This window comes from Mchenga conophoros, linkage group LG13, assembly GCF_057382185.1.
Source record: "Mchenga conophoros isolate Kocher_MC1m ecotype Shallow Benthic linkage group LG13, M_conophoros_male_GT1.1, whole genome shotgun sequence".
Classification (NCBI taxonomy): domain Eukaryota; kingdom Metazoa; phylum Chordata; class Actinopteri; order Cichliformes; family Cichlidae; genus Mchenga; species Mchenga conophoros.
In genome coordinates, this window is record NC_140538.1 from 994,706 (window position 1) to 1,066,794 (window position 72,089).

The window sequence follows — 72,089 nt, forward strand, 5'->3', positions numbered from 1 at the left end:
TTTGAATGTCTCGGACTCCCGGACCATCAGCACCGGCTCCCCTCAGGGCTGTGTTCTTTCTCCTCTGCTCTTCTCCCTGTACACCAACTGCTGCACCTCCACCCACCAGTCTGTCAAGCTAATCAAGTTTGCAGATGACACCACCGTTATTGGGCTCATCTCGGACGGGGACGAGTCTGCCTACAGGAGGGAGGTTGAACGTCTGGTGTCCTGGTGCAGCCACAACAACCTGGTGCTGAATGCCCAGAAGACAGTGGAGATTATTGTGGAATTCAGGAAGCACACAGCCCCACTCCCCCCCATCATCCTGACTGACACCCCCATCACCTCTGTGGACTCATTCCGCTTCCTGGGTACCACCATCACCCAGGACCTGAAGTGGGAGCCCACCATCACCTCCGTCATCAAGAAAGCCCAGCAGAGGATGTACTTCCTGAGGCAGCTGAAGAAATTCAACCTGCCAACACGGACGATGATGCAGTTCTACACTGCAATCATCGAGTCCATCCTCACCTCCTCCATCACCGTGTGGTACGCTGGAGCCACTATCAGGGACAAACAGAGACTGCAGCGTGTTGTGCGCTCTGCTGAGAAGGTGATTGGCTGCAGACTCCCATCTCTGCAGGACCTGTACACCTCCAGGACATTGCGGCGTGCAGCTCGGATCTCAGCTGACCCTTCTCACCCTGGACACAGTCTGTTTGACCTGCTCCCCTCAGGCAGGAGGCTCCGGTCCATTCGCACCAGAACCTCTCGCCATAAGAACAGTTTCTTCCCCTCTGCTGTTGGACACATGAACAATAACCATATGACTGTTCCCACCACTAACACATGACCCTACGCTGTGTCACTGCATCATTCTATGTTTGGCACTGATCACCACCTGCACTCATGTATATATCTTTCAACGTAGCACTCTTAATTCTTATTCTCATGTATATATCTCATGTATATCTCATGCACATATCTTCCCATGTAGCACTTTTAATTCTTATCCCTACTTTTATTTTTTTTCATGTCTATTTAAGTGCTATTTATGACACCATGTTTGCACTGAAGCACCGCAGCAATTTCCTAATGTTGTAAACCTGCTCAACATTTGGCAATAAACCCCTTTCTGATTCTGATTCTCATTTGAGGATTTTCACGTGTCCCAGCGGTTGCCGGTCCCCTCCAGTCCTCTGTCCCACCCTCACTCCCTGCTTCCAGCTGCCTGGAGTTTTTCTGTCAATAAATCCTGTGTAACTTCCTCCCTGTGTCCTGCATTTGAGTCCAGATAATGTGAAATAACTTACTGCAGACTTGCATGTCTGGCAACTGGCAAATCCAGGAACAGTATTTGAGTTCCTATGGACCAGTGTCAGTGTTGAAATGGCTGATGCCAGCATAGCAGGCTTTTTAAAATCTTTTTTTAAATCTTTTTATTTTTTGATGAACGACTGGCTTCTCTCCTTCTCCTTATTTGGCAGGTGAGAGAATGAAATCATCATGTTGTTTGCCAGAAGGATGACTTGGAAACTCTGTATTAACCATGAAGATATGGTGCCGGTGATCTTCAGTGACCCTCTGCACTCATAATGTGCCGTGAACTCTTAGATCAGTACATGGCTCATGCTGAGACACAGAGCACGCTCTCTTAAGATTAGCCTCACTATAAACATACTCACCAGTGATTTAGGATTGCTGAGGATGTCTCCAAGTTTACCTCGAAATAAGTCACATTAACACAAACACAGCTGACTTCGCTTGCCTTTAAAAGCTTCGTGTACGATGTGGAGTCTGACGCCCGACAGTGCGCTTCTGCTTCAGTGTTTGCATACTTCGGTATGTTGTGACTATTCAGTGTTGTAATGAGCAGAAGCCATGGCATTCTGACTGGTGTTTTTTTAACCTGTCAGATCCCAGTCAAATGTTTATTACACTGATCCTAAGCAGATAGTAGGGCTGTCTGAGCACATATAGAGAGGAGCCAACACTCCTGGGACGTCCCCGGTGCTGCAGCTTGCCAGTCGCACACCAATTATGGTAATTATTGCATTAACTAAAACTGTCCAGCCAAGATAAACTACGGATATCATCATCCTCTTCCAAGATCAAAGCTACCTTTGGGGATCATTACAAATAATAATCACAAGAGATACAAGATGATAATAAAGACATGGGAGTTTAACATTCCCCTTTAACAAACACCTTTCAGTCATTTATATATAAACGAGCAGTTTTTGAACATTTGTTGACATGAAAAGTGAACATATACATGTAATGTTACTTTATTGTCAAATGGGCCTAAGTCACCTCGGTGTTAGAACCCTGAGTCATTTCCATCTACAGCGAAGGCGACTCACTGACAGAGACTCTCGATGGCAGCACATGTGCAAAAGTCTGGTATCATTATGTCTACCAAGGGTTTATTATTATTGTAATGTCTCTCTGTCTCTCTCTCACTCACTCACACACACACACACACACACACACACACACACACACACACACACACACACCGTTCTGTCAGATTGGTCAGATACATAGTTGAGCATGCTGAAACATGAAAACTGAAAATAAATGAGTAATAAATGAATTATGTAGCAGCCCTAATGCTCTCTGAGCCCAGCAGCAGTCAACACAGAGCCCTCATCATGATCACTTATCCTTTAGTGTTTCCCTGGAAATGACGCACATTCCTGGTTAAAGTTCATAAATGTTTTTTAATGAATTGAATATTGTCTTTGTGTTACCGTACACCACTAGCATTCTGTAGCCAGTCATTGTGACCAAGTTTTCACATGGCTTACTAGCACATGATACCTTTTTCTTAGTTACAATCTCTCCAACTGTACTTAAACAACTCGAATCTAAAGATGTTTAAAATCAAGATTCAATAGATCCTCTTGGCTAAAATAGATCCTAGCTATAGTTAGCATTTGGTTTCTCCGTGGACCTGCCATGGCTATCATGTAATCATTTTACACTTTTACAATGTTACTGTGATTGATGTTCAGTGTAACAACAACATAAGACCACCAACTGTGTTCCCAAACATTACATCTGGAGCATAACCCCTAAATCCTCACCTTCACTGAATCATTTGCATTCCCTAAACCACAGATGTGTTTGACCCCTGCATGAAGGTCAGGTGCTTTGTGCAACCACCATCCGCTCCAACTAGTTCTTAACAAATGTATCTGACCACCTCCCAATATAATAATTGTGTATGAAATAAATCCTGAGCTGTGGCTCAGAAGTGTGATTTTTCTTTTTAAATATAATGAATGTAAAGTACTGATGAACCGAGGCAGTGGTGTGGCTGAAGCTGTGAGGGTTTGCATAAAGTAGCTTTGACCCAACTCCCATGTAGTGTTAAAGCAAACAAAGAAAGAAATGAAGCCTAAATTACAAATGACCTTTATTCATATATTGTGTCATTATTATAGCTCATGCTGGCTACTCCCAGCACGTTCAGTGAGAGGCTGAGATGACCAAAAAGCACCACTGACCGACACAGGAAGTCATTCCTGCCTGTGGCCATCTCCCTGTACATCTAACACACTGTAAACACTGCAACAGTTACAGCCTTTGACACGCGCTCTTTTCTACTCTGTAATGTTGCTGTCAATTTCTTGATATGTTTTTATAATCGCATCTGTCAACCCTGAATATTTATGACACGGTGACTTGTATATATTGCATGTATTGTGCTATTCCTCATTTCTTAACATATTGTATTGATAAATAGTCCAGTTTGTATGTATTACTGTTTATTAACGGCAGCCCACACAATTTCCTTAGGGAATAATAAAGTATTCTGATTTTGATTACTTATAGGAATGAATATCTGATACCTGATTGTGATTCGCTCAAATTAAGTCAAAGTAGTGTTTACTGTGTTTGACAGACTATCACAGAAAGAGGCCACAGCTGGTGTCTGATTGTGACACAGTTGGTTCTCACATGGGTCACTAAATATAGAAATCCCACAGCATCTGTTGTCTGTAGAGCTGAGGGCTGGATCATTCGGTTGAAGAGATTAAAGGGGCACAACTGCTTTAGTGGCAGCTCATACTTCCCGAAAAACGTTGCCTAAAATGCTGAACTTTGGATTCTTTATCCATTAAATTAATGTTTCTGATTTATTGTACTTTTTAATTAATATAGCAGGTTGGACTCTGATTCAGATCTTGGAACGTCAAAGTAGAATCTGTTTACTTACAGTGATGTTAATGATGCAACAAGACAAGTGCAAAGGGGGGTCCAGGGGTCCAGGGAGGAAGGGAATCCAAATATCAGATAATCCACAAACTGTCATGAATCGCTGTGTGGCAGGCAGGAGTGGTGGACCCAAAATGCAGAACTCAGACACGGAAGTGAAACTTAAAGCGCAGCTTTATTGCTGGGAAAACCTCGTACAAACTAAACTCACCAAAAGACAAACAAAAGTCTGAACAGAGGAACCAAGGACTGAGACACTGGAAAAGAAATACAAAACTGGAGCAGGAGACTAAACACTAGGAACATAGACACAGAACACACAGCTAGTTGAAGGTACGACACGACACTGAGCACAGGAAAACACAGGGCTAATATACACAGGGAGGTAATCAGGGAATGGGCAACAGGAGGGAGACACAGCTGGGAGAGATCAGGGTTAACGAGACAGGGGGAGCAAAGCGGCACACACTAACATAAGACATAGACTTTCACAATAAAACAGGAAATAAGACACAAGGATGCAGACTAAGAAACACAGACTTAACACGGGCAGAACTAAGAATAAACCAGAATAAGCTGGAACATAGAACATCATCATCATCATCATCACAAGCACTAAGAGAATAAGGAAACAAACACACCAAAGTAACTTGAAAGGCAGATTCATCATAAAACCCAACAAAGCACCAGAGAAACATAAAGAACAATCATTCAAAAATAAACCAAAACATTACTCAAAATACTGGGTCAAACTGACCCAGAACCGTGACACAAACACACGCCCTCTCAGCTCTGGGTGGGATCTCCACACACTGAGGAAGGGAAACCAGGAATCTGTGGCTTTTTCTCAACGATCCAGCAAAGAGTGACTAGCCAGTGGTCCTTAATGAGATCATCAGCCAAAGGTGGGTGACTATTCCAGGTGTGAAGCCAGATACGGGAACCCAGGATGAGTTCTGCCCACTAGAGCAGGCAACAACAACGAAGACAGACAGAGGAGAGCGAGAGCACCCGCCTGCTGTTCGGTTCTTGTCGTCTGTGATGTATTTTTCCAGGGTATCCGGTTCTGATTTTAGCAAACTGTTCAACTGGTGGGTGGTGGTGTACTGGGAAGGAGGTCAACGGTACAGACGCAGGGTCTACGAGGCAGGAGAGACATTGCTGAGTCTTTTCGAATAACTTCAGGCAGATAAACATGTCATATAGAAGAGAGGTCAGGCGAAACTGGAAATTGTGACGGACAATCAGAGGAAAGAGACGTGAGACAGGCAATGCTGGTAACAGCATGTGATCCAAAATGTCAGCACTGGCTAGATGGCGTCTTAACCAGGGGTGGCCAAGGAAGAAAAGAGTGATCAGCACTTCAAACAGATGCAAACTGATTTCTTCAGGGTGGTTGTCAGAGAGAGAGAGAGGTTTGGATCTGTGAGCTGTGAGTCTTTTCTGGAGGTCTTACTTGTAAGGACTTGGAGAGACGAATTAAAGGGCTTTCTAACTACTGTAACGCACATGTGAATGAGACAATCCCGTGATGTGTGCCACGCTTATGCAGCTAATCTATTCTTTAATCAATCGAGTTATAGAAAACTCTTTGGAGTGCCTTTTCCTGCCACCATCAGCTGCAACCCAACAATAAAGAGAGACGTCAGCCACACTCTGTTTACCTTGTTTTGTGGTGAAAATGTGATGAGTAGCTGCATCAGGATTTAAGCTTTCATCTAAAACACTGCTGAGTTTGGAGATTAACCCCGGCTGGGCTCATTTCAGTGCTCTGTCCTGAAACAGTCACCAGTCTGATTCAGATGTTCTCTTTTGGTTTGAGAACCGGGGAACACTGGGTGAGGAATCCAGCACATTCATCCAACTCACCTGTGAGGACCTCAGGGGAGGCGAGGTCGTTCCACGCTGAAAAGTGTCAGGAGGAGGTGGCTGTGTGACCTGAGCAGAAGGAATCGCAGCAGAAGCAGGAGGCTAATCATACCTTTGACTTCTGCGATCTACTGAGCGATTGCGCCGAGTTCTCCGGTGTTGTAGCGAAGCATCGGCACGTCCAGCAGCGTTTCTTATGAGCCAAGGCCACACCTAACCACTGAGAGCTGGTGAGTCCATTATGTTGTTAGATGATCCTGTCACAGCCAGCGAGGCAGGTTGGACTCAAAGTTCAGTGTGGTTATTTACAGTGACGTTAATAATACAACAATGCAGTACAAAGGGGGAGCTGAGCTCCACGGAGGAAGGAGACCAAACATCCAAACCTCACATCTGATGTTTGTGCTTCGAACCTTTAACATGAGTTTATATTCATCCTCATACATATCAAGGCCCTTCACCTTAAAAATGTGTTATTTCTTAATTATCTCAGACACATTCTTGTATTTTACATTTTATCACTGTTTCAGTTGCTACTTCTTCAGCTTGTTATAATACTGCCTCACAGGGACCCCCACTACGTTATATTGTTCCTTCTCACACTACTTCAACACTTGGAAACACAATAAATGTCTTGATTCCTGAAATGGGAACATGAATAGTGTCAACATCAACATAGGTGCAGTCGCTCTAATCAGTGATCACCTGCAAAGGACAGTGCTTTTACTTAACATCCACCAAAGACCCTCACAGGGCAAGATGTTCAGGGTAATACGTTCATTTTCACTTTTTATCACATTTTCTCCGGTCTGGGACACTCGGGGGTGGATACGCTCAAAACAGGAAACAGAACCGCCAAAATGAAGGACAGACAACATAGTACAGTTTCTGAAAATGTGCCCATTGAGTTTGTTGCTAAAACAAAATCCCACTCCACCATAGCTGCTCAATTACATTTTATTTTTATAGCATCAAATCATAACAAAGAGTGATATATTGTAGGGTAAAGATCCTCCAAGAACTCAAAGAAAACCTCAGCAATCAGTGAACAACCAGGGACAACAAGTAGGAACAGCACACCACAAGAACCCAGCAGCAGAACCCAGCAGCAGAACCCAGCAGCAGAACCTGGCTCAGGGCGGAGCAGCCGAGGGAGGAGACGGGACAAAGACGGCGCTCTGCTGTGGTACAGATTAATAGTAACTAAATGAAAAGCTGTGTATAAATACACGGAGAGTGAAAAGAGAGGAATGTATTAAAAACACAAAGTGCATCATGGGAAGCCGTCAGCAGCATTGGCCTATTTCAGCATAAGTAAGGGTGAGTGTTGCATGTATGAAACGCACACTGTTTCATTCAAACAGTGGTGGGTACGTAACCTGACGCAACTTAACTTACGCAGTAAATTTTAGAGCTTTTACCTGAGGAGACGTTTGTGTTCACCTTCACCCACCGTCTGTGCCAGCGCTGCTTTCTATCCTCAAGTGTTCGGTTGCTGTAAGTGCTTTCTACCAAGCATTCACACTCATGGACGGGTGCCATTATCTTTCCCAAGGATATTTGGACTAGAGCAGCCAGGGATCGAACCATCAACCATCAGTAGATGACCTGCTCTGCCTCCCAAGCTACAGATACCCCCGAACGGCTAAGTTTAAAAAAGAGATCTGTCACAATAACTTACAGTGCAGAATATAATTATTTGATTCCTTGACAAATTTGTAAGTTTTCTGTAAGTATCTAATTTTTAAGGATACTTTCACAAATATACTTAAGCTGCAAACTGTAATTTAAAATGCACTCATTGATTTATTTACAGCTCACAACCACAGGTGTGATTAGACCATCTGTGCCTTCTCAAGTCATAAACTCAGGAATATGTGCGCTTTGACGTTGTTGTGTGGTGAATGTGTTGCAGAACTCACACTTGTAGGTGAAGCGGGTGGAGGGAACAGGAGTGGAGGACAGCCACTCAGAAAGCAGAAGACCAAGAGGTTTTGTCCACTATGCTGGATGCACCGCCGGTGAGAGCACAGGCAGCCGCAGAGTCAGATTCTCAGAAGAGCGTCACGTGGCAGCTCTCTGCTCCCCGCTCACCTGCTCTCCACAGTCATCTCACATTCCAGTTTGCCCCCCACCCCACCTCGCGCCCCATGTTTGCACATTTGGTTTTTTAGTTGGTTTCAATTTCAGCTACTTTGTGTAGTCAAATCTGATGTCCTTCCTCTTTCAGACATGTCATGTAAATCCACACCCATCGAGTCTCATCATTTTGTTACAGTTTGCCCAGTAAATCTAATAGTTTTTGTTTGAACCTCAGTGTTATGACTCTGCTCCTGGGAGCCACCTCTTGCCTTTCTGATGCCCTTCTCCCACAGGCCAAAGATATGCAGTAATTTGTGATTGTACAGGTATGAATATGAGAGGATGGTTGTCTGTCTCTCTGTGTCCTGTGACAGGTGATCTGTCTAGATTGTACCCACCGGGATAGGGTCCTGAAGAAAGTGGAAGAATGGCTCTTGTAAAGGTTTATTTGTAAAGATATTCAAAATAAAATACAAGTTAAAGTTGAAAGAACTGTGTAAATGTGATTTTATGTAGAGATGCGGGTTAATATGTGGGCCACCCTGTCTGGGCTGCTGGGTGTGTTTTTGGGAGTGAATTTGATCTCTGATCAGGAACAGAAACTTGTTCGGAAAAGTTCAACTGAAGATCATCAAGGGCGTAACTTTTTATTTATTTATTTTTAACCACGTGCACTAATTAAAGTCAAATCATTTCCGCTTTGGCTGTGCGCGGCCCCGCGACGGACTCGCGGTTCTCTGCACTTGGCAGAAGAGAGACAGACCGACGCAGTCAGCAGTTAACGGAACTACAGGCGCTCTCCTCACGGACTGCAGGCGCTGCGGGGACGAAGATGTCAGTGAAAGCGAAGAGAACAATAAGTGTAAAGAATGAGTCCAAGAAGTGCGCGGCGCGTTTTTGGAGGTTCGTTCCGCACCTTTTGCTGTGCTCCTCTTTGGTGGCATACGCAGCGCTGGGTGCGCTTATTTTCCAACACATCGAGGGAAACACACCGTCCGCTGTCCGGGAGGAGTACCACAAGTTTCTGTGCCGAATGGTAGAGACCGTACAAAGCCTCACCGGTGAGCGCTCACAAAACTCTGTTTGTAGCAGATCAAACGTGTCTTTGATGAACTTAATTATGGGTTTGGTAATTAAACAGACTTTATATTATCATTGTATCAGTAGCATCACTGATTTGCTCTGCACTGGGATTTTCTCGTCTCTCTTTCTCAGCTAATAGCACCGCCACTGAACAAATAGTGGAGGGAGTGACGGAGAAAATGCAGAACGAGTTCCAGCCCATATGGTTCCAGAGACCTGATAGATGGGATTTTTTCGGCTCTATGTTCTTCTGTTGCACTGTTTTCACAACTGTTGGTAAGTCCGTTATGATGCCGTACTAATCACTAAACGATTATGTGCTTTTTTATTTAAGTTTTATGCAAATCCGAAGAAGAGAGTGGGTCAAAGATATAAAGTATTCCGTCTTCTTGTCAAAGAGTAAAACTCTAACATATGTCAGTCTTGCTACTACCAGAAGAATAATCAGCTAAAACTCAACTGAAGTGGCACAAAACCAACAAAAATATCTGAGGCTACACCCAATATTTTCATATTGGGTGTAGCCTTCAATATGAAACCGTTCAAATGTATGTAAGTTTTTCAAATATGAGGTTTCATAAGACAGAGCCGTCAAGATATACAGTAAACCACAGCAACATATATAACTGTGGATTATTTAGCTGGGCAAAAAGTCATATTTACACAGACAATCAAGTGTCCTGTTGTATCAAAGGCAGGACTGTGAAATTATTGCCTGACTGTGAGGGCGCAGGTTGTAATACTCCAAATGTGGCTTTGCATTCAGACATTTAGGTGATGCGTCTCCTAAAAAGGGGACTGACTGACTGTTTAAAGTGTCTGTGAGGAAGTTTAGCTTGTGCTATGTACTGGGTGATAGCTTATTTTGAAAAAAGCACCACTTCACATCTAGTTGTGTGGATGCCTCACAGGCATCCACACTATTGAGTTCCTGTTTCTCTTTATTCTTTATTCCACTATAATCTAGTTGCTTCCGTACGTTTTTTGGCACTTAGCTACTTCCTCAGTTTTCAGCCGATTTTCACCGTTCAAACTCTAAACTGTTCTGGTTTTTCTGGAGATGGGTGCTATGACTTTTGGTGTTTATTACTATTATACTTTTTAAAATATTACACTTTTTTCCTTTTTTTGTCCCATTGAAATGAATGGAAAACTTCCACAATTCTGCTAAAACTTGCTTGTCTTTGAAACTTAACGACCTCCTCATACTTTCATAGTATACAAATACATAGTATTTGTACCCAATCATAGTATTTCTGTCATATCATTGTATTTGTGCCAAATCATGGTATTTTTGCCAAATGATAGTATTTGTGCCCACTTAATATTTCTGTTATGTTATGTTATAGTATTACTACTAAGTCGTAGAATTTCTGTTATGTCATAGTGTATCTGCTGAATATAGTATATGTGCCAAATCATAGTATTTTTACCAAATCATAGCCATGTTTTGGCACTGATCACCACCTGCACTCATGTATATATCTTTCTACGTAGCACTTTTAATTCTTATTCTTATTTTTATTTTCATGTCTATTTAAGCGCAATTTATGACATTATGTTTGCACTGAAGCACCGCAGCAATTTCCTAATGTTGTAAACCTGCTCAACATTTGGCAATAAAACCCTTTCTGATTCTGATTCTGATTCTGCCAATTCGTAGTATTTGTACTAAATCACAGTACTTGTGGCAAATAATATTTTTCTGTTATGTTATAGTATTAGTACTAAGTCGTAAAATTTCTGTTATGTTGTAGTATATGTGCTGAATATAGTATATTTGTCAAATCATAGTATTTATACCAAATCATGGTATTTGTGCTAAAACATAGTATTTCTGCCATATTATAGTATTTGTGTAAAAACATAGAATGTCTGCACAACCAATATCTGTTATGTTATAGTATTACTACTAAGGCATAGTATTTCTGCCAAATCATAGTATTTGTTTCAAATCATAGTATTCGAACCAAATCATGGTATTTGTGCCAAAGCATCGTATTTGTACAAAGTCATAGTATTTCTCTAAATCATAGTATTTCAATCAAATCTCAGTAGTTATGCTAAAACGCAGTATTATTGCTAAATCACAGTATTTGTACCCAATCATAGTATTTCTGCTAAATCATAGCATTTGTGCCAAATCATAGTATTTGTGCAAAAACACAGCATGTCTGCAAAATCGAAGTATGACTGTTATGTTATTATATTACTACTAAATCATAGTACTTCTGCTTTGTCATAGTATTTGTACTAAAATGTAGTATTTCTGCCAAATCATAGTATTACTGTTATTTCATAGTATTTGAGCGAGATTACAGTGTTTCTGCAAAAACATAGTATTTCTGCTAAATCATGATATTTCTGTTATCTTATAGTACTTGTACTCAATTATAGTATTTGTGCCAAAGTTTAGTATTTCTGCCAAATCATATTATTTCTGCTAAATCATAGTGTCTGCCGAATCCTAGTATTTGAGCCAAAGCATAGCATTTGTACCAAAACATAGTATTACTGCTAAGTCATAGTATTTGAGCCAAATCATAGGATATGTTCTCAAACTGATCTCCCTGTTGGAGCTCAGTCTGGGGGGAGTTTTTTCTCCTTATCTTTCCTCATGTGGTGCATTTTCCATTGTTATACCTCTCTGACCTGTCTTCCCCATGTGATGTTTTCTGTAATGTATCTATGGTCGGAGGGTAAGATGGCGCCGCCATTGCGTGCAGTAGGTCGGCAGCCTTATGAAATTTCCCCTTGTGGGACTAATAAAGGTATATCAAATCAAATCAAATCAAAAAACATAGTATTTCTGCCAAATCTTAGTAATTTTGCTCAATGATAGAATTTCTGCTATGCTGTAGTACTTTTTGCTTGATTATAGTATTTCTCCTAAGTCAATGTATTGCATGTAAATCATAGTATTTCTACCAAGTCCCAGTGTTTCTGCTAAATCATAAATAATGTTTTAGCACAAATTGTATGATTTGGTTCAAATATTATGATTTGGCAGAATTTTCTATGTTTCAGCACATGGACATTTGGCAGAAAAAATATTATTTAGTATAAATACTAAGTTTTAGCAGAAATACTATGTTTTAGCACAGATTTAGCTAAATACTATGATTTGTCGCAAATGCTATGATTTCGTACAAATGCTGTGATTTGGCACAAACACTGTGATTTACCAGAAATCCTGTGATTTGGCAGAAATAATATCAATTAGTTCAAATATTATGATTTAGAAGAAAGACTATGTTTTAGTACAAATACTATGTTCAAACTTTAAAAAATTCTGCTATTTCTGCTAATGTGTGCTATGACTTTTGACCATTGAAATGAATGGAACACATTATCAATGTGGTCACTAATTTTGCTTGCCGGGTTGAGCTGTTTTTTAGCTCAGTGAGATGAGCAGCCATTCTCAGAGCGAGAGGCCCGGGTTCAACTCTCGCTTATGGCAACAATTTTTTCAGTTAACAGTTAAAAAATTTTAAGTCTTTTCAACACATATTTTAGCTTCTTCACCCCTTTTCAGCAAAATTTTCAGTTTTTTCACCCCTTTTCAGCACAAATCCCAGCTTTTCTTTTTGTTGTTTTCAGAAAAAAAACTATTTTCAGCAGAAATTCTGCTGATTCACCTCTTTTCAGCACAACGTTTTGCATCTTTACCTTTTTTCTGCAGAAATTCTGCTGATTGACCTCTCTTAAGCAGAATTTTCAGTCTTTTCACCTCTTATCAGCGCAATTCTCAGCATCTTCTGCTCATTTCAGCACAATTGTCAGTCTCTCCATCTTTTTGGTTTTGATAATGACTTTGGCTCAGTGAGTTGAGTAGCCACCTTGAGACCAGTAGGGCCAGGTTTGAATCCTGCTCATGGCACAATTTCTTTTCACCTCTTTTCAGTACAAATTTCAGCTTCTTTACCCCTTTTCAGTAGAGCTTTTGACTTTTCACCACCTTTCAGCAAAAATTACTGCTTCTTCACCTTTTTTCAGCATAATTTTCAGTTTCTTTACCACCATACACTTTTTGCAACTTTTAATCTTTTTCAGCTATTTTCAGCAGACAGCTTCAGCGTTACGGCATCCACACAGCATTTTCGCAGGAAACGCAAATTTTTTCTAGTTTGTATTGTTATTCAAAAATGATGCTTCATAGGAAAACACACACTTTCTAAACTCTCTAAAACAGGCAAATTGCTGATGCCATTCATGGTTACAACTTTTGCTGATGTTCTGTCAGTAAATAATGGCACTAAGCAAAGACGCAGACCCAAGATAGCCAACACAGGAGTTGTTAGGTAGCTTTAAAATAACTGCAAGATGAAACTTTACTCCCAGGTCCAAATCACTCTGGAGCACGTTATCCTCAAGGTTGTCTCTACACACTGCTGCATTCAAAGAAAGGTTAAAATATCAATACTACAGTCTAAATATCAGGAGAGCAAATCAATATGCTTTCAGATATGTGGCTACATGTTGGTCTCCCAGTTCCTTCCCATAGCATGATGGTGCCATCACTTTGCTTATTGGGGAGGTGATGAGCAGTGCCCGGTTTCCTCTAGCCATGATGCCTGGCATTCAGTCCAAAGAATACAATATTTGTTTCATCAGACCAGAGAATTTCTGGAAAGTTTTCTTCTCTCTACAGAGCAATACTGAAGCTCTGTCGGAGTGACCGTCAGGTTCTCCTCCCTAGCTAAGGTTGTTCTACCTGGATTGTTCAGCTTGGCCTGGAATTTTCTGTGTCAGAGCTCTACAGACAATTCTTTGCACATCATGGCTTTGTCTGTGCTCTGACATGCACTGTCAGCTATGGGATCATATCTAGACAGCTGTGTCTGTCGAACTCATGTCCAAAAACTCAGTTTACCACAGGGGGACACATGTGGTGAGTTTCATCCAGTCTCCCTCCCAATCCAGACCATCCATCCACGCATCCATCCGTTTATCCATCCGTCCATCCATCCATCCATCCATCCACGCATCCGTCCGTCCATCCATCCATCCATCCACGCATCCATCCATCCATCCATCCATCCATCCATCCATCCATCCATCCATCCATCCATCCACGCATCCGTTCGTCCATCCATCCATCCATCCATTCACGCATCCGTCCATCCATCCATCCATCCACGCATCCATCCTTCCATCCATCCATCCATCCACGCATCCATCCACGCATCCATCCATCCGTCCATCCATCATCCATCCATCCATCCATCCACGCATCCATCCATCCGTCCATCCATCCATCCACGCATCCATCCATCCATCCACGCATCCGTCCGTCCATCCATCCATCCATCCACGCATCCATCCATCCACGCATCCATCCATCCATCCATCCATCCGTCCATCCATCCGTCTATCCATCCGTCCATCCATCCATCCATCCACGCATCCGTTCGTCCATCCATCCATCCATCCATTCACGCATCCATCCATCCGTCCATCCATCCATCCATCCACGCATCCATCCTTCCATCCATCCATCCATCCATCCACGCATCCATCCACGCATCCATCCATCCGTCCATCCATCATCCATCCATCCATCCACGCATCCATCCATCCGTCCATCCATCCATCCATCCACGCATCCATCCGTCCGTCCATCCATCATCCATCCATCCATCCACGCATCCATCCGTCCATCCATCCATCCACGCATCCATCCATCCGTCCATCCATCCATCCACGCATCCATCCATCCATCCATCCATCCACGCATACATCCATCCATCCATCCATCCATCCATCCATCCATTCATCCAAAGAGGCCAAAAAGTTCAGTCTTTGTTTCACTGAATCAATGAATGTTGTTTCTTATGGTCTGAGAGTCATTCAGGTCCATTTTGGCAAACTCCAACGCCTTGGTCAAAGAGTTCCTTGGTCAAGAGAACCCAATGGTGACTCTGACAGAGCTCCAGGGTTGCTTTGCACATGACCCTGACCGAGGCCCTTCTACCCCAGCTGCTCAGATATTTAGTTGACATTCTCTCTCTTTCTCCTTTAAGGTGAAACTACCATAGAAAATGACTTCTTATTGTAATTTCTAATAGCAATATCACATGTGTGTTTTGTCTTGTTTTAAAGAAAACATTTTTACACATTCTAAATTTGTTTACCTTTGCTAGTGTGGCATCGTGATGCAGCACTAATAAGGCCTTTAAAACCAAGCCTGTGATACTGAGCATTATTGACTTGTTACTCTTCTCTGGTCAGTCTTCATTTGCTGCGGTCTGCCTTACTTGTGGCTTGATGCACTTTTGTGCTAATGACTGTGTGCTGATATTGCAGTATTGACATTGTCAGGCACTAAACGTACTTCCCATGTAAGGTACATTTTAAATATATATATATATATATATATATATATATATATATATATATATATATATATATATATATATATATGTGTGTGTGTGTGTGTGTATAGAACACGTTGTTTTAGGGTCTCGTGTGTTTACTAAGGTCAGAATGTATTTGATAGTAGATTTGTTATTTCTCCCCAGTCACTGTCTGCAGTAGTGATTATAATATAATCATTGTGTGCATAGATGTTTCCTCATAAAGCGAGTGACCTCTCTAAACATTAGTAACCACAGCAACAGATAGCCTGGTTAATTAATGATTGTATGACTCTGGGCTTTGTTCAGGCTTCACGGAAATGATGCCTCTCCTCAAACACAGCATCCCTCCATCCGAGCGAGAGTTACTTCAGTCAAATGACCAAATGTATTGGATGCTGACAGACTTTAAATGTCATGTCCTCCACAGCACAGACTACATGCACCTCCAAAAATGTACATTCAGAATTTATAAGCCCCCTTCTTTGAAGGTGTTACAGTGCTGTCAGTACTTGAAATTATGTTACTCACTGAGCATAGTTTCAACTAATTTAATACAGTCACATATAAAAAATCAGTCCAACAAGCAAACATCCAAGAACAAATCATGTCTTTCTTTATCGATGTCTAATGATCAGATGGTCGCTGGGATTTGGATTGTTGGGATATCTGAGGCTCTGTAAATGTGCTTGGGACCAGTGCCACAAAGATCACTGACTCTTCTCTTGGTACACTTTGCAAAGGCACTTTCTAAAACTAATCAGAAGCCTACTGCACTTGATGTCCGGGAGGGGAGCTACGAAACATATCATGTTGACAACGCGAAACAGCCCGCCAATCATGCAGCAGCTACACATCCCAAATGGAATCAAGCTGTGTTTACCACCACACGTGACTGAGGTAAACTAGTCAGTCAGCCATCGTTTTACATCAGAACACATTAAAAATGTTTCCCGATGTGAATGTCTGCATGCTCTCAGTTAGAAGTCAGCTGCAGAGTGCTGCTCTGTCCATCATGCACAGACAACTGTGATATCGCCCACTGTCTGGTTGATTCTCTAGTTTGACGCCTACATGTGGGGGTTTTGTCTACTGCAAAGTTTTGTTTGTTTGTTGTTTGTTATTTGTTTTTGTAAGAGCCAGAACTGATCATCTTTGATTGATAAGAGTGGCATGCCAAGTTCAGCTAAGGCTAAATGTGTGAATTTGTGTTGGCCATTTTTCCACGGGAGTCTAAAGATGTTGACTTGCGTTGGTTTTTGATTATCAGGAGTTAATGTCAGTATATACTCACGAAATATAGATAATATTTTTAAAGATAACTAAAATTTGATATGTTAATTATGAGAAATGGATCGAACTCTGTGAGCGAGTTCAGCAAACCACTTTGTTTTCATTTTTTAAGCCTTTTTTGACCTGGAATTGACGATCTTGAGATTAACGATATCTTTTGTAAGACTTGGGCTGACATAGGCAGCATCAACCCTGGCATTTTTTCCAATGTGACCAGAATCTTGAGCTTCACCTTACCCAGGTTTAAGCCCAGGAATAACCTGCTGTGAGATAGCAGTGCTAACACTGTGTATTTTACTGTCGTCATGTCAGATACCAGACACAGTTTTCAGTTACCTGTAGTTTCCATTCTGTCCCTCTGACATGTCAGTGTTACTGTATCGCTGCCTGTAGTGCTCCCACTCCTCCGCCACCCCAGTGCCCAACTACAGACCTAAAGAGGATGTTTACTCCTGACTCCTTGGCTTCTATGTTTATATTTAAGGGAGTGTTAACGTCAAACTGTATTGCTCTAATAAGTCAATCATTTCAAATTTGAATGCTCTAACTCAAAATTTACATACTGAACATATACATTAGGAACCCCTCTAACTAACCCACGCAGAACTCGCATGGACACAGGGAGAAGATACAAAGGAAGGGCCCACCCAGATGGCGGCGTTGAAACCGGGACCTTCCTGCTATGAGGCAGTGAGTGGGGTTAAGTTCACTCCAAACTGCCCATTGGTGTGAATGTGAACTGTTGTCTGTGTCTCCCTGTGATGGACTGGTGATCAGCTGGGATAGGCTCCAGCACCTCTCAGCCTGAGTGGGATCAGCAGAGGATAAAGGCTAGATGGATGGATGCTGTCAGAAATGTACAAATTTCCATGATTTCCACAGCTGATTCTGTTGCTATTCCTTATTCATAATTTATCGTTATGATGAATAATTATTGATGAATTTGTTATGGTTATATTGTAAGTGCTGAGTAAACCATTCTTAGCTGGAACTGACCTGATTTGATGTGTAAGAGCCTTGTGTAGATACATTAGTGTTACTGTCAAACACATCACAAGTGGTAAAGAGATCTAATTGCTAATGGCTTAGCAGCTACAGGAAGCCCACAACTCTCCAAAGGCGAGGCGCGTCCAGAGGAGAAGGCCTTTTACATAACCGCAAAAAAGCTTATTAGAAGTTGTAGAGGTTCAGAGGAACATTGTCTGCTGTGTTGTCTTGTAAGCTGAAGACTTCGTTCAAGGCTCACAGCAAGAGTGCAATTTGTCAAAAATTTCTCAAGGGCTTTTTTGAACAGACCAACATACCAGTTCTCTTTTAAAAACATAAATTATTTCCATTCTCACACAATACCGGAATTATTTCAGGAAAAAAATTACCAGGGTCAAAATTATTAGCCCCCCTGAAAAGCTGCCATAACACAAACCAGTAATGTGCTTTAACTTTGCTGAGCTCAAAGCTTGTCAAATCAAAGTGTATTATGATAGGGAGCTGGTGTGACCTCTGTGTAGTGTCTTCTCTGGTCTGCATTCACAACAAAAAGGCAATGGTTAGAATGCTCTCTTTTTAATGTCGTGGGCAATCAGCACAAAATCTAAACGGGAAAGCAACAACAGAGTTAGCTAACTATGCTCCCATTTTGTTTCCTCTCCTCACAATAAAGAAATCTCACATAAACGTGCACTCAGTTCAACATAAAGACTGGAGAAATGACCCGCAACAAATGATGTATAAACAACAGAAATAATCGGGTCAGACTGTATTACTTTAACAGCCTGCGATATGATTTTTCCTTCCCACGACATTTGCGCATTCCTTACCTCGCAGGAATCCTCCATTATTCTGAGGATTACCCAGAATCCCTTGCCCTTTGTGAATATTGCAGGGTGACTTTTTCGACAGTAGGTGGCGCCAATGTCCCATTTAGCGGGATTTAACTTCGACTCTATTTAACTATGTTACACACACCCCCCTTAAATCCTGCTAAATTGGGGCATGACAACAGAAAAACAGAAACTTCCAATGGATAAAACATAACAGTGTGACCGTGGGAGCACAATATAGTTCAAGTCAGTTAAAAAAAACTTTCCATATGGAATAAGGCAAGCAAGAGAGCGGCCAATTCCCCTGCCAACCCAGATATGAAAGATGCCGTATACACCTCCCATGATGTGAACATTGCTCCACGCAGGTATTACCCAAAACGTTCTGAGTAACAGCACATTTGCAAAACGGCTAGTAATCTATCCTGAAAACATATTTCGCACAAATGAAAACAAGGAGTCAACTGTCGACACTGAATCATCAACCTGTTGTTCATTGATCTCACAAATGAGACGTGTTGGAGGTTTCACAGGTCTACCTGATCTAGTACAAAGAGGTGGTGGCTGTGTACGCACTACACGGTCCTCTGTACTCAGTCGTGTGTCAGTCACAAGATCAGGGGAAAGGACATGTGCAGCATCTCCCGCCAGAAGCTGCGAGGAGGCACTCCGGGACACAACAGATTCAATAGAGGGGGCAGGGGAGGGCAACCGGGAAACCAACGGGTCACACACAGCAGGCGGGGTCACAGTCGATTCTGCCTCAGAGGTTGGGACGCTGAAAGCCGCACCAAGAGAACACGCAGGTTGACCAGCCGCAGAGTCCCTGTCACTTGCTTGGTCCATCTGCATGAGCCAGCGAACCGTCTTCGTCTCACCATCCTGCACATCACCTGGAAGTTCTGGTTCACCTTGTCCACTATCCGCAACAGAGGGGCAGGTTGACACTGGTATGCACTCGTTTCCTGCAGGAATGAAACTCACAGGAAGTAGTAGGTTTCGGTGAACAACTTTTTCCCTGAGAGTCACAGGGTCTCTGATGTGGTACACATTGATGTCAGGTTTCACAGACACCACCTCAAAAACTGTGGATTCCCATTTGTCAGCGATCTTCCTCTTTCCTCTCTCACCACGATTAGCAAGCAAGACTCTGTCACCGACTGAGAGGGGCGCACCCTTAGCCTTGCGGTCATAATTCTTCGCCTGGCGAGCCTGGGCAATACGGCTGTTCTGCCTGGCAATGCGGGCAGCCTCAGACAGGTCACGCTTCAAATGGGCGACAAATTCACCGTGGTCAACAACGGCACCATCAGGGAGAACATGCTGGAAAACAACATCAACAGGCAGACGAGGAATTCTCCCAAATACGAGAAAAAAAGGTGCGAAACCTGTTGTTTCATGTTCAGTGCAATTGTAGCAGAACGTCAACATCTGGAGCATTTGCGGCCACCTGGCTTTGGATTGAGGGGGCAAAGCCCGTATCATGTTTCCCAAGGTCCTGTTGTATCGCTCGACAATACCATTCCCCATTGGGTGGTAAGGAGTGGTGTGTGATTTCTGGATGCCAGCCATGTCCAGGAGCTCCTTAATGAGTTGACTCTCAAAGTTGGCTCCTTGATCAGAGTGTATACGTCTGGGAAAGCCGTACACACAGAAAAAGTCATTCCACAGGCGGCGAGCAACCTGCTTGGCAGACTGATTCTTACAAGGGAATGCATGCGCTAATTTGGAAAAATGGTCTGTGACAACCAAAACATCAACGCACTTTTTGTCAGTCTGTTCAGCAGTCCAGAAGTCGATGCAGACTAGCTCCATCGGTTCAGTGGTACAAATGCTGTCCAGTGTGGCACGGTCATTCGGCTCTGGGGTTTTCCCAACCACACAACGAAAACAGCCTTTCACATGATTGATGATGTCACGCTCCATCCCTGTCCAAAAGAATCTCTGCCTTGCAAGAGACAGGGTGCGGACTTGGCCCTGATGACCCGCCGTATCATGGATGCCTCGGAGAACTTCAGTCTTCAGAGTGTCTGGGACAACAAACTGGTAAATCGTCACGTTCATGTTCCTGTCTTTCTTCACCTTATACAACATACCATCTTTAATCAAGAGTCTGGACCAATGTCTGAGTAATTTCATTACACCACGGGACTCGCTAGCACGTTCATGCCTGGTGGGCCTCTTGTGACGCCGGACATAAAAGGAAACTCTGCCCAAAACCTCATCTTGTTCCTGCAGGTTAGCGAGTTCACTTCTCGGCGTACAGGCAGGACGGGCAATAGTTGGGACCTGAGGGATATCTGATCCCACACCTCTCACATGGCTGATACCACCAGTGTCATGCGCAGCCAATGCAGCAGAAACATCCTGTGACGAGAGAGAACCTTGAGGGTTAGCTAGGATACTTGTAGCTCCTTCCTCAGACTGATCCACAACCAACTGGCAGTTTGCAGCACACCGAAACATATCCTGCACAGTCCCATCCACCAGACCGTGCATTTGGTTCAATAGGGCAGCATAAGGTTCAGTGACTAGCCTGTGGCCTATGCACGACTGGACAAATGGCTCTCTACTCAATGCATCCGCGACAACATTTTTGGTGCCAGGGACATACTTCAGTTCAAAACTGTATGCTGCAAGCTTTGAAACCCATCGTTGCTCACATGCATCTAACCTAGGCTTGGTTAAGATGTATGTCAGCGGGTTATTGTCCGTCCACACTGTGAAGTGGCTCCCTTTCAGCCAATGGCTAAACTTGTCACAGACTGCCCATTTCAGAGCAAGAAACTCCAAACGATGCGCTGGATAGTTTAGCTGAGAGTGTGACAGGGTCTTACTGGCGAATGCCACTGGTCTGGTGATGCTACCATCAGGGGGCAACTGTGAGAGGATGGCTCCAAGGCCGTCAAAGGAAGCATCAACTGCAAGGAGAAAGGGCGCAGTAAAATCTGGATGGGCTAATGTGACACTATGCACAAGTTCATGTTTTAGGGCCTTGAATGCTTCCCTGCACTCATCAGTCCAGTCAGCCGGAGACAGCTTCACGTGGCCCCTTTTAAATTTAGGCTTACAGCCTCTACCTCTCTTGCGTAGCGCAGCTGGTTCAGCCACAAGATCAAACAGTGGCTTAGCTTTTGCAGAGCACCGCTCGATAAAATGATGGTAGTAGAGAACCATCCCCAGGAAGGATCTGATTTTCCTTGCACATGGTGTCACCCCGTCAGACTCCATCAGGTCTGCTTCCTCCACATTGTCTATAGCCTGCACTTTACTTGGGTCTGTTTTCACACCCTCACCACATATGATGTGTCCCAGGAACTTCACAGACCGCTGAAGAAAGTGGCATTTCTTTGGTGCGAGCTTCAGGTTGTTGGCAGAAAGTCGTGAGAAAACCATCTGCAGACGTTCAAGAGCCACCTGTTCGGATGGGGCATAGACCATAAGGTCATCCAGATAACACAACAAACTTGTGAAGTTCTCATCACCAAAAATGGACATCATCATTCGCATAAAAGTAGCAGGACTATTTGTCAGGCCTTGAGGCATCCTGTTATATTCATGAAGGCCAAATGGGGAGGAGAATGCCGTGTATTTTTTGTCGTCCTCGTGGAGTCTGACATTGTAAAACCCCGATGTGAGATCCATTGTAGAAAAAAAAACATTCCCACCAAGTGCTGCGAGGGCGTCTGACTGATGAGGCAATGGATGTGCATCTTTAACTGTTCTTGCATTTAACCATCTAAAGTCATTGCATATGCGCAGGTCACCATTTGGCTTAACAACTAAGACAAGGGGGGATGAGAATTCACTCTGGGACTTACGGATTATCCCTGACTCCTCCATCTCATCTAGGGCAGTGCGAAGCTTCTCGTTATGGCATGGTGGGACCCGTCTGTATGGCAGTCTGAAGGGCTTGTCATCCACCAGGCGGATTCTGTGGACAAAGTCAGCAGCCTCACCGCAGTCCATTTTGTGCCTTGAAAAGATAGACTCATACTGCTCAATGAGTCGCAGCAGCCTATCTCTCCATTCTGGGGAAACTTCACAGGACGAGAGGTCCAGGTCCTGCAGGCCCAAATCACACAAGCGCTGTGACATCTCCGCTTCTGATCTCAGTGCGGGCGACGAGTTCTGTGTGTATTGTGTACTGGATCGAATTTGAACAGGTTCAGGTAAGTCCTGCACAGAAAGACAGGGGGACACATCAGCAACCTTAGCATTTCTCCTGAGAGTGAGGGGCTTGTCGGAGGGATTCACCACTTTAACAGGGACCCAACCATCCCCAAACAAGGAAGTGACAACTCGCCCCACTAGGATCTGTGCAGGTTTGGATCGAGACTGAGTGGGTTCAATAATGACAGCACTTCCCACCGCTGAGGCATCAGGAGCAGGCAGCTTAGCCCACACTAAATGTTCAGACAAGGGCTGCAAGGTGATGCGTCTCTTAAGCTTTGCAGTGCCAAAACTTGGAGGCATTGCTCTGCCACCACAGTCATCAGAATAGGACAGCAAAGTTGCCAAATGAGGAAAAGCATCATCCTGGGTACCAACAGTCATTTTTAACTGTGAAATAAGCCACTTTATCGCATTGCTGCCCAGAATCATGTCATCAGCCTGGCCCGGAACCACCAGAACAGGAATCACCACCTTAAAGCCATATATTGACACTGTAAGATCATACATAGCAGAAGGCGTAACGAGGTGACCCCCACAACCAACAATGACAACGTCTTCAGCTGAACGTCTCTCAATATCAGGTATCGATTGTGAAAGTTTCTCATCAACTGTCTCACTTATGGTGCACGCCATAGATCCACTGTCCACTAATGCTTTAAGAACTTGTCCACCACTAGTAGTCACTGCAGAGTAGAGTAAACTATCAGTGTTTGAGAGCCTATGCAAGCCCTGTGCAATCAGTGTTTTATTTGGCGGGACAATGCCACTGTAAGTGGAATACAAAGTGTCATAATCATTAATATCAGTCACATCCAAGATGGGAGGCTTACTTGCTGGATCTGCGCTGTCCTCCCCTCCACGCAGATCGTTCAGTTTCCCTGATGACCACTGGAAGGAGTACACTTGCCCTCTGGGCAGTTACGTCTCGAATGACCAGGTAGGTGACACAGGAAGCACAATCTGTTTTCCCGACAGTGCGTGAGTGTGGAGTGGGAGCTATCTCTGCAGATGGAACATGGTGTGTCATCTAAGCCCGGTATTCTCGGCAGTCGGGCACTCTGTCGCCTGGCATTAGCTCGAGCATAGCCTGGGCCTTGAAGCAGCACCTTCTCTAGCATGCTGATCAACCTCTCAATAGCAGAGCCATCCTGACTCACAGCTGGCCTCTGCTCATGGTCAGCCAAACAAGGAGTACCATTTGTGCTAACCTCTGCCTTATTCACATAGACACAGTTACCCGTCTGTGGAGGAGACTGGAACCCCTTACCCAGGTGATACTCATCCAGTACCTCCTGAACTTCACGAGCTGACCATTTATCACATGTTTTGGTTCTAAAAATAAGAGCCAAGTCTCTGCAGGGGCAGTGTCTGATGAACATGCGTACAACCTCCACACCAGAGTTCTCAAAAGATTTCCCCTGCTCCTTAACCCTTGTGTGGTGTTCGTATTTTTGTTACTCAGCCAGTGTTCATGGGTCTGGTGGACCCGCTAGAGTTTTGGCTTTCCAAATTAACACTGTCAAACAATTTTATGTTAAATTACTCAACAGATGTTTACTTCATCCCAATTACAAGACATATGAACAGCAAACATGGTTAATTTTTTCCCTTTACCTTTGTTAGATCACATTTATGAATTAATGTGCTTCTCGTTTTTCTTTTATATAAAATGTTATAAATAAATCAGTTATAATCAAGTGGAGTGAGTGGAAAGACACAACACATTTACACGTGAAAAAATAATTAATTGTTTAATTTTTCTTTTGAAAAAAACTGAACACGGGTCTCACAGACCCGAACACCATACAAGGGTTAAGACAGTTGCCAACAACATCAGCAGCCTTGTTCAGCCTCAGCCAGTACTCATATGGATCCTCCCGGTCCTTCGGCAGGGTGGAATAAAAGTCAGCCAGGGGCACAGACGAGCACTGGGTGGAACTAAAATGTTTGTGCAGAAGTCTGTAGATAGCTTGTGGATTATGCTGGACATCAATTCCACTATTCCTCACACCAAATTTCACAACATCTTTTGCCCTGCCTCTCAGATGCATCAAAATCTCCTCAGCTTGGTTTTCTGGAAGAATGGCACTCTTCTTTATGTAACTCTGCATGGCTTCCTGCCACTCATCAACAGACAATGAGTCTGAACTCTCCCCCCGAAACACAGGTGGGTCTTTAACCTGTCGTGGAGCCACCAGCTGGACTTGAGAGAGATCTAGTGAGCGGCTGGAGGGGAGATCTGTTGTTTCATGCGCCACCTCAGGACATGTATATGTAGCAGATGCAGGGCTCGAAGTGTGTGGCGTAGTCAGGTGTGACAGAATGCTATCAGCCAGGCGTTGCCCAATTTGCTGCACAATGTCGCTCATTTGGTCGACTAGACTCACATCAGTTATTGGGGGGTCTGAGGTAGATGACTTAGTGCACTGTACTGACTGCGACTCAGCCACCAGCTCACAAGAACTATCTGCTGCTCTATGCCCCACCCGACAGTCACCCAGTGAAAAAGGAACAGTTGTGAACCCTCTGCCCCTACCCACAACAAGGGGAGTCACATTTGGGGTGTCATCAGAGTCACTTAGATCCATATCTAGCAGAATATTAATAGAGCTAAGGTGGACTTAATACAATATGGCAATATACAAAGCCAATATAAAAGTATGTCCAACAGTCCCCAAAGTTTGATTCCGTTGCCCAACAGACTAAACAATAAGGCAGCTGATGCTCCACGATGATGCTGTGATGAGAAGACACCAGCCCGATTCAGCAGCGTCACGAACGAGTCACGGCACCAATGTGACCTCTGTGTAGTGTCTTCTCTGGTCTCACAGGAATCCTCCATTATTCTGAGGATTACATTTCCACTTGCAGTGTGATCGTATAGTGGTAAATTTATACAACCAAAATAGAAAAACTTCAACACCATTAACATTGCATGTTAAATTTCCCAAATGAAAGGAATATAGAAATATATTTTAAAGCTGTACATGGAACAATGTAAATTCTCAACAACAACAGAGTTAGCTAACTATGCTCCCATTTTGTTTCCTCTCCTCACAATAAAGAAATCTCACATAAACGTGCACTCAGTTCAACATAAAGACTGGAGAAATGACCCGCAACAAATGATGTATAAACAACAAAAATAATCGGGTCAGACTGTATTACTTTAACAGCCTGTGATATGATTTTTCCTCCCCACGACATTTGCACATTCCTTACCTCGCAGGAATCCTCCATTATTCTGAGGATTACCCAGAATCCCTTGCCCTTTGTGAATATTGCAGGGTGACTTTTTCGACAGTAGGTGGCGCCAATGTCCCATTTAGCGGGATTTAACTTCGACTCTATTTAACTATGTTACACTGGGTTATGTTTCAGTTTACACACAGTATAAAAACGTCATGAAGGGTTTGAGCAGTCACTTCAGAAAGCATCATGCCAATAACTGATGTGAGATCTGTCCCAGAAAGACCCCAGAACAACTGCCAAGACACTAGTAAATGACTAGAGCTGAGTTTCAAAGACAGTCACTAGAAACCTTTACAGAAACATTCACCCGCAAGCCTAAAGCAGGTACATGAAAAATGTTGGTAACAGATCCTTAAGTCCTGTAAGTTGCAAGGTGAGAATCAGACTTCTTGGCTGTGCACATGCCACAGGCGCTTGATTGGATCAGGATCCTAGGAATTTGGAGGCAAAGTCAACACCTCAAACTCCTTGTTGTGTTTCTCACACCAATCCTGAACCCTTTTTGCTTAGTGGTAGGGTGCAATATCCTTCTGAAAAAGGTGCCAGCCATTAGGGAACACTGTTTCCATGAAAGAGTACACATGGTCTACCTCAACGATCATTGTTGTAGGTGGTGTGTGTTCATTCTGCTTCTGCCGTCCTCAGCTAGCCATGACTACAGCAGGTTCACCACTTTTCCTTCCTTGTATCCTGTTGTCTAACAATCACAGTTTGCTCTTTGTCAAACTTCTCAAATCCTTATCCTTTCCCATTTTTCCTCTTTCCTGCACATCAGCTTTTAAGGACAAAAACTTCACTTCCTCCCTGAGAGATACCTCCCACTATCTGGTGTTGAAGAGATAAGCATAATAGACTCCAGTTTGTGCATGTAAATGGAGAGTCCTCTTCACACACTGAGGTTAATTATGGAGTTCCACAGGGTTCAGTGCTAGGACCAATTCTGTTTACATTATACATGCTTCCCTTAGGCAGCATCATTAGAAGACATAGCATACATTTACACTGCTATGCAGATGACACCCAGCTCTATCTGTCCATGAAGCCAGATAACACACACCAATGAGTTAAACTGCAGGAATGTCTTAAAGGCATAAAGACCTGGATGGCCGCTAACTTTCTGCTTCTTAATTCAGATCAAACTGAGGTTATTGTACTCGGCCCTGAAAAGCTTAGAAATATGGTATCTAAGCAGATTCTTACTCTGGATGGTATTACCTTGGCCTCCAGTAACGCTGTGAGGAACCTTGGAGTCATTTTTGACCAGGACATGTCCTTCAACGCACATATTAAACAAATATGTAAGACTGCGTTCTTCCATTTGCGCAACATCTCTAAAGTTAGAAACATCCTGTCTCAGAGTGACGCTGAAAAACTAGTTCATGCATTTATTACTTCCAGGCTGGACGACTGTAATTCATTATTATCAGGAAGTCCTAAAAACTCCCTGAAAAGCCTTCAGCTAATCCAAAATGCTGCAGCAAGAGTCCTGACAGGGACTAGAAAGAGAGCAGATTTCTCCCGCTTTGGCTTCCTGTTAAATCCAGAATTCAAAATCCTGCTCCTCACATACAAGGTCTTAAATAATCAGGCCCCATCTTATCTTAATGACCTTGTAGTACCATATCACCCTATTAGAGCACTTCGCTCTCGCTCTGCAGGCCTACTTGTTGTTCCTAGAGTATTTAAAAGTAGAATGGGAGGCAGAGCCTTCAGTTCAATTCAATTCTTTATTTATTTGTCACATGTAGTTATAGCTGGTACAACATACAGTGAAATGTTTTTTCTGGCTAAAAAAGTACTCCCCCCGACTGTGCAAACATGCTAAAAAGGATTTTACATAAGCTAAGAAAAAAAGGAAAAGAAACAAAAGTTAAAAGTAAAAAAATATATAAAAAAACAATGTAAAAGTCCATATGTTTGTGCTTATAAATATATATCCATGACGTGCAAGATATTGCACTGTAATGAGTTGAATGAGAAGACTATAAAAATATACATATTTACATAGTACAGATGTATATAATAAGGTACGGATAAGGTTCAGAGAAGAAAGATAAAGTGCAAATTATGTACTGTGTGTGAGATTGTCCATCATGTTGTCCGGTTTGTGTTTTGGTTGAGGAGTCTCACAGTTTGTGGGTAAAAACTCCTCCTGAACCTTTCTGTTCTTGTTTTCAGGCTACAGAGGCGCTTCCCTGACCTCAGTGGCCTGAACAGTTTGTGGGCGGGATGGCTAGAATCCCTAATGATCCTGATGGCCCTGGATCTGCACCTTTCAGCATAGATGTCCTGCAGTGCTGGTAGAGATGTTCCCATAGTGCGTTCAGCTGTGCGCACAACCCTCTGCAGGGCTTTCTGTTGCTGTACTGTGCAGTTCCCGTACCACACCATGATGTTGTTGCACAGGATGCTCTCAATGACACCAGTGTAGAATCTCCTCTGTATATTCTTGGAGATCTTAAACCTCTTTAGACGCCTCAGGTGATAGAGGCGCTGTCTGCCTTTACTAATGAGGAAGTCCGTGTGTGTACTCCAAGTGAGGTCCTCGTTGATGTGGACACCGAGGTATTTGAAGTTGGAGACTCTCTCCACAGGGGTTCCATAGATCTGAATTGGGGTGTGAGTCTTCTCTCCTCTCTGTCTTCTAAAGTCGATCACCATCTCCTTTGTTTTACTGATGTTCATGGAGAGGTGATTTGCCACACACCACTTTGCTAGTCCATCCACCTCACTCTGGTAGGCCGTCTCATCGTTCCCAGAGATGAGTCCCACCACCACTGTGTCGTCAGCAAACTTCACAATGGAATTAGTGGGGTGTCTGGCCGTGCAGTCCGCGGTGTAGAGGGAGTAGAGAAGGGGGCTCAGTACACATCCCTGGGGGGCCCCTATGTTCAATGAGAGTGTATGGGAGTACACATCCCCTATTCTCACTGACTGTGGTCTCGTGGTCAGGAAGCTATAAATCCACCTGCACAAAGATGTACTGAATCCCAGATCTTGGAGCTTACCCGAGAGGGTGTGGGGCACTATGGTGTTGAATGCTGAGCTGTAATCTATAAACAGTTTTCAGGCCCCTCTTCTGTGGAACCAGCTTCCAGTTTGGATTCAGGAGACAGACACTATCTCTAGTTTCAAGATTAGGCTCAAACTTTCCTTTTTGCTAAAGCATATAGTTAGGGCTGGACCAGGTGACCCTGAATCCTCCCTTAGTTACTGCTGGGAATTCCTGTGATGCATTGAGTGTTTCTTCTTCAATTAACTTTTTTACTCACTATGTATTTATATTGCTCTCAACATTCAATTATAGGTTGTTATTAGGCCAGCAGCTATTGATTTTTTTAGTAATTGATTCATCTATTTTCCATCATTAATTGAGTAATCAGACATAAACACTTTTGTCTTATTCAGGAGCAATAATAAATATCCAAAAGAGGAAGAACACAGGTGCTCATTGGTTTCCATTTGAGAAATTTCAGTGTTTTTTGCTTCGTCCATTTCATTTGTCAAAAACAAAAAAAGAAACCTTTTGCATTTACTTACCATATTAAATGTTATTTTTTAAAGAAAACATTTTCTTAAATGCAAAAATATATAAATACTCTCAAGTAGAGTCAAAGTCAAATAAAATCAGATAAATATGCAATAAAAATGAATCTTTACTCTGAGTGTTTGAGTGTGAATGAGTGTGAAGTTTGTCCTGTGCTTTGATGCAAAGTGTCTGTTAAAAACAAGATGTTATGATGTACATTTTTACTGGCTTGTGAAAAAACTTTTATGTTCATATTTTTAAATGTTACTGCAATTTAAGTAAGACAGTATTTTATATGATTTCACTTTCAATGTGAAAATGTTATGAAAACCTTGAAATAAGCACAGACTAGTACATCTGGTGCCCCTGTAGACCCCATGTACGTCAGCCTTCATCAAGCTGTATAATTAAAACATGCTTCAGACTAAGCTAACAGTTCATCTGCATGTTGTTGGTCACTGCACATGTGTAAAACACACAGTGGTGGATGGAGCAGCTACAAAGTTTCTTCATGTCAGAGTTTGTTGATCAGGAGCTTTGATGCTTTTTCCCAGCGCAGGTTTTCATGGTGATCACAGGAGCTGTGCTGTTTTCAAGTATAACAAGAACGTTGTCTAGAAGGGTCATGATCACATTTTTCCTACACAAACGTTACCAAAAGCCAGTCCTATAATTAACAGTTTAATTACAGCTTTAAAATGTCTGTTGTTTCAGGTTATGGGGAGATCTATCCCGTCACCCTGCCTGGTAAGGTGGCGTGTGTCTTCTATGCCATGGTGGGCATCCCTCTTATGCTTCTGGTCATCCTCGATGTTGGAGACTTCCTTGCTATGGTGATGTCTAGAGCCTACATCCATGCTCACACCCTTTCCAAAAACCTCTTCTCCCGCACCTGGTCTCCATGGAAGACTGAGGAGAGAGACTCGAGCCGCCAGGTCCTGGAGGATGGTACTTTTGTCTTCAGCCGTGACGTTGTGATCCGCGAGCCCCTCGACATCCGACAGGTGCTCCGCAGCCAGGCAGATGTACGGCACAAGTCCATCCAGCTTCAAAACAACAAAGAGATTTTTGAAAAGATTCTTGCCAGAGAGAATTTACTGAGGGAGGGTCCACTGCTCAGGAGGCTGTCCTGCCCAGAGCTTGATCGTCTGCCACCACCACCCAAAGGATATGCCTTGTGGGATTTCACAGGATTAGGAGATGAAATGGAAACACTGAATGTCCCCTTCGTGCTCATTCTTTTCATCGTCTTTGCCTACATTTGCTTTGGCGGCTTGATTCTGCCAAGATGGGAAGATGATTTTAAAGACTTTGATCCCTATTACTTTTGCTTCATCACCCTCACTACCATTGGTTTTGGTGATATTATACCCAAGCACCCCAAGTTCTTCATGCTTACCTCGCTGTTCATCATTGTCGGCATGGCTATCATGTCCATGGCTTTTAAATTGAGCCAAACACGACTTGTAAGCTGTTACCGCAAATGTGTCAAGTTCATCAGCAGAGGAAACGTGGAAACCTTTAAGAACAGCGAAAAGGATTAGGTCACCGAGAGAGTCTCTGCCTCACTCTTGGCTTTGAAACAGGCCCATATCAGGAGCCAGTAGGAGTTGCGTGCCTTTTTTCTTACAAGCATGAGTAAAGGAAAAAGTTGCATGTGCCCTTCACGATTGCGCGCTGAAGGAGGTTTACATTTTCACAGCTGTAATAATGAGGCTAAACATTTGTTTCTACGTAGAGACAGTGAATCACAAGTTTTCCATGTTGTTGTGGTTGCCTTATACATCAATTAGCTACACATAAGTTATTAATGTGATTGGGATTTAGGGAATTGGACTGGGGACTGGCTAAGCCACTCCATGACCTTAATCAGCTTCTTTTTTAGCCATACCTTTGTTGCCTTAGTGGTATGTTTCAGGTCATTGTCCTGCTGGAAGACCCACCCATCGTCAGTGTTCTGGCTGAGGGAACAGAGATGCATGTCAAACATATAAAAAGAAGAATCACAACAACAGTTGTCACCTTCTCACCTGCCTTATACACGTCTACAGTCTTGTCCGGATGTCTTTTGGCAGAACCTCTTGGCCTTGTTGGTGGAGAGGTTGGAATGAAAGAAATTGCTAACCATCGGCGAGGCTGTAGGTGCTCAAATATTTCACTCAGTAACATGCAAATCAATTTATTTATTTAACTTTTATGCAATGTGTTTGTTTTTCTGGATTTTTGGTTGATATTCTTCTCTCTCTATTAAAATGAAACTACCATACAAATGATAAACTGTTGATGTCTTTGTAAGTGAGCAAACTTACAGCAGCAAGGTATCAAATAATCCTTTCTCCCGCTGTGCTTCAGGAACAGGTTAGTTTATTTGTACCCGTGGTCTGCAGCAGTGTGTCATCCATCCTCACATTTACTGAAATACTGAAGAAATAAACAAATGAAACAGATTCACGTAGCATCATGGTAAGGTATAGTATTTATGTAGTGTTTTTCTCATTTTGAGCACTTAAAGCACTTTATTGTCTCATTCACGCACGTTTTTCTTTCTCAGCACGTTTAACCGAATGTTCACACAGTTTTAAAAAGTTATATATATTTGTTTAGGATGGTCTGTCAAGCATTTCTTCATTAGAACTGAATTCATACATTCATGCAGTAACGTGTTTTGTCCAGCAGGTGGCACCGAGAGAACACGTCAAGCCTAAAGCACTAAACCAGTTTTAGCACTACTAGCTGGGTTACTAGTGAATGTTTTAACAGCACATCTCTACCTACCACTATACTTACAATAAAGAAGTATAGACAACATCGTTCTAACATTACCAAATCTGCAGTATTAACTTTAAACTTAGACTGTTATAATATTTAAGCTTAGCTGTACCAGGTTTAAATATCCCACAGTACTGAGCAGCTGTTTTATCTTTGCTTCATGACTTTGTTTGAAGCAGCAATCCTCAAATAAACTCATGATAAGTGTTGGGCTCATGGTGCTGACGAACATTTAACTGAATTTGGCTGAAATCTGGCTGCAACCAGTGAGTGCAGTCACCACAGCAAGAGGACACAAAATGACACAATACTAGGATCATACACTTTATTGTACTGTCTTAGAATAGCATAGAATAGAATAGAATAGAATAGCTCTTTATTGTCATTGTGCATGTGCAATGAGATTGTCTGTGCATGCATGGAATAAAATATAAATAGAGAGCAGGAACAAATATTAAACAGGAGAAATAAACACAATCAAAATACAAAACAAGAGAAATGCGTAGAAAAATAAAGGACACATGTTAGAGAACATGTTGCAGAGCGCGTAGTGTGGCTGCTCATGAGCAATACAGAAAACTTTGTAAATATTTGCATCTCTTTGCAGTGGTAAGGTGGAGCGGTCGTGGTCTGGTGCCAGTTTTCTAGGTTAATCTGTAGGTGTGAATATGAAGGTGCATTGTTGTCTGCCTCCGTGCTCGCCCTGTGATTGATTACAGCTGGGACCAACTCCAGAAAATGGGTGGACTGGTTTCAGTTTGTTCTATTGTTCCAGGTGCTATATTTTGTAGCACCCTATAATATTAGAAATGAGACAGAACCCCAAACATTAGATAATCCCGTCTGAGCAAGAACTCGGACGGTGGTGATGAAGTCTGTCTTTCAACATGAAGAGAGCAAAGGAGGGAAACAGAAAATAAAAGAGAAGAAAGAAGCAGAAAGAGGACAAAACACAAACTACAGGAGGGTGTAGACAAAGTGTGCTACAGAGACATATACAGGCATGGTTAGTAAAAAATGAATGTTGTGAACATGCTCAGTGCATCACAGGAAGTCCTCCAACAGCCTGAACATTAAGCAGCACAAATAAAGATGCAATGTTACATTTCACGAGCTGTAAAATGAGTCAAGAATGTTCATGATGTGTGAATATTCACTTCAATAAACTGTGCCTGATAGCAACACTGACAATATGGACTCGTTCACCATCTGTGCTTGTATGATGCTAAAGTTAGTGCTGTGTTCAGCAAAAGCATTTTCCACATGATCGAATTTGTTAACAAACTCTGTTTTGTCCAGTTTGGCGTGTTTTACATGTTTAATGCATTATTACATGTTTTGCTCATTAGTTACAACATAAACTAAGAAGCAGCTGGCAGTGGAGAGGCAGGTTACACAAAGTTAGTGTCGGGCTGTGTATCACCTCAGGGCTGGATCTATGGCTGTGCATCAGGAGCAGGTCACCTGCTAACCAGCAGGTTTGGTTTGCATGTCTGTGGGCAAGATGCTAACCAATTCTAAATGTGAGTGAACAGTAGCTACGAAAAAACGTGCTTGCATGAATTAAGGTGTCTGCTTACGTCGCCGCCCACAACTAGTCACAGAAACGGGCTGCCTGTCTGCTATCTTTTATGGCATGGTCTGCTGGGGCGGCAACATCTCTGCTGGGGACAGGAAGAGACTGAACAGGGTGATCCGAAGGGCCAGCTCTGTTCTAGGATGCCCTCTGGACCCAGTGGAGGTGGTGAGTGACAGGAGAACGGCGGCTAAGCTGTCATCCCTGATGGACAACGTCTCCCACCCCATGCAGCAGACTGTGACAGCACTGAGCAGCTCCTTCAGTGGGAGACTGCGGCACCCACGGTGTGGGACGGAGAGATTTCGCAGGTCTTTCCTCCCCACTGCTGTCAGACTCCATAATAAAGACTTTAACTGATCAAGCACACACATCCACACATATGCAATAATACTAAGTGCAATAATCCTTTCTGTCATCGTTGTAGTTTTACTCAGTTGTATATAGTATTTGTATTTGTATTCTATTTTTATCTTATTGTATATTTATTTTATTTTATTCTACTGTATATAGTATTTTATTTTATTCTATTCTGTACAGTTGTGTACTGTATTTATTCTTATTGTATTCTAATTTTTGCCTCATAACTTTTGCACTGTCCACTTCCTGCTGTGACAAAACAAATTTCCCACGTGTGGGACTAATAAAGGTTATCTTATCTTATCTTATCTTATCTTATAAAGCAGGGTCTTTATCTTATGAAGCAGCACCTTGACATTAGGGTGTTGTAACATGCTGCCATATAAAGTGCGCTGAAAGCAAACCTGTGACACCATTAATGTTCCGGCTGTTGTCACCATTACACATGCATGCAGTGTTGTAGTTACTTAGCTCAGGAGCCAGAACAGTAGTCAGTGTGTACGATGAGTGACCTGAAGCCCAGCTGTAGCCTTTGTCCCGTTTGCGTCCTCGTGTCTTTTGTTTAAAGTGTATTATCAGGTATCTACACATAAAGGGGTGTGACGTCAATAGCGGGTCCAGTCAGTAGAAAGACCTCATCATCTCCTCCCATCTCTTGCCTCTCCAGCTCGTCCTTACACGTCTAAGGTAAGATTTCAGCGCTCACTTTCTCTTTTACTAACTTATCGTCCGTTTTAAAAAGCTGATATTTATTTTAACTTGCTGACCCATCATTGCCGTGTCTCTTTCCAGGAGTACTTACCTTTTCGATTGTATTGCGCTTTCGGGGACTTGCGCCATGGGGGGATTAGACGCACTCCGGCAGTTTAATTTGCTCAAATGGCTCAGAGAGGAGAGACAATCGAGGAAACTGATTCTCTTCATTGTTTTTGTCGCTCTGCTTCTGGACAACATGCTGCTGACGGTGGTCGGTAGGTGCTTTTCTCACCTTCTCTGTAAAGTTTCCTGCTCCGCTCTCTCTCTCTGTGTGCAACAGGTAGTCAGGTTTGTCAGTCAGACGTCTCAAAGAGGCGCTTCTTGTGCACTTCATTTTAATATCTACCTAAATCTGCCTCATCCAATTAAATGACGGCGTTTGAACGGTAGAGCCATGTAGACGCTGATAGCACATGTTTAACTTCACAGTTTGGTTTGACATGTACGGACGTCCGACTGCTCTCCATTAGAAAAACACACAGAAAGATCGGATTTAATGTCAGTTACACTGTAGGAGGAAACACATCTCTTCCTGTGCTTCTTATGCACGAACTGCTCTTCCTAAAAGAACAGATTTAGATTCCCTTCAGGGCTGTTTTACAAACAAATAAAAACATGTATGAAATTATCTATTTATAATTACTTTCTTTGCAACATGGCAGAATGTTACTGATAGTTTGGCTGCATTAAATGTTAATTATAACATATTCATCACACATCTCTGCTGTGCACAGACCTGCAGTTTTCCATAAGTGCAGGGAGAATGGATAAAAGCCTCCATGAGCACATTTTCACGTTTTATGAATTTAATAGCAAAGCTCGATTTTTGGTCTGTCATTTTAATTTAATTTAATCTTTATTTAACCAGGAAGTCCGTTAGAGTAACATCTCTTTTGCACGGGTGACCTGGCTAATGCCATACAGCATTACAATCAAATAACATCATAGCAGACAAAACAAGATACAACAGGTCAGAGTCAAAACTATTTAAATACGAGGTCCAGTTTATAAAGAACAGTCACCAAAGCAAAATACATACAGATAAGAAATAAATAAACATGTTTACGAATGTGTGTAAAAACAATAAATGTGTGTAAATGGACACACCCAGTTTACTCCAAGCCAAAGTATATTTTTAACAGGACGAGGAAGGAAAAATTAACAATGCAACAATAAATGCACTGATGATTGGTGGAGCTGATAAACCAGAGACTGATCACCAGAATGTGCAGCGTCAGAGCTACAACCCACAGTAAGATATAGAGGGACAAAGCAGAGCCCGCAGGAGAGCGGAGACACAAAGTTAATGACATTTAAGAGCGGCATGAATGCACGGTGAGTGAAAGAGAGGAGAGCAGAAAGAAGGTGACACCAGGCCAGCTTGTGCACAGCATGCAGGATGTTGTTGATCCTGATCAATTCATGTGTAAATATTTAGTGCTCTGAGTATGACAGCTCTTGGTTTGTATGGTTTTAATGGCTAATTTGCATCTGCCAATCTGTTCTACTAGTTGCAGTTCAAACATGGACTGTATACAAAAGATGGATGGGTTAGCTTGCACCACTGTGAATACACGAGCTGGCTGGCAGCTTCTCAATCACGCAGTAATAGTATAATCTGCTTTATCATTCGTTTCTATTTTAATGGGGACCATAGTTTACACATCAGGAAACTGTTACTCAGATCAAATCATTCGGAGACCGTCTTCTCTATCCAGTGTCTCTTTGCAACCACAGGATTTCCCCTTGCTAGAAAGCAGGATTATTGCTTTGCACAGGAGCTGCTTTGTTTGGAAGTGTAAAAGTGGTTCCATGTGTTCATATTTGGAGCGTTTTTCCAAATGTAAAAAAACAAACTCTCGAGGGTGTCAGCCGAAGCACTGCCAGTTTGAGGTTTGTGCAGTTCCTACAGAAATCACTCTTAACTTTCTGCTCTGCTGTCAGATGTTGCAATGAAGTCTGGATTAGCATCAGTCTGCCTTTCATGTCAGATTTCAGTATATTGGTTCTGTCTCTCCTCTTTATACCCACCAGTTCCCATCATTCCCAGCTACCTGTACACTCTGGATGAGTCGACAGACGTGCTTAAGAACAACACGGCACCGAAGCAGGATTCTCCAGCTTCCTTCCAAAGCATTGTGTCCTTATACGATAACACTGTTAGGTTGTCTGGGTTCAACACCACAGCTAGGACTACTGACCTGCTCCCTCTGACCCCTACTGGTACACAGCTCCCACCAAACTCAACCGACTGCCCCCGCTCCACCAACAAGCTGATTAATGAAAATGTCAAAGTAGGAATGCTGTTTGCTTCCAAGGCCACCGTGCAGCTGATTACCAACCCGTTTGTAGGGCCAATCACAAACAGGTAGGTCTTTGTAATTACTCTGTGTTTCTTTGTCAATGTATACGGTAGTCATTGAGCTGATCACCTTAGATTTAGGAGGCATTACGCCTCTTGTCACTTTTGTAGAAGCGTGCCAAATATTCATTCAAAACATACTCAAAGTTCTTGCATCTCTTGCACAGTTAAATTAGATCCTACATGTTTGTCATCTTAAAGTACAATCTATGTGTATTCTGTCAGGTCAAACGTTTTTTCTATCTTTCATTTAAATGACAAACAATACTCAGGGAAACAGCATGACGATGGATTTAAATGCATGTGTATCAGAATCACATAAGCTTACTGAGGTAATTCTGTGAAGATTCAAGAAAAGAGCGAAAGCAACAAAAAGAGTAACAGAACATAGAGATTGTATAACATGTTGCAAAAAACATTTTTAAAAAAGACAGAAAATAACCAAAGCAAACGTCTTGATGCTCAATCATCCAGGTAAGTAAATCTCCAAAAGTTGACTCTGTTCATCTGGACGTAGAGTTTTGTGGGAGAAACGTTTCATCATCACCAGGTGACGTCTTCAGTCTCAGCTGACTGCAGGTTTCCAACCTTATAAACAGGACATTTGCATAATGACTGAAACCAGCCCAGTGAAAGGAAATGATGAGTGAAGACAGACTGACAAAGGACAGGACGACAGGATGACAGTAGCACTGGCTTCCTGTCAGACTGTAGAGGCTTCCTGCTTGCTTGAGGCAACATTTTGGTTCAAATTTGTGTCAAGAGAGGACAATGTAGAATTCCACTTATGGTCTAATCTAAAACGAGAGAAGGAACAGACTCCCATTTGAAGTTCTTAGTAGGAAAACATGGTGAACGCGTGAGGTCGATGTGTCTTCGATGGTGCAGTGTCAGCTACAGCTGTCCGACTGAACTAAATAGAGCAGAATTCCTGATTAAACGTTCCTGCACGTGTGTGTCTGATTGTTCATACATGGGTGCTCCACAGTGAGTCACTCACTTCCCTTGAACTACATTAAAAATCCAGTTTTTAAAATATCTTTTGGATTCTTGAAGAGTTAAAATAAATTCTTTTAAGATGACATTTTTTATATTGTGGGAGAAAGATATTAATGTAAAGGGCAGTCAGTGCCATGGTTGAGCTCCAGCTTCCACGGCTGCAGATGTTATACATGATGAAGGAACCAAACTCTAGTGTTAAGCTTACATCTTAGAACACAAGTGTGAGAAGCAAAGATTATCATCACTGCACTATTAGCTGCTTGGTGAAACATGAGGTGACTGTGCCTAAAACTCAAACTCAGTTTACACCTGTTAGTGCAACAGTCTGCTGCGCTAACTGGCGTTTTACTAGCTCCCTTGAGGAAAAGCTGCAGAATTCATTTATGATTTCAGATAAGATAAATCCGGTCGTGTAGCCTCTACAGAGTAAAGTCCTAGTTTTACTTTATTTACAGTCCAGCCTGGTCCTGGTCCTGGTTTTCAGCCTTCAACCAGATTTCTGTTGCATGGTTACAGAGCAACTGATGGGGTTAGATTAGCTGTTGCTACTATTTCATTAAAATTAGACAACTTTTCATAAATGTCCATGGCTCAACCATCCATCGGCTGTCGACGTGAGAGTCCACCGCGGCGTGTGACTAAACTGAACCTGAATAAAACTGGAATAAAACACATGACCTGAGACATGTAAGATTTTATCGTGTTGGTGAAAAACACATTTGAACGGTCCTGAATGATTTGAAATCCTGCTGATGGCGAGAGAACATTTTCCAAACGGTGAATTAGACGTTGAGGGCGGAGGGAAAAGCGTAACTCCACCTGAAAGGCAACATTTAGTGTCTCATACAGACACCCACATATGCTGTAATTGAAGCAAAGAATGTGGTCCTATTACGGCTTCTTAGTCACCTTCTCTGCTGACGGAGGACAATACAAGGCCAGTCAAGCATGTCAGGTATCTAAGCTATGATTTTGTTTTGATGCGGATGGCAGCTTTCAGCCTTCTAATCTTCCTCCACTGTTCTGGTTAACAGGCTAACATTTAAAAGAGAACGCCACATGCAAAAGTAGCTTAGGGTTTGTCAAATCCTTTGCTATCTATCAAGTTTATTAATGATATTACATTATTGTGCTACGTGCTCTTTTGGACCACATTCTCACTCATTTAATAACTGTCCATCAATCCAATGCTTTCTTTCTTTATTCTCGTGAATTTCTGCAGCTGTGACCGAATCATCTTCCACTGATATTGTTATAAATGTCTCTTTTCTAAGCTAAAGATAAAGACTCACGTTGGACATTTCTAATGTCTGCCTTTTATCCTCTGTGGCCCTTCAGGATAGGATACCAGCTTCCCATATTTGCTGGCTTCTGTATAATGTTCATCTCTACTATCAGTAAGTTCCAGCAAACAAATGTTCACGATGAGAAGCAGCAGTTTTGCATCATGTCTGATGGTTCTTTGTTTGTGTTGTTGTCCTGTTGTGAAGCGTTTGCCTTCTCATCGAGCTACGCTCTGCTGTTTGTGGCCAGATCGCTTCAAGGCGTGGGTTCGTCCTGCTCATCTGTGGCGGGTATGATCTCCTCATCAGTCTTTAAATATTCACTGTTCTGTATATGTGAATGCATTAACATTCATTCATTGTGTAGAGCCCCTCTATTTAAGATCATCGTCCCAATGTGGACTTATAGGAAACTGTCTGTTTGAAGGCCTGAAGCATATCTGCAACATCTTGTTTGGGTGTGAGAACAGATCATCATTGACTTGATAATAAACTAGATTAAACTGGAAGATGACATAAAACAAATGATGGAGTTATAATCTGATGTGCGCTCAGCGCTCCAACAGATCTGTGCCCAACAACTCTATTGTGAGCCATGCAGTTTCACTGAGCAGCTGTTGTTTCCTGCGCTTATAGAGCAACAGTACAATGGCCTGTGTGTTGCATGTCGCACACATTGGCCTGCAGCGCTCCTGCTGAAACAAACACGTTCTGATCTTTTTCTGCCATACAACTGTGTGTTTTTCAGGGATGGGAATGCTCGCCAGTGTGTACACAGATGATGAGGAGAGAGGTCATGCCATTGGCATTGCCTTGGGAGGTTTGGCATTAGGAGTGTTAGGTATGTGTGTGTAGCTTTTCAGTTACTCTGTAAAGACACCAAATCTGAAATATTCACCGGATCTTTACATAAAACTCCAAATAAATGACAGCACAATAAAAACACATATAAAGTCTGCTTTGTCTGACAATTGCTACAGTGTTGCATTCACATGTGAACTGATGAACTGTCCAGGCTGAACATTGTATGCTGCAGCTTCTACTGATGCATAAATAATTGATGACAACAGAGAAGCTGTCATTTCTACACAGGAAATAAAGAAATAAGCAGACACAGCCTGAGCTTTGTGGCATCCTGAGTGCACTGTGGATTTGTCCATTACTCACCATTCAGCCTTTTCTTCACAGTTGGACCCCCATTTGGCAGTGTGATGTATGAGTTTGTTGGGAAAACAGCTCCTTTCCTTATTTTGGCATTCTTGGCTCTGTTTGATGGAGGTACAGTTGTGTTGCTTCTTTGTATCCAAACTAAGTCGTGCCTGCTAATCTCTGATAGCGATTTACATCAATCCACTGTCTTCACAGCTCTGCAGCTTTTTATTCTTCAGCCCACCAAGGTGACACCAGAGGTGAGTGTCCCTACTTTGATAACTCATTTCCTGTAAATGATCTGCCTTCATTAAGACGACCTTTACAGCTGCAGAACATGCTAAAGGCTATTTCAGTAAATACACAGCATGGAGTGAGAACAGAGAAGCTGCGAGACACGCAACATAACACCTGCTCCACCCTGTGGACATCCATGTTCAGACTGTGTGCATACACCAGGGCCATAATCAGAATACGTTATTTTAATTATATTTATGAAACCTTCTTTTACTGTAAAGAATGTCCAGGAGCCTCATGTCCACTTCCACCTTTAGCCACAATGGATGGTAACGATCTCTTATGTCATCATATGTCTATGAAATTACAATTTAAGCTTTTCCTGATGACAAAAAAGGAAACACAAAAGAAATGCAGTTTCCCTCACTGCAGAGGTCGAGAAAGGGAAACATGTGGCTCAATCCTGGAACCACAAAGAAAGGAAAAAGACTTGCATGCATCCATACAGGGATCATACTGGGATCATACTGAGATCATACAGGGATCATACAGGGATCATACTGAGATCATACTGGGATCATACTGGGATCATACAGGGATCATACTGAGATCATACTGGGATCATACTGGGATCATACAGGGATCATACAGGGATCATACTGAGATCATACAGGGATCATACTGAGATCATACTGGGATCATACTGGGATCATACAGGGATCATACTGAGATCATACAGGGATCATACTGGGATCATACTGGGATCATACTGAGATCATACAGGGATCATACTGAGATCATACTGGGATCATACAGGGATCATACAGGGATCATACTGAGATCATACAGGGATCATACTGGGATCATACAGGGATCATACTGAGATCATACAGGGATCATGCTGGGATCATACTGAGATCATACTGGGATCATACTGGGATCATACAGGGATCATACAGGGATCATACTGAGATCATACAGGGATCATACTGAGATCATACAGGGATCATACAGGGATCATACTGAGATCATACTGGGATCATACTGGGATCATACAGGGATCATACAGGGATCATACTGGGATCATACAGGGATCATACTGAGATCATACAGGGATCATACTGAGATCATACAGGGATCATGCTGGGATCATACTGAGATCATACTGGGATCATACTGAGATCATACAGGGATCATGCTGGGATCATACTGAGATCATACAGGGATCATACTGAGATCATACAGGGATCATACTGGGATCATACAGGGATCATACTGAGATCATACAGGGATCATGCTGGGATCATACAGGGATCATACAGGGATCATACTGAGATCATACAGGGATCATACAGGGATCATACTGGGATCATACAGGGATCATACTGGGATCATACAGGGATCATACAGGGATCATACTGGGATCATACTGAGATCATACAGGGATAATACTGGGATCATACTGAGATTCATACAGGGATCATACAGGGATCATGCTGGGATCATACTGAGATTCATACAGGGATCATACAGGGATCATACTGGGATCATACTGAGATCATACAGGGATCATACAGGGATCATACTGAGATCATACTGGGATCATACTGAGATCATACAGGGATCATACAGGGATCATACAGGGATCATGCTGGGATCATACTGAGATTCATACAGGGATCATACAGGGATCATACTGGGATCATACTGAGATCATACAGGGATCATACTGGGATCATAAGGGGATCATACAGGGATCATTCAGGGATTCATACAGGGATTCATACAGGGATCATACTGGGATCATACAGGGATCATACTGGGATCATACAGGGATCATAAGGGGATCATACAGGGATCATACTGAGATTCATACAGGGATCATACAGGGATCATACTGGGATCATACAGGGATCATACAGGGATTCATACAGGGATCATACTGGGATCATACTGAGATCATACAGGGATCATACTGGGATCATAAGGGGATCATACAGGGATCATTCAGGGATTCATACAGGGATTCATACAGGGATCATACTGGGATCATACAGGGATCATACTGGGATCATACAGGGATCATAAGGGGATCATACAGGGATCATACTGAGATTCATACAGGGATCATACAGGGATCATACTGGGATCATACAGGGATCATACAGGGATTCATACAGGGATCATACAGGGATTCATACAGGGATTCATACAGGGATCATACAGGGATCATACTGGGATCATACAGGGATCATACAGGGATCATACAGGGATCATACTGGGATCATACACGGATCATACAGGGATCATACAGGGATCATACTGAGGTCATACTGGGATCATACAGAGATTCATACAGGGATCATACTGGGATCATACAGGGATCATACTGGGATCATACAGGGATCATACTGAGGTCATACTGGGATCATACAGAGATTCATACAGGGATCATACAGGGATCATACTGGGATCATACAGGGATCATACAGGGATCATACTGGGATCATACAGGGATCATACTGAGGTCATACTGGGATCATACAGAGATTCATACAGGGATCATACAGGGATCATACTGGGATCATACTGAGGTCATACTGGGATCATACAGGGATCATACTGGGATCATACAGGGATCATACAGGGATCATACTGGGATCATACAGGGATCATACTGGGATCATACTGGGATCATACAGGGATCATACTGGGATCATACTGGGATCATACAGCACGTTATGCTGGGAAATGTGGGCATCAAACAGGAATGTGACATTTTTCACTTTATTTGAGGTTATCAGCTTCTTCTGCAACATTACAGAAAAATCTCATTTTTCAATGTTCCATCATCTCCTGTAATATTTACAGCTGTGATGAAATCAGAAGTATTGGCTTCATTTTGACTCCAAGATTGTTCACCCAGAGTTTGTAGTTGTGGAGTTTAAGAGGTTAAAGACTCATCGGACACTGAACAGCGACTCATTCAGGAAACAAAGAGAGAACAGTACTTTGGGGCCTTTATGGATGACACATGTTCTAAAATATTAATGAAGATAGCAACCAACTAGACAGGTAGTATTGGAAGCAAAGCAGTGGAATCTTCTTGAGTTCATTAGTGAATTCTTTTCCTAACCTTAGCTGCTCCTAAAATGTTGAGGGACATCTTTAGACATGTCACTAAGGCTCCACGGAGACTTGCAGCGAGGCAGAATAACCCCACTGGTTCCACTGGGCCCAAGTAGTAATTTATGGACTGGTTATTCAGACTGAAGCCAGCTATTTAGGCTCACTGCATTTATTCTTGTATATTATTCACCTTATTTTTAAGTGTTTGTCATGATTGCAGCATTCTCTGTCTGATTACAGACTTTTTAGGCACAGTGGTTGGTAACGTTTGTCCTAACTGTTGCACTGCATAACTGAAGTCACTATTACGTACATCACAAAGCACCTAGAGATGAGTGTTGGTGGGATTTGGAGCTATATCAATATAATTAAGTTAAACTGTGTGAACTTGTATAACAAAGAATCAGGATTGTGTTTACTAAAATGATCAGCTGTGTTGGCAGTGGCTCTCCAAGCTTTCTGCATACACTCTGTGGTTGTACTCTCCTCCTCACAGAGTCAGAAGGGAACCCCACTGCTGACACTGATGAAGGATCCATATATAATAATAGCAGCAGGTAAGGGAGTGGTAGTACACAGTAGATGTGACAAACATCATGTCAGTGAGATATTGTGTTTTTGATGGCACTGGGAAGAGAACAGAAGGAAACAGCAGCCAAACAGAGAGCCAGCAGTTGCTTTGTTGGTCACACAGAAAAGAATACGGCTCCAAATTGTGTTGTGAGATGAGTGCTGCACAATCAGTCCACCAAAATAAACACTGTGACCTTATTGCAAATGCAGCTGCTCATAGTAAACAGCTGTGCCACTTCCTCTGGCTTTTATAGGTGCACTCAAGAATGTCCCTGTCGAGATGTAGTAATGTTTGTAGTACAAAGGGTACATGCGTACATTTATACAGTTCGGGCATCCAGGGAGTTCAGAATCCCCCACGGTCCCTGACATGGATTATCTTTGCTGGCCCACTCATCCTCAGGCAGCATTAGAGCTCGCAGTGTTGAATTGTGAGCTTTGCCTTTTGCATAGAGCTCTTTATGACGATAACTGTCTCGATAGTCAGACAGTCTCCTACAATAGTCATAATAACATCACAAATGGGTTGATTATAGCAGCAGTTATTTCTTTAGCAAAGGCAGATTTTCCGGGTACATGTAGAAGCAGAAGTTATATACAGGAAATATATTTGCCTTGATTTATTAATTTACCTCAAAAAGCACAAGTTACACAAGCACAAACATACTGCAGTCACAGCTTCTGTGGGAAGACTGAATATGACAGATGATTATTGTCATTCTGGTCCTTCGTATACTGTGGACTTTTCCTCAGATATGATCTTTGCCAACCAAACTCTGAGGTTGGCCTGTACCGCTCTCCTTTTACACTCTGTCGTGGGTGATTTCCATTCATAACACGGGTCTGCAACCACAAAGCTGCATGGGGTTAAATCACTGTTTCTTATAGATTTTCCATCTGGTTCAGTTTTCTTGCAAAACTCATGTTTTTAGTGTAGTTAAGCGTACAATTCCCCTTTTTAAACTGAAATCTGATATCCTGTACTTGAGTCAAAACCCATATCCCACAAAGATTTCTTACATTAATGTAATATTCCTATGAGCGAGACTCGAGAGAAACACAAATAGAAAATGAGAGGAAATGAGGGGGAGGGTGCGGCGGGTTTGATGGTGTGAGGAGCTCAGACGATCAAATCCAACCAGGTTTATTTTGTTCATAGCCAAAGGTAAGAAATCACAACAATGATGCATAGCTCATTGTACTAAAATATTGATTTTCATTCCTGTTGTGCTTTTTTTTAATGTAAACTCTTCATGTTTTGCAAAATAATAACTTCATGATGGAGGGAGATCATTTTTGGATTCAGGACCCAAAAAACATCGCACTGACCAAAAATCCCCCCACGCACTCGTTTTGTTTCTGCAGACCTGTGTGATGGATCACACTCAGCCTGGTCCCTCTGTCACTGTAAGGCCTTTGTTTGCTCCTCGTGTCTGTGAAATGTCATATGTCAGCTTTTCCCTGCATGTCAATTATGTGGCAACATGGGAAGAAAGAAAGCAGGCTGTACGCTCGTCGGTGTGTGGACGTCGGAGCTGGGGGAAAACGTCAGGTTAAAAACAGACGATAATTGACGCTGCACTTATCTTCAATCTTCATCCCCAGGTGCCATTTGTTTTGGAAATATGGCTATTGGCATGATGGAGCCAACTGTGCCAATCTGGATGATGGAGACCATGTGTGCCAGGAAATGGCAGCTAGGTATTTACAAAGCTCTGCTCTGCACACAAAAACACGTTGTTACAGCACCTTTATAAAAGGCACTGCTGAGCATCCTAATGCAGTTTAACAGCACACATGTACCACTGAGCTTGGGAAGGTGTAAATGCTGAGTTTGTGTTGCAGGTGAAGTTTATGATTACAACCCAAACTGGGGCTGCTTCTGTTGTTGTAGAGCATCCTCGCCCAAGTAAATGTAATTAACACGTCTGTGATAATGTCTATTAGGTCTGTTGTATTATAATTACACAAACAGAATGATCATTTTTGTGTAACAGCACACTCAACCACTGTTTACAGAGTCCTTACAGCTCGTATACAATGATTATGATTAGGTAGTATTTTCATACAAATATCATGGAGGCAGAGAAAAGAGACAGAAGTGTCCTTGCACTGCTGTGTGAACACCACTCATCTGTTTCACAGTAAATATCTGCACACATGCATGTATGGTCACCTGCTTCCTGTTTCAGAAGAGCCGTTCTTCTACAGATCTCCCCCGGCTGAAAGGGAGTTCTTCCTTCCTGCTGTCGCCAAGGGCTTTCTTATAGAGGGCTGTCTCTATATCAGGGTCCTTACCTGTAGCTGTACACAAGCTTCCTGAGGCGAATGTTGTTGTGATTGCGCACTACATAACTAAACTTTAATTTCATTCATATACTACATTTATATTTTATATATAGTGATGTCGTGTAAAAGTGCCACTTCGCCATCATGCCAGATAGTTTCCATACCAAGACTTCCTGTAGTCTGTGCTGTTATTAGCTTCTTCCTGCAGCCAGCTTTATATAAAGTCTGGGTCAGATAAAAAGGATGAGGGGGAACAGGATATTAGGGTGTCAGATGCTGGCAGGTGGAAAGCACAGGTCTTCATTACGGACAATAGAAGATGTACAGCAGCTCAGTGATGAGGCATTGATAGAGATCTGCTTATCTCTGGGAATCCTGGCTACACCTTCAGCCTCTCATGTCTCTGTGTGTCTGTTTCTGGCACAGGCGTTGCTTTCTTACCAGCATCCATCTCCTACCTTATTGGAACCAACATCTTTGGCACGTTTGCACACAAAATGGGGAGGTAGGAAGGGAAATTACTTTTATCTCCTTCTCTCTCTCTCTCCTGGTGGCTTTGTCATATCTGTTTCCGCTCCTCTAAATGAGTTTTCAGCGTTTTGAGTGTTTCTGAGACTGGCTTTATTGAAGCCTTGACGATACAGGGAATCTATCTGTCTATGACCCGAGTGCTATATTCTTTTAAGGCTGTTGCTAATGCCAGTCACCAGAACTGTTTTCACCATAACCCAAGTCGGAACATCACCTGTTCAGTTTACTAACTTCACCACTACAGAGACTGCCAGACAAGCGATGTTTATGTATAATGGGTTTTTTTAAACGTAAAAATCTTACGTGTTACATACTTTTTTTAGTCTTTCTTTACTTGGCATCCAACACATTTAATCCTTCTTGAGTTTTTTGACTTAATTATCAGTGATTAGTTGAAAACAAACACATGGTGTACCATGAGGGGCGTACACATTGAGAAATTAGAGAACTGTTCCCAACAAGACTGCAGCTCATGTCTTGAATTCTTGGGGTTAGCTCATGTTGCAACACTAAAAGAGGTTTAAACAGTCTTTTTCACAATATTTAACATGTATTATATGTCAGAGGTGACTAGTGTGCCAAAGCACAATCAAAGAATACACCCCGAAAACTGCACACATCTTGCAATTTTATTGTTAAAACAGCTATGTTACTTAGTAGGTACTGTACTTTTTATGAGTCTTCATAGGAGCTACCAGGTCCACCTCTGGGTATCTGCACATGTGCCAAAAATGCTCTTATTGGGTTGTCTCCCTGTTCACAAGAATACTTTGTACTGGTTGTTATACACCACTTTTCTACTCTACCTGAACACTCAATACACTTTTTTGTATTCACCCATTCACACAAGCACATATGTGCTTTCAAACATTATCACACATTTATACTACAATGGATGCGTCACATAGCAACTCTCCCCCAACACTTGGCATGCAGACCTGCTCTACGTCCTGAGCTACAGCCACGCCCCTCGCTGCCCTTCAACAGAAGACTGCTCAAAAACTAACAAAACAATATCTGCCCAAGGGATCGCCTGTCTTCTTCCCCCAATCTGTTCTACTATGAACATGATTTCTTTGAATGTTTTCAACCCAGCTGTGTAATCCTTAGAACTGGTTTGATGACATGACTGTCATTCATGTGGCTGTTATTCACAACTTTTAGATTATGTGGAAGTGAAAATATTGATTTTTATTGGAGGTTTGTAGATCTTACTCTGGACACAGTCTGAATATTTCACACTACATAGTTACAAGTGTGGTGCTTAAACAGGACAGTGTTGCCTTCAGCAGCATCGCAATGAGTTTTGTGAACATTTACAACATGTTGATCCTCTGACGACACAATTTAATGTTACACATTAGCCCGATAAACATAAACAGCTCCACAATGTAATGTAAGTCCATGGAAAAGCTTTTCCACTGTTGGGTAGCTAGTCAAAATTGGCATCAACATCAAACTGACTATATTTTTCTTCAACCAAACACAAAACAAAAACACAAGAAATGCTTTAAATAAAAGTTATAGAACTGTCATGGCTGCTGGGGCAGAATCTAAACAGGGAGGAAACTAGAAACAAGTAAAAAGAAACTAAAAGACCTGAGATATGGAACACAACACATGGAAACCTGGATCATGGGGAATGTCATGGGTGTCACGTGGGGCACGCAGGCAGGGTGGGGGGTGCGCAGGCGGGGGGGGGGTACGCAGGCAGGGTGGGGGGTGCAGGCAGTAACAAACAGAGGACGACACAGGGCTTTAATACACAGGGAGAACGAGGGAACGGGACACAGTAGGAGAGCACAGCTGGGAGTAATTAAACATGACAAGAGGCAAAACTATTATGTTTTCAAAGTAAAACAGGAAACATAACATAGGACACGGACTGTCAAAGTAAAACAGGAAACATAACACAGAGATGCAGCCTTGACAGGGCAGACAGAGCAAACATGGAAGACAGAGGCAGAAACAGGAAGACTAAGAACCGTAAATAACACTGAAACCAGTGACTAGAGACTCTAAGACGAAACATAAATAAACCTGAAATTAGATTTTTTTTTTCAATCTAAACTTGATCTCCAAGCATAACCCTTGTAGCCAAACACAGCAGTAAGACATCTCTTGGTCACCAGGTGTGATTTTGCCAGAATGCTCTTTAAAGAAAGACCCACGACCCATCCTTGCCTTTTGGTTGAGGCAATGAGGTTCTCATCTAACGCTTCCCAGTCCATGGCTCAGTTTTGGTTTCATCTGACCACAGCACTTTCTCCCAAGCCTCCTCTGAACATCTTTTAGATGTCCACATGCAAATTCAAGACAGGCTTGAACATGTGTCTTCTTGAGAAGGGGGACCTTGCAGGCACTGCAGGATTTTTATCGAACTACCTTCAGCTCTTTAACAGGTTCCTTCAGTCTAGTTTTGGGATGTTCCACCACCTTCTCATTATCAGTTGCAGAGCTGTTGTTGACTGCTCAGATCTACATGTAGAATGACCTTTTTCAGTGGGAAAAACATTTCATCACTCATTCAAGTGACCTCTTCAGTCTCAGCTGACAGCAGCTTACCCAAACCCATAAACAGGACATTTGCATAATGACTGAAACTACCATCACGAGTAACAATGGGCTGTGACTATTAGCATGTAAAATGTCACGAGCATTGATGCCATGAGAGTGTTGGGGAATAGCTGCAATCACACTATTGTAAGATGGTGAAAGACGTACCCAAACAAACAGTCTGCTTTCATTTTTGAAAAAGTCCACAACTGTGTCACCAGCAAAGCAACCCCCCCCCCCCCCACACACACACACACACCATCACACTTCCTCCTCCATGCTTCACAGTGGGAACCGTGCATCGAGACCATTGTTCACCTTTTCTGCTTCACACAAAGACCGAGCAGGCGGAACCAAAGATCTCAGATTTGGACTCCTCAGATTTCCACTGGTCTGATGTCCATTCCTGTGGTTCTTGGCCCAAACAAAGTCCTGGTTTCTCAGCAGCTGATCATAAAGGCCTGATTCACACAGTCTCCTCTGAACAGCTGATGTAGAGACGTGCCTGCTACTGGAGCTCTGTGTGGCATCTATCTGGGCTCTAATCTGAGGAGCTGTGATTTCTGAGGCTGCTGACTCGGATGGATTCATCCTCAGCAGCAGAGGGACTCTTGGTCTTCCTTTCCCGGGGCGTCCTCATGTCAGACAGTTTCATTGTAGCGCTTGATGGTTTTTGCGACTGCACTTGGGGACACATTAGCAGTTTTCCAGACTGACTGACCTTCAGTTCTTACAGTAATGACAGGCTCACCTGTGAAACCATGTTGGTGACTACATCATGAAGCTCACTGAGAGCAGGTCGAGGGTTTGCAGCCGTGGGTGGCTACTTTCAGAAATGTTTAGAGATATTTACCATTATGGCATTCATAATTCCATATATCTTGCTTAATGAATATTTGATGTCTTCAGTTTGGATCTACAACGTAGAAAGTAGTAAAATAAAGACAAACCATTAACCATGTCCAAACATCTGACTGGTAGTGTACACCATATCACTGTGGCCTGCCCCAAGGATCGAGTCCTCCAAGAAAAACAAAGTTCTCTGATTTCCTTACATGGAAGACTGAGCATGCATCGATATTGCTTAGCTCAGCGGTCCCCAACCCCCGGGCCTCGGACCGGTACCGGTCCGTGAGTCGTTTGGTACCGGGCCGCGAGAGTTGAGGCTCAGGTGTGAAATGTATAGTTTTCAGGGTTTTTATTGGTTTTCAGCGTTATTTTGTTATTGTTTTTATCGTTAACTCGGTTTTCCTGGGTCTTTTCACCTGTGTTATGAATAAATCTTCTTTTTTTCGGTACTAGTTTTATTTTGTTGTATTTATCCGCCACACCTTAAAGGCCGGTCCGTGAAAATATTGTCGGGCATAAACCGGTCCGTGGCGCAAAAAAGGTTGGAGACCGCTGCCTTAGAGGTTGCAATGATTATTCTGACATTGTTTGATATTGTTTGGTTTGTGCTTACATGAGTCTGTTTAAGAAAGAGGAAGTACAGACGAGGTTCTGTTTAGCCTGGAAAATACATTTTATATTCTCATGAAAGGAAATCTTCCTCAGTGTGGTAGTGACTGATTACTTCTTGTCTCCCTTACAGATGGCTTTGTGCTCTTATTGGAATGGTTGTGGTTGGGATCAGTGTAATATGTGTAAGTATGTGACAGTCAGCTACATCACTAGAATAACTTCAGAGGTCACCTATGGGCAATGTTACGAGCCCTGTTGAGTAAAAAGTTTGAAATGGACCTGAAACATTGTTCTTTAAATGTAAACAACGCATGCATCATGTAAGCCAGCTGGTATAAATGTAACTTTATACCCATTAAATGTTCACTGCAGTATGTAGTGCCTTATGTGTGTGTTAAACCAGATAAGGACTTTTTATATTTAGAAAAGCTAAAAAATGCTGGAGCAAGAGTCACAGCTCTGTATGTGCCTGATAAACAACACAGATTTCCTGTTTCACATTACTCTGCAAATCCAGTTCTGCTAATGGGAGTCTGACTTCTCAATGGTTTCCATGATCAAATCTAAAAGCAACTGTCTTTTTTCACTGTTTTTAAAATTGCTGATTATTATATATTTTATATTATTCATTAAAATGATCATTTGTTTGTTCTAGGTTCCCTTTGCTAGAGACATCTATGGTCTGATTCTTCCTAACTTTGGTGTTGGTTTTGCCATTGGTAAGATTACTACGTGTACTGATTCCACCTATGAATGTGTGCAGACTTTGATCAGGTAAGAGCATTATGATTGTGTTACAGGCATGGTGGATTCCTCTATGATGCCTATAATGGGTTACTTGGTGGACCTGCGGCACGTGTCTGTTTATGGAAGTGTGTATGCGATTGCTGATGTAGCTTTCTGCCTGGGATTTGCAATAGGTAAGCAAGAGCAAACGCCATAAAACATCCATATGTTTTAACCTCGGGCTAAAATAGCAGTATCAGTTCCTGGAAACCTTTTGTCATCTTGCTTGTGTAATGGTGGAGAACTAATCCTTGGCTAGAGACACACAGAGGGGAAATGATTTACAGCTACAGTCATTGCCATGGCATTCATGCATACATCGTGGACATGAATGCCATAGCTATTTATGTTTAGGATTTCTTTGAGCTGTTCATATTTAAGTGTGGAAGCATTGTATAACATATTCCAAAAAACGTACTCACCCACCCAATCAGCTCATTGTTTTGAGGAGTTGCATTCACTTCGATGGACACAGGTATTCTACAAACATCTGTGATAGAATGGGTCATTCTCAGGAACTCAGTAATTCAAGCATGGTACCATGATAGTGTTCCACCTGTGCAACAGCTCCACTGGTGAAATTTCCTCACTACTAAATATTCTGCACGACTGTTATAACAAAGTGGAAGGTCTAAGGAGCTTGGAAAGAAAAGCGTCTGGACTTCTTTAAGTTGCTTGAAGACGTTTCACCTCTCATCCCAGAAGCTTCTTCAGTTCTAAGGTCAAATGGTGGAGAGTCCCAGATATAAACCTAGTGGGAGTTTCCCCCCACAGAGGGACAAAAGGACCCCCTGATGATCCTCTAATCGCCTGAGCCAAGGTGTGAAACTGGGTGTGGGTCCCAATCAGCCAGAGTTTCGGGTGAGCTGTGAAACCTGACCCCACCTTATCATGTGATTTCCTGAGGTCAGATGGCCCAGGATGTGAGTGGGCGTTAAGGCGACTGTCTGCCACACCCAGTTTCACACCTTGGCTCAGGCGATTAGAGGATCATCAGGGGGTCCTTTTGTCCCTCTGTGGGGGGAAACTCCCACTGGGTTTAAATCTGGGACTCTCCACCATTTGACCTTAGAACTGAAGAAGCTTCTGGGATGAGAGGTGAAACATCTTCAAGCAACTTAAAGAAGTCCAGACGCTTTTCTTTCCAAGCTCCTTAGACTACGATGACCTGGATGACTGAGAACCTTCACAGACAACAAAGTGGAAGCATTTGGAGACGAAAGCAACTCAGACACAAAGTGGCAGGCCACATAAAATCTGACCGCTTAGCTGCTCTGCAAGGTGATGAACTCCACCAAAGAAACAGACTAAACCAGTAAGTGGTCGGTTTTCTCCTGATGCAGGTCCATCTATTGGAGGTTCCATTGCTGAAAGTATTGGCTTCCCTTGGCTGATGACCATCATTGGAATAGTGGATATAATATTTGCTCCTCTCTGCATCTTTCTGAGGAACCCACCAGGACAAGAAGAGAAAATTGTAAGAGTCCAAATACACCTAAATACAGTCAGCCAGCTCCTACATTTGTCACAAAACAGCTGTGTGGTAGTCCAAGGGCAGAGCCAACGATTCGGGAGACAGGAATGAATTCAAAAAGCAGTTTTAATGCTGTTACCTGAGAGAGAAAACTAGAAAAATCAGATCAGAGAAGCACACAACCATGAGGGAACACGTGACAAAGCACGAGGACAAACTCAAGCAATAAATACAGAGAAATGCTCCTGAGCTAACACCAGAAATGCAGTGATTATGTTACACAACTTGAGTACAATATGTGAATTTCAAAATTCAGGTTCTGTCAGAAAGTTTTCAAAATCATGCACAGTTAAAAAAAAACAAGAGCAGCCACTGAAACACTTTTCAACAACTGTCATTTCAGGCGATTTTAATGGACACAAACTGTTCAATGAAGACGAGATCGTACTCTACTCAGGGGGCATACTACCAGGGTGAAGACATGGATCCAGAATATGACGATTATGATTAACAGGACCCCAGCCATGCAGGGTAACCCTTCAGAGGATCTATTTTGTTGTACAAAAAGAAGGAATAGAAGAAAATCACAGCAAATGAAACGAAACAGCCAAGATATTTCCACGTGAATGTCCTGCATTCAATCGTCACTGTTCACTGTCTTCTTAGCAGTTGTACTGGAGCAAACCAAAGTTGTCCTTTATCTGTGGTCTCAAGCGCATTGTGTTGCACGTATTTTGTTTAGCCAACAGCCTTATTCGATGGGAGCAAAACACCTTTTAGGTGCAGTTTGCTGAGCTGTCTTTATCCATGAACTGGACATTCAGTTTTAACATAACAGCCCTGGGTATTAGTGTCAGATTTAGGTGTGTAACTTGGTATTAAAAATGGGGATTTGTGCGATAAGTGGAGTTTGTCAAAATCCAGGAGGATTTGTCAGACGATTTCTTTTGATATTTCCATGAAAGGCCTCCCCTGCACCGCTGCTGTAGATGACCTGTGTCAGGAAGTTACTTAGATGAGGAATGTATTCTTAAACACATTATCAATACATGTTTATCCTTCTAGCAAGAACACAGACTGCATGTTTTTAGAATCTCTGCAACCTTCAATGATAAAAGTCAATTAGAATAAAGCCCATGTCCAGATTACACCAGTGCTACCAGCATATACCACAGCTTAGTCACACGCATACTTTAGCACAACAGCGTGGACCCCGTCTTGGGGCTCTGGTCTGCAATGGTCGGCTTACTAATAGAAATAAACATGTTACAAAAAGTCTTTACAACTATTTTCCTCATTCACAACAGACGTATGAGGTACTTTTTAAATAATGTACACATTATTGTGTGAATGCTTTGATGAAAGGCGACCCTACACAGGTCCTGTTCATGCTGCTGGTGAAGCATTTGTCTGCTCTGACGGAAACCAATCTCCGGGTTCTGCCCTACCTTCAAAGCCTATTAGACAGTTTATATGGTTTATGGATGCAACTTGCTAACCACTCTAGCTAGCACTGATTTCACTCATATGGACAAAAGTACTGTGTTGCTGACACATTACCCCTGCATACTGTGCTCAGCCATGGAAACCAGTTACTGAGTCAGCAGTGTTGATTTTTACACAGTAGCATTCAGTGACCCCCGACTGTAACTTTACCTGTTACACTGTGGCTGAGCTGCTGTAACCATAGCGACTCTTAACTCTGGAGGGGAGAGGTTTGAGTTTATACACCTGTGGCATTGTCACTGAAAACACCTGGATTCCAATACTTTTGTCCATATGGCTCCAAAACAGCAAACCTCTACGTGTGAGTCGGGAAAATAACAATGGCATCATGAAGGCTGTGTCCATATGTGGACAGTTCGCTGTAGGCAGAAGAGCAGAGTTGTAAGAAGACACATTGGACCTTTATGCTTTCTATTGCCTCAAAACTGCCAGTGTAGTTTCATACTGATTAATAAATCAGTGTCTGCAGCAAAAGATTTGGACTAATTACTGTTGCTTTAAATGTTCCAGTCTGACTGGCATCTGAGAAGTGCTCGTTATATGTCATAGTTTTGGCAAACGAAGAGCACCAACGTCCGTTTGGACACAGTTTGGTTTGTAATGTTAACTGGACTCAGGTCTGGGCTCCTTCTAATGGCTCAGTGCATACTGGGACTATGAGCTGGATGACTTCATAAACACTGACACAATCCTGACTTTAACCGTAAGCTCTTCACTTTCTAAAATAGTGTAAAAATGCATAATTGCAAGACTTTGTTGGGCGCAGAGTTTTATGTGTACTGGAATATATTTATTAGAACAAAAATTCAAAACAGACAGAAGGAAACTGATTTAAAATAAAACTTTAATTCATTCATTTCTGAAGGGAACCAGATGAAGCATACAGATCCTGTTGGACAACACAACAGCATGCAGTTTCTGCACTGATTTTTATTGTGGCCAATAGTGGAAGCAGCAGCATTTTGATTGACAGTTAGAAGCGTGTAACCAGCTGCGGTTGAGTATGGGGTAGGGTTGTTTCCTGGTGACCTTGCCCTGAGCCTTTCTGAGCCATCATTAATGTTGTTTCTTACATCTGTGCTTCCTGTGCTGTGTCAAAATATCAGTTATGGAAAAGACAAGAAGTCTGTGTTGAGAAGCTGTATCTGTTTAGTACAATCACAACGAGCTCCACCAGAGCGGAGGACTAGGTCAGCATACTGGAGAACATGTTTATTGTTGGCTTTGATATGTTGGCAGCTGGCAGCAGCTGTGTGCTATACTGCTAACCTAGAAACACTTGTGATTGCAGCGATGTGCTCCTGCATTCTGCTGGCTTGTATGTATGAAGTGCATCTGCAACAAGAACTAGCAAATACAAACATCCGTGAGTCAGGATTGTAAGATCGTAAGCTTCATGTGTAGCAGTGGCAATGACAGCGTGAGTCAAGAGGGCGTGGCCACATTTAAATCAGGTACAGAATGTGACTCATGACGCAGTGTGACTGGATGTCATTCACAATCATCATTCGTTTATAGGTGACCCCAGAAACATCTGAGTTTGTAATGATAATAACGAATCCTTAATTAAATTGCTTGATAGAAAATAAAAACACATGCACAGGGTCACTTCAAGTCAAATTTATTTGTACGGCTCTATTTAGACATGAGGTAAATCAGAGTGTGTTCACAGAGGGAAAGAAAGTTTAAAACATACGATAGTGTGTATGATGTGCACGCTGTGTCGAGTACACAGCGTGCACATCATACAGTACTATACCGGGTCAAGAACATAAGCTACCTTCAGCTGCTGATGCACAACGGATGGACCGTTTGATCTGACGCAGACAGTCTTGGCAGTGGCAGGTATCCCCTCACACTCTTGAACCTCGATGTGTTAACCACTACACTATGGAGCAATGGTGTGAATGTTATATTAGAAGTGCAGAACTGAACTGACCTTCTATTACAAGCTTAATTCATCCCAACTGAAAGCAAAGACAGAGAAACGTCTGTATCATGACAGCGTAGCTGACCCTACAGGATAACTAGCTTGTGCAGCAAATGATTATTGAATGCAAGCTGGATTCAGTGCAGTTTTTGGCTCCGCCCCGTAACCTTTGAACCATCATGAGATTATGTCTTAAGATAGATGACAGATCATTTTTTGTTTCTTTGTAGTATAGCGCTGTTTGTCAAAATGTTTGTAAAACTACAAACTAATTAGTTGTTACATTTTGATGGCCTTGTTTCTTAAAAAGGTTCTTGTAATGTTTATGGTGTTTATAATGTACTGAATCTTGTGCCATATGCTTTTTCTTTTTCCTCTTTCTGAACTGTGAAAACCTGTACTAGATTTAAGCAAGAGTAAAACACTACCATTAATATAAACCATCTAGACTTGTTTATCCAGAACGGGCCTCGCTGGACTGAGCTGGGATCAACACGCCCAACACTCCTCTCTGAACTCTAACGACCAATCTACGAGTCGTTTCTGGGTATTTTTGTGCACGTTTTGTGGTTTTGGTCAGAATCTATTGAAAATATGTCACTCTGTCAGTCTTATATGTATTTGACTGGATTGTTTTTCATACTTGTGGGAACACCATATGCTCTATTAAATGTTGTATACTGTGCAAAAGCAGTTTTCTCCGTAAAGACGACACCTCTAAATATCTGGACGGTGAATTTAAAACACTGAGCATTCAGACCAAATGTTGGTCGAGCTGAGGCTTCATATCATCCACATGATACCTCAGAATGTACACAAAAATAACATGCGTGTGGCTAACACGTAGCACTTTAACAGGTCCCAGAAATCCTCATGTTGATTAGTCGTGCCGAGCGCTTGAAGACAGCAGATGGGTTGTCATGACGGGGGAATGTGGGAGCAGACACTCTGTAATCAGGCTGTCCATCTCAACACTGGCCTTCAATTACTTTGCAGATGCTCACACGATACCTCCTTTCCCTCTTCACTGAAGCCTGAAACACTTGTTCTTGCAGCAGTGTAGGTGAACCAGAGCTTTCTATGTAATATTACATTTCTGTGTGCAACTATTTTACAAATTAGTTTCACAATTTCTGAAGGGGGCGGGGCTATGGCCTTAAATGGTACACTACACAGCCTTCAATGAGGAGCTGGGGACACGCTATCAAAGATCATCATTCAATGACACTAGCAGCGGTGCTGTCTCTGCTGTGATGATTATCATTTTCAATGGTAAAGCAAAACAAAATCCTTAATGCGTTAAAAAAAATAGCAGAGATGGTAAATGGCCTGTATTTATATAGCGCTTTACTAGTCCCTAAGGACCCCAAAGCGCTTTACACAACCAGTCATCCACCCATTCACACACACATTCACACACTGGTGATGGCAGCTACATTGTAACCACAGCCACCCTGGGGCGCACTGACAGAGGCGAGGCTGCCGGACACTGGCGCCACCGGGCCCTCTGACCACCACCAGTAGGCAACGGGTGAAGCGTCTTGCCCAAGGACACAACGACCGAGACTGTCCAAGCCGGGGCTCGAACCGGCAACCTTCCGATTACAAGGCGACCTCCCAACTCTTGAGCCACGATCGCCCCATAAGTGAGAAGTTATCGATGTATTTGATTGGAAACGAGTCTACAGCCTCGCTGCTAATTTCACACTATGTTCAATCCGTTGCACTTTATTATTAGACTGTTTTCCAGTCATTCAAGTATCATTTGCAAATGTTTAATCAGACTGTTTCTTACTGTCGATCACTTAAAACTGTCAAGTTATCTTTGTGACTCAGTTCAATGAAAATTTTAATGAATTAATTAAATATGTGACTTAAAGGCAAAATGAAGACATTTAAACTCAAATTCTAAACTTAAAGGATCATTTGAAAAACCTTTTAGAGGTTTTAAAGAATTGTTTAAGACATTAATGGGTTGGTTATTTTGGGGGTTAACCTAGTGCAACCAAAGAATACAGCAAAGGTACTGAGACATGGCGTCAGGCCACTCGTATACGGTAAATGAAAGGCTTGCACTTGGAACTTAAAAACTTTCTTGGGTTTCAAAGAACAACTTCTAAAAAACTTCAAGAGGAAACTACTGCAGCGTAGAGAAGGGGACCTTATTTCTGTCTCCATGAACTCTTTCAGCGTAGCTTTGTACTATTCACAGCTCAAAGTAGCTTTCTCTTTGAACTGTGAATATTTCCACATTAAGAAGCTGCTGTCAAGTGTTTTCACAGGTTAGTCTTATTCTGTATGTCTGTGAAGGAACGTCTCTTTCAGACAGCAAAAAAGGCCATGAACAACTGTATTACACAACTTTGGCTCTTTGCAGACATCAGCACAGACAGCATGCTAACGGTAAGCTAGCCAAGACTGAAGTGAATGCAGGCTGCAGCATTCACAGCCCAAACTTCAACACAAAGAGCAGTGTTGAGTAGTCAGTCTCCGTTTCTAAAGCACAGTCACTGTTGTAATCTTTAAAGTCTGTGCAGGTTTTGCTTTGTGTTCATGCCTAAATACTGAGACAGACACGTGTGTCCTCGTTAGGATAGGGATTTGTGTTAGTGTGTGCACCTGCAGCCTACAGGTTTATAGTGTTAACTGGTAATTATGTAAGAATGTGTTTCAGGTCATTTTACAGAGAAATGCAAAAGTAATGTAACAAGTAGTGTAACAAATGACGTGCTCCTGGGAGTAATTAAGTAACAAATGCTTTTTGGCAATGGTGGTCACTCCCAATGTGGAGCCAACGAGAGCTCGATGAGAATCGAAAGGAAAGTTCGACAAGTGATATTGAGAATGGAACGGCTTTAAAACAGCCTTTCACACTGCCATTGGTCCCGATTGGTAAATGTAGCTTAGCTCTTCCTAAAACACCCTCTTATATGTTCCCTTTCTTTGACCTCACGCTGAGCCAACAGTAGAACAATCGATCTGAAACTGAGCACTTAGAGCAACGTAAAGGCTGAGGTTTTGATGCACATAAATACATACATGCACTTTTCCTACTGTGTGGCAATTTTAGCACAGAAGTCAAACTGTACAACGTTGTCATCATACATATTCACACTGGTCTTTGCATGTAGCGTCATAGGTGCACCTCTCATGAAAACAGGCCCAACTGAGCAGCTTTCCCATCCATAGATGGTCCTGGTTTCTGTGGGAAATATGGTGTTGGCTTTAAGCCACTACGTTTCCAAATTCAATCTGAATACACCATGCTAGTAGTGTCATAGCTAACTTTTGGTTTTGGCCTTCCAAGTGGAACTTCTTGATAGTAAAATAAAGCTTTTTGTGACGCTGAGTTCACTACAAAGGCTGAACGATGGTGTGCCGGTCATCACGTGAAGACTTGCATCAATGTTACTGTCATAAGCCCCGAGTTTCTCCTGACGCATTAATCAATAAGTGTTGGTTCGAAATAACTTGGGCACAGCGAAAAAGCGTTTTGAACGTCTGTGTGAATGAAACTGGTAGTAAAGAGCGTTTTTTTTAGCGCTCAAGCAGAGAAGCAACAACACGATGAACCAATGGGAGTTCATGTGATTTTGTTTATTTAGCGTATGTACAATAAAGCTTCATCACACGAGGCTTTCTCAAAAAACAACATCCGTCATACATACACACAAAAAACACACCATCTCAATCTGCTCAAAGCAGTGGTCAAAGCAGTGGGCGGAGCTTTTACTCACTGTGGAGTTTCCACGGGGAGGGCTGTGAGTGGGGGCAGAAGCGTGTGAGTTCAGTGGACGAGGAAAAGCAGCAGCAGCGCTTCATAAAACAAATATTGCACAAAGATCAAAAGACAGCTATAGCAACCAGTGTGTCAATATCCACAGCACATAAGCAACAGATTAACCACAGCAGACGGGGACATTTCTGATCTTGTTGGATCTTCAGTCGGTAACACTGGAGTGTGAAGAGCAGATTGTAGGCTCGTCTATGCAGATCTTCACTCGTGGCTTTTGAATAGGTCAGCTTCACTGACTTCACCCATTCACACCTGCTCTCCACTGACAAAGTGACGTTCAACCAGAAGCCACAAGGACACAGAGCGAGTCACAGGTGAACATCAGAGACCAACTGCTGTCAGCAAAGATGAGACATTCTCATAGTCACAACAGTGACAAGGTTTGCCTTTACACCTGCTGCTCCTGTACTTCATTCACTGCAGTGTTTTAGCTCCTCATAACTTACACATGAAGTCTATTTAACAACAAAAGGCTTCTTCTATTCGAGCGTTTCATACAGTACATCTCCTTCTATAGCATCACATGACATGTCACAAGGACTGTGTTCAGGGTTACGGGCAGATTTCCCCAACACGCAGATGTCTTCTTGTTCTCAGCAGCTGTAAACAGTGAATGAAGATCATGGCGCTTTGGGAGCTATAGCTGTTTTTTGACACAGTCAAACAGACTTAATGCTCAGCATTTTAAAGGACGGAGGGAGGGTGGTGCCAAACAGCTGTGTACAGACACAACGTGGAAAAGAACAGACATTCGTTTGGAAACAACTTAAAGGCAAACAATCAGGATCAAACCAGGTGTGGATTGAAAACACAGGTGCTAAAGCGGTTTCAACATCACACAGGCTCCCGGCTCACATTCAGAGATCATGTCTCTCTCACACTTACCAACAACGTGCCACAGAACCGCTGTGCACACCGGAGGAATGTTCTCAACGAAATATAACATTTACAGAAATATTCATAACTCGATGGGATCATCTTGCACCCAGGGACATTTAAAGAACAATAAAATAAAAACAACAGATTGTCTGAATACAGACCAACCAATCAAAACACTGAGGAAAACAATATATAAACGACACATGTGCAGAAGTGAAACCCCACCGATCGCTGTGATAACTCAAACATTTTACAAAAGAAAAATCAGGACTGCTCGCAGGATCCTTCAGCCAACAATACAAACCCTTGTTGCTCTTCATGTTTCATAATTGTTCTCCAAAATAAAAGGTAAGACAGCAACCTGCATTAAATGCATACAGTGACATTCTCAGGTCGCAGGAAACCAAAGGGATCAATGTGTAGCTGGCGTTCGATAACTCACGTGCAACTTTCATTCTTCCCTTTAAAAACCTCACGCATGGAAATCAGTAGATCAATAGCGGCTTTACCGTACGGTCCTTGTAAGGAACGGCCTTGAAACTATTTTCATTTTGACATGAAAAAGGAAACAAACAAATTACAGGTGACGCTCGACGCCCACATCCCCGTATTTTAAATGCAGTCTTATTTTAGTGCAGAGCCTCCACACAGATCTGCTCTTCGGTAATGTCGTCCAGCAGCGGCACATCTACGGGGCTGCACATGTCGCTGTCGTAGACCTCTGTCCCCAGGAGCGCCTCTTCCTCCAGACCTTCTTCTTTGCCCTTAAAGCCTCGCTGCTCTGAAGGAGAAGTGCTTTCCACCGACTCCAAGTCCTCGATCCCTGCGCGGTAGTGAATCATGAGCAGGGTGAGGGCCTGGAGTCTCTCCCCTGACTTGGCCAGGGCAGTGCTGATAAGGGCCTTGCGGCGTGCATCTGTGGCTTCCCTCTCCTCCAGCAGAAGGGTGTTATTGTGCTCCAGCTCCTGGTCAATTTCCTGTTGCAGTTTGTCCAGCATCAACTCCAACTTCTGGGAGCGCTCGTCTGTGGGCAGCCCCCGGTAAAGGTCGCGACCTATCTCCTTCACAGCTATGAACACACTGTCGTCCAGCCCGCCCTCCTTACGTACCAGTTTACTGCTCCCACCGCTTCCAGCTGGCTGCTTTGAGGGGCTGGCACCACTGGTGTACGTTTCAGTATCGCTGCTTTCATTGTCAGATGTGTTGGGGGTATGTTTAGGCGAGGGCTCCACCGCTCCCGGCACCACGTCGGCTACCTGTTCGGTAAACCGAGCCTTGGGCACCTGGCGAAGGTTAAGCAGACGGGAGCTGGTGTTGATAATGTGGCGAGTTAGACCCGTGGTGGCGCGGTTTATGGTGGATTTGGCTTCGAGGTCAGCTCCACGGCGTTCGGCTGTGGCCACACAAAAAGGATTTTCAGTGAGGCACTTCTCCTGGCACTTTTTGTGGCAAACATAGGCGCAGACCATGCACTGAGAGGCTGCCTTGGTCCAAACCTTTTTCTTGCAGTACTCACACCAGGTGGGGTTCTGGAACTGTGTGTCCTGGAAGTTATGACGGACCTCCTGCAACTGCAGCGCGCTGTAGGTCAAGTCCTCGCGTGGCGCTGCAGGGACGGGTTCCCTCTCCCTCAGGTCCTCCTCCTGAACACTGCCCTCTGTTTCTCTTTCCACCAGCCCAACTGGATAGTCCAGCTCCCCCTCAGCTAAGTAACAGAAGTTTAAAGTAACATCTCCATAACACAGCTTCTCATTGAAACCTTTGTGGGTGCTGAGACTGCGTAATGCAGTGCGACTGACGTTAGCTCTGGGCTCTGGAGCCCCCAACCTGAAGGTGCTCTGGTACTCTCCTGAAGATGTGGCCATACATTCCAGAGCTATGTGCTCCAACTGGAGGCTCACATGACCCAGGCATATCAGACTGCCCAGTTTAAAGGGATCTTTGCACCACAGGGCCACATTAAGGTATTTATGGTTGCTCTCTACCTCAAACACCACAGATGCCTTGGACCAGTGTGCCGTTTGGTTACGAAACATGGTTTCTGTGGATTCCCACAGGGAGTGGTCCTCTACACTGTCCCGTGTACTGGAGGAGCTCTCCGATGCTTTGTCCTTTGCTTGATCGGCCTTGCTGCTGCTGCTGGTCACAGTTGATGGAAGTACCTCCTCACTCATGTCCGTTGCCTTGCTGGACTGTTTCGCCTCCGTTTGTTTGACGCATGCCTTCTCGGTGGCAGACTTGTCCTCACCGGGTCCAGCGCGGTGAACCTTTTCTGGAGACTTTTCTGAAGCACTGGTCGTCTTAGTAATGGAAGGAGCAGCGGTGACATTAGCAGCTGCAGAATCCACACTTTCCAAAAGGCTCGTTTCGGAGGATGCCGACGTCAACCTTATCTGCGGTCGTGGTGGAACTGGAGGGCGGGAAGGGGGAGGTGGGGGAGGGACAGTAGGGCGTTGCAGAACCTCCCCTGGATCACTACTGGTCTTTTGTGGGGAGGGCTTTGGTGATTCTTTGGGCTGGGGCTTTAGTGGTGACTGGAGACCCACCAGGTTTAACTTGCGGTTGAGGATGGGTGATATAGTACCAAGAGGCTTAGAAGCCAGGTTGGCTACAGTCCTTTTGGGGCTTTGGTTTACTGTAAGTAAGAAATCCTCCTTGGTCTCACTGATAATTGTGGCACTGCTATTTTGCCCAGCAGTGCCACCGCTAGACTTGGATTCCACAATCAACTCTTCAAACTCAGAGTCTACGTCTTTGCTGTCAGACAGGTCAGAAAGGGTGCTGATGGGGGCTGGCTCTTCCTCATAACCTGCTTGCTGGGACATGAAACCAATTTCTTCAAGTCCTTCCTGCAGAGCTGCCGGGTTTCCCAAAGAGGGAGTCTGATGACGTACTGGTCTCTCGTAAAGTACCAACACCTTTTCTCCGGCCTGCTTTAACAGTTTTGGTACCTGAACCGAGGACGTCACTTTAACACCTGTTAACGAGAAAAGAAGAATGAGATCATGCAAGTTTCAAATTAGAAGTGCAAAGAAACGAATGTTTCATGTTAGAAAGTAACACAAACACCTCGGACCTCCAATTTCAATGAGACGATCACCCTTTTGCAGCTCTGCCAAAGCTGCTGGGGAGTTGGGCAAAACTGTCTCGATGCAAACATGCACTGCATCGCCCTCACTGGCAGTGACGTGCCTGAACGTCATCCCCACACTGCCACATGTCCCCTTGATAATCTCCGTCTGATGCAAGAGAGAAAGAAGGAAAAAAAGCACATTTAAGACTACGACCGACTAGTGGTTAAAAGTCACAAACGTTTACAAATGTTTAACTTTGTATAGTAATACAGTGTGAGAGAGGTTTAATGTAGTCATACGCTGTTTTGGAAGACAGTGTAAATAATTAGGTCTGAGAAATAAAAAATATTGCAAAAATGAATTAGTTTGTTTTTTGAAGCTCCTTCCAATGAGTCCGAGTTAGCAGGTTACTGTGTTTGAAACGGTCACAAACAGCGTCTTGAATAATCCGACCCCATCTTTGAGACCTGATGGGCACCTAAACCGAGCACTGTTGAGCACAGTGAGTGCCCCCACAGGTTTAAAACTTTCCTTTTTGCTACAGCATATAGTTAGGGCTGGATCTCTGAAGCTTAGGCTGCTGGGGGATTCCCATGATGCACTGAGTTTTTCTTCTTCATTCATTTTTAATCAATCTTTTTGTTAAACCCACTAAATTAAAGCTGAAAGCCTGCACTTCAACTCCATCCTAGTTGTTTTATTGAAACTTGATTGTGGTAATGTACAGAACCGATGGTAGAAAAAAGCTGATATTTTGTGACCTAACTGGATGTTCCAGGATGAAAGAGCAGGTGGAAAACACATGAAGAGACCCATGTCTGGTTTACAGAGAACAATAAAGGGGGGCTGACACGATGTGAGCAGACTGAGACAAACGACTGTAATCTCCCTGCTGTGGATTTGTTACAGTTCTGCTGGAAGGCAGTGAGTGAGTTGGTGCTGTCCATGAATAAGCATCTGATCTATATAGTCTGCACAGTTGGTTAAGGTGCACATGAAGTCAAACATCACATTATATACTGTTTATAAAAACTGATCCATTCTCTTTATGTCAAATGTTTCTTATTTTAAAATTTCTCATTATACGGGATAAGTAAGCTTAACATTTTAAACCTCTCCATTTTCATTCATCACACAACTGCGGGAAGCAGAGTCAGCACTGATGCTTCCCAGCACCAACCAGCAGAGCGTACTGCAGGAGTCGGCATGGCCCCCTGCCTGGGTGGGTGTCCTCCAAGTACTCTGCTTCCCCTCAGCTACACTAACTGGTGTTTCTAAATGATCTACCCAACATACAGTGTGTTTAAACAGAATAAAGAGCGACATGTTAGCGTGTAGCTGTCAGTGTGTGCGTATTTGCCTGCACCATTGTGTCGCACATTGATAAAATCTGGAGCAGGACTCCAGTCATGCATGGGGCTGGGAATAATTCAGCTCAGTGTGAGTCTTCATTGTGCTTCATTAATGGGCTCACTGGCTTCCTTTCTCGTCTGCCTCACAAACAGCATCACCACTTGCTTCCTGTGTGTGTAGTTGTATTACTGATATGTTGGGTACAATACAGTTCCATTTGGGGAGAAAAAGAGGTTCCCGGTAGGGCTGGGCGATATATCGAGTTTTTAAAAAATATCGATATATTTTCATACGAGATATAAGATGTGACAATATCGTTTATATCGATATAGTCTATGTTATGTTATAATTATACTTGTGGAGCCGCAGGTTTGCCTCTCTTTCGTCCACTTGTCTCTACGCAATGTTACTCTGCCTCGCCTCTCCTGCACTGAACACAACTCCCTCATAACTTCACCTGCAGGCAATGACAAGATGAAAGCGGAAAATCTCCGTTAGCGAGTTACCGTGCGTGGGGCTGGACGGCGTCAACGTGTTAGCGAGCTAACCGCGCTAACGACATGCAGCCCGGAGGGGCTGCACGGCCTAAAATCCTTTCATTTTCTCAAAAATCGACAGTGCGCCTTATGTATGAATTCTGGTTGTGCTTACTGACCGCGAACCGATTTTATGTGGTACACAGCGCTCAGCAATCTGTCAAAAAATGTTTTAATATGACTTTGCTAAGCTACGGAGCTGCACCGCTTGATGGATTGTCGGAGGATTACGGCTACCGGGGAGGAGCCTCGCGGAGTGATACGTGCTGTGCTTCAACGTAATATTACCGTACTGTGTGTATAAGGACCACAAATGGCACCTGTTCAGAGACGTGGTGCAGCTGTGAAATCTGTCTCTTTGTTATTATGCTCAGCGTCTATTAGTTTACATTTTGACTGCACAATTGTGAGCTTTTTGTTATACACAAAAACAACATTGTTTTCTTTTATTTATGGACCATGATTATTTAATAAATGCTGATAATTTATTTTTAAGTAATTTCTTCATGTACATCTATGCTGTATGTAAATAAAAGTGCCCGTGTGACATCTGGGACACAGTGTGACTAAGAACTCTCTTTTTGTTCTCAACTTATGGCTTTAAAAAAAATATCAAGATATATATCTTATATCGCCATCCAGCTAAAAAATATCGAGATATGAATTTTGGGTCATATCGCCCAGCCCTAGTTCCCGGCGAAGTGAATCGTGGAGAAGGGTAAGTAGTGGACACGATCTGGTCTCCAGGAAATGAAGGTAAGTTAATGTAATGTTCTCTGAAATGATTAAAAAAAGATTGAGTGTGTGTCTCAAGATTTAATCTGATCTGGCCATGTTGAAGACTATAACACTGCAGAGTCAACAGGTTGCTGCAGGCCAAAATGAAGACGTTAACCCAGCACATCCTACAGGCACCTACTGCATAACACATGATCAAAAATGCACTAAGTGTGCAACTGTGAGTCATGCTCATGCTAATGAGAATTACAAAACGATTCAATGACTGATGTTTATATGAATACAGGCGTGTTTACTTTTGGTTTTCTACACTCTTATGAAGAGTAGGTTTTAATAAACACATTACCAGCTGTACAACGTTATAAAACTGGTCTGGTTGTGCTTTGAGGTAGGAGCCAAAAAGGGTGTAGTTTGTGGGTGTGATCACCCATGTGTACACCTGTGAGCATGGACGCGCTTGTTTTTAAAAGGTTCCTTCATGTAACGATCTGCTAGGGAGTGTGGGGGGGGCCACAGCCCCGTCCTCCAGGGCATGAAGCAGGTATGGAGGAGATCAAGACTCCAGACATCCAGAGGCCCCCAGAACACAAGGCTCCTACCTCAAAGCACACTGTGCGCTGTCGATCTTATGTGCTGCACAATAATGTTTAATATTTTGTATTTACTGTTATATTCCCATATATCATCGTGATGTTGTTTATTGTATTGCTCTCATTTTCTTCTGCTTGTTTTATTTTTTCTTTCTCAACAGGTGATCCAGATGATCGATATATGCATTTTTTTGTCTGCTTATTTAGTTGGTTTTTGTTTTTTGCCCTTTATCCCTGTCCCTCTTCTCCGCTGTTTCCCCCCCCCCCCTCTCTTCCTTTCTCCCTTTTCTTTTCCTCATTCAAGTCTGTCCCGTATCTAGCAAGTGAAAATAAAAAATAAATAAAATAAACAATAAAAGGTGAATCAAATAGACCATTACGGCAAGGCTGGGATGGTCCATTTGGTAAAGTAAATCCGTTGGGCATCTTTTTTCGCCTTTAGACAACAATTCTGATGGCAGAAGAACCAAACGGGACAGGCAAAAATAAATAAATAAATAAAAAAAATAAAATAAAAAAGAATTCTGGTTGTGCTTACTGACCTCAACCGATTTTATGTGCTACACGGCGCTCAAAAATATTTTAATATGACTTTGGTGAGCTACGAAGCCGCACCGCTTGATGGACTGTTGGAGCATTACGGCTACCGTAGTCAGGAGCATCGGAGAGGAATCTGGGTCCTAAACTCTGTCGCTTCAGGTCCCAAAGTCAAACAAACACTGCAGCATCACTGAGAGTTAAAAACGGTCTAAATTCTTTCATCTGTAATAAAATGATCAGCGTTGCTGCTCTACCAGGTGTAACAATTAAGTTTAACATCCAGGCATCCATGAAAACTGAATTTATTACATTTAACAGAGTTAGAAGTTAGCAGGGAGTTAGCTCGCTAGCTTCCACCTAAGCATGACATACCATGTTCTGACAGAGATTTCTGAAAAAATTCAAACGTACAGCTCTGTTATCACTTCCAACATAAATGAAGACAGGAAACTAAACAGCAGTGACGTTTGTAGGGTTACTGAAGTTGGGCTAGCTGGTATTTAATGATGTGCTACCTGACTGCTAGCGACACAGCTATGTTAGCATAAACACAGTGAAGCTGGAGGATGAACGGTAACTTCTTTTCACTCGATAAAAGTTAACGTGAGGGTTCCCGATGGTTAGGGACAAATGTAATCGCATGGCAGGATGCTGTAAAGGGACCAAACTTCAGCAGGAGAACAACTGAGATAATCCATCCACAATACGAGGTTAGTCATTAATATACTGCAACAACATGGGAACAGAACAGCTGTGAGAGAATTCAGCATTAATGAATCAATGGTACAGAAGTGGAGGAAGCAAGAAGAATGAGTTTAATAAAGTTAGACTTATCTGACTGTCTTGTTTAATGCGCCTTACGTATAAGAAAATATGGTAGTTGTAATGTGTGTCTATGAATGATAAAATAATTTCACTTCATTTAGACAACATTTATATATCACTAAGGTATTAACTAACAACTCTGCAAACACAGTGGCTGACTGTTTTATTTATTATCTGCTGCATGATACACTGGCATACGGCGGGGAGGGGGCGGGACTTCAGGTTCTGAAAGGTGAGAGTAGGTGATGAGGAGCAGCCTTGTAGCTGTGTGTATACAGCTGCTGTACCAATGCCTACAATAGATTTGCAGGAGAACACAAGTCCATCCTGCTCAAGTGCAAATACACACACACACACACACACACACACACACGCGCAGTCACTGTCACTCATATGCACCCAATTATACAGCAGCACAAAGGCCCAGTGCTAATATTAGCTCGTTTTCAAGACATAAATCTGCAGTTTCATTTGTTTAAAAAACAAAACCCTCCTAAACCTGTTCTATTAGTTTGTATTTAAATACAGTGACCAAGTGTAGAAGGAGAAATTTAATATATGAACATAAGAGTAAGTTTACTGCAAAGTCAGCCACATTTAAAATGTGAAGGATTCATGGTCTTATAAACATGGTTCACATGGAAGTCAAACTTGGGAACCTCTAGCCCAGGGGCGTCCAACTCCAGGCCTCGAGGGCCGGGGTCCTGCAGGTTTTAGATGTGTCCTTGATCCAACACAGCTGATTTGAATGGCTAAATCACCTCAACATGTCCTGAAGTTCTCCAGACGCCTGGTAATGAACTCATTTTATTTAGGTGTCGTGACCCAGGGTGAGATCTAAAACCTGCAGGACACTGGCCCTTCAGGCCTGGAGTTGCCACCCCTGCTCTAGTCCATATTTGCCATAGATATTCCCACACAATATCCCAGGCACTTTGCTGTGTCCATCAGTGTACGATGTCCCAACTTACATGCTACATGTGGGGGACCTGACTGCTCTATGAACCTGGTGCATAATAAAAAATAAAAAAAATCAAAAAAAAAAATCAGTCTTTGTTTACACAGTCAAAATGTAAACAAAGACGCTGTGCGTAATAAGCTTCTACTCTACGTAATTCAGCTTCTACTGCGTGACTGACAGCCTGGAGTTTGAAATCCACTTCGTAAACACGTCTCTGAACAGGTGCCATTTATGGTCCTTATACACACACAATACGCTAATATTACGTTGAAGCACAGTGCGTATCACTCCGCGAGGCTCCTCGGTAGCCGTTAGTGATGGGATTTCCGGCTCTTTTTAGAGAACCGGCTCTTTCGGCTCTGAACCGGCTCTTCAGGTTGTTTTGTTGCTTTAATTAATTTATTATTAACAATAATATAAAATTATGCACAAAAGGAATTACTAATGTGTAAAAAAAAAAAAAAAAAAGTGGTTTTATTTATACATGTTTATATATAAATATATGCAGTGGCCCCTAGAGACAAAACACATACAAACTCCAAAACACATTTCTAGCATAAGTGATGTAGGTAGCTCTGAACTTCCAAAACAGAGCTACCTAGATCTCGTAAATTACACAATTGAAAGCATGAAAGCATATGTGTATTTGTGTATTTATACACAAGCATTCATATATAGTCAAATAAAAAATAAAAAAAGTTCATTTTCCTGTTATTACCACACACCAAATCCGGTCGTTGGTACTTGCTGGCTTGTGTAGTCACTAGGTAACAAAAGCTCAACACTGCCCCCTAGCATCCTGGAGCACTTCTGTTGTGTTTTGTACGTGTTTTGAGTTTTTATGTGCTTCGGAGTTTGTACGTGCTTTGTCTCTAGGGGCCACCATAATTATACTTTTATTTATTCACTCCACATAAAATGTAATAAATAATAGAGATGGCACGATACCACTTTTTTATGTCCGATACCGATACCGATATCATAAATTTGGATATCTGCCGATACCGATATGAATCCGATATAGTGTTTTTTAATCAACAAAACTGTTTTTTAAATATCTTGCTGCATTTTGTATAAGTTCATACTCAAGTTTAAAACAACAACTACACTAAAGCTATTCTGTTATACCTGTATGCAAAAAAAATATTTCATAGTTCAGCAATACTGATCAATCTAATAAACTTAGACCTACACCATCCTCCCTATTCTGGTATTTTAAAGAGTACTTAGCGTAAATATTAAGCAACCTAACTAATAGGGTTCCAACTCCCAGCAACAACAAAAATAAATAAATAAAAAATGGGGAACCACCCCTCACGCTCCACCTCATGATGCTTAATCGACGTAATCAACCTTAATTTGATGCAGTGTGAAAAAAAATGCACAGAAATCAATTATTTTT

General features: G+C 42.7%; 3 protein-coding genes across 3 annotated transcripts in view; 2 read left to right on the plus strand and 1 right to left on the minus strand.

Moving 5' to 3' along the window:
* Positions 1–8,919: 8,919 nt before the first annotated feature.
* Positions 8,920–31,927, plus strand: kcnk18 (potassium channel, subfamily K, member 18). Its single transcript, XM_085295896.1, has 3 exons — positions 8,920–9,218; positions 9,373–9,516; positions 30,381–31,927. Exons 1-3 carry the CDS (start codon positions 8,990–8,992, stop codon positions 31,208–31,210), a joined length of 1,203 nt encoding a protein of 400 aa, XP_085152022.1. The 5' UTR covers positions 8,920–8,989; the 3' UTR covers positions 31,211–31,927.
* Positions 31,928–35,000: 3,073 nt separating this feature from the next.
* slc18a2 (solute carrier family 18 member 2) lies at positions 35,001–58,074 on the plus strand. The gene is made up of 16 exons (XM_085295899.1): positions 35,001–35,058; positions 35,164–35,342; positions 37,162–37,495; positions 39,830–39,888; positions 39,982–40,065; positions 40,523–40,615; positions 40,963–41,052; positions 41,140–41,183; positions 44,786–44,846; positions 46,468–46,563; positions 47,578–47,656; positions 51,830–51,881; positions 52,355–52,418; positions 52,500–52,619; positions 53,829–53,962; positions 54,363–58,074. Exons 2-16 carry the CDS (start codon positions 35,210–35,212, stop codon positions 54,468–54,470), a joined length of 1,551 nt encoding a protein of 516 aa, XP_085152025.1. The 5' UTR covers positions 35,001–35,058; positions 35,164–35,209; the 3' UTR covers positions 54,471–58,074.
* A 2,903-nt stretch (positions 58,075–60,977) lies between these two features.
* pdzd8 (PDZ domain containing 8) overlaps positions 60,978–72,089 on the minus strand; it is a 45,244-nt gene continuing 34,132 nt past the window's right edge. The window contains exons 4-5 of the mRNA XM_085295898.1: positions 65,147–65,309; positions 60,978–65,047 (exon numbers count right to left, since the gene is read on the minus strand). Coding sequence (XP_085152024.1) covers positions 62,700–65,047; positions 65,147–65,309 — 2,511 coding nt within the window. The 3' untranslated portion in view covers positions 60,978–62,699. The remainder of the gene's footprint in view (positions 65,048–65,146; positions 65,310–72,089) is intronic.

What these genes read in the sequence shown, in the direction of transcription:
- kcnk18 (XM_085295896.1), top strand. Translation starts at nt 8,990, where the DNA reads ATGTCAGTGAAAGCGAAGAGAACAATAAGTGTAAAGAATGAGTCCAAG. An exon ending in GACCGTACAAAGCCTCACCG is followed by an intron (nt 9,219 to 9,372) that starts GTGAGCGCTCAC and finishes TCTCTTTCTCAG; the next exon opens with CTAATAGCACCGCCACTGAA. An exon ending in CACTGTTTTCACAACTGTTG is followed by an intron (nt 9,517 to 30,380) that starts GTAAGTCCGTTA and finishes CTGTTGTTTCAG; the next exon opens with GTTATGGGGAGATCTATCCC.
- slc18a2 (XM_085295899.1), top strand. Translation starts at nt 35,210, where the DNA reads ATGGGGGGATTAGACGCACTCCGGCAGTTTAATTTGCTCAAATGGCTC. An exon ending in GTCCTGCTCATCTGTGGCGG is followed by an intron (nt 40,066 to 40,522) that starts GTATGATCTCCT and finishes TGTGTTTTTCAG; the next exon opens with GGATGGGAATGCTCGCCAGT. An exon ending in CCACCAAGGTGACACCAGAG is followed by an intron (nt 41,184 to 44,785) that starts GTGAGTGTCCCT and finishes TCCTCCTCACAG; the next exon opens with AGTCAGAAGGGAACCCCACT.